Source organism: Macrosteles quadrilineatus, unplaced genomic scaffold (genome assembly GCF_028750875.1).
Source record: "Macrosteles quadrilineatus isolate MER2022 unplaced genomic scaffold, UCM_ALF_1.0 Scaffold_1__1_contigs__length_201487025, whole genome shotgun sequence".
In the NCBI taxonomy this organism is placed as follows: Eukaryota; Metazoa; Arthropoda; class Insecta; order Hemiptera; family Cicadellidae; genus Macrosteles; species Macrosteles quadrilineatus.
In genome coordinates, this window is record NW_026542594.1 from 191,901,920 (window position 1) to 191,956,277 (window position 54,358).

The 54,358-nt window shown below is 34.9% G+C and overlaps 1 protein-coding gene across 1 annotated transcript; it reads right to left on the reverse strand.

Moving 5' to 3' along the window:
- Nucleotides 1-2,914: 2,914 nt before the first annotated feature.
- On the reverse strand, nt 2,915-46,369 carry LOC128992789 (scoloptoxin SSD14-like). The gene is made up of 10 exons (XM_054416532.1): nt 46,259-46,369; nt 40,703-40,939; nt 35,253-35,473; nt 26,536-26,734; nt 22,995-23,192; nt 18,320-18,566; nt 11,378-11,568; nt 6,157-6,397; nt 5,330-5,443; nt 2,915-4,263 (listed from the first exon to the last, which is right to left on the reverse strand). Coding segments are annotated over exons 1-10 (1,803 nt in total). The 5' UTR covers nt 46,261-46,369; the 3' UTR covers nt 2,915-4,110.
- Between the last annotated feature and the right edge of the window lie 7,989 nt (nt 46,370-54,358).

Genomic DNA, 54,358 nt, shown 5'->3' on the forward strand with positions numbered 1-54,358 from the left:
AAGAAAAACAAATTTAAGTTAAATTTAATGTAAATTCAAATTTCCCGCCTACTCCCCACTACTCAAGACGACACTAACCAAGATGATGAAGCCGCCATTTTGTGACCTTCACTTCAATGTAATTTTTCAAGGTTAGTGCATCGCCAAAATTTGTCTCTTCTTTTTAACAACGCATTTTACATTTTCTAACTTTTATTTTTTTCGCTGTACGCAACACACACACTCTTATATTGTTTTTTCCAATAGATTTTGGGAGAAATGTATTATGTAAAGAAACCTAAGAAAATTGAATTTATATGTAAATAATTTAGTTATTTTGGTCATCTTCACAGTTGATATTTGCAAATAGTTAAAGACTACCTTGAATACATTGATAAAAACATGCATTTTCAATGTTCGTCCAATCCTGAGCAAAAAATATGAATCTTTCATATTTTTTGGTTCTATAAAAAGCCTAACAAGAACTAAAAAATTTTAACTTTGTTAAACACATATAAATTATTCAAGCCTTTGCATGACACCACCATTTGATTGGCTGCTGACGACACACAAGTGTACAAGTGCGTCATTGGTATATTTAATGTAATTTGCTAATAATGCATATGTTGTTGTGTTAGCTAAAAATTTTCCAAAATGATATAAATTACACAATTTAAAGTTTTGGCTATAAACAAAAACAAATATATTATACAATTTATTTAATATAAAAATAAATTAGCACTGCACATACAGCCACAGGATGGCTGAAAAGTAACTTGCACCCATCTTAACTTTCAACCATTTGAGATTTTGAAATCGGTTTGCTGCAACTCAAGCCTTGACTACTTCCCAGCGACGAATGTCACGACCCATTTTCTGTTTCTGTGTTTAAGTTTTCGTATAGTATGTGTTTTGCCATGTTACTGTTTCGACGTCCCCAGTGACTCCTGTTTGTCACACGGTTTTAAGGGGTCCAATGTCGGACTTTTGGAACTACAAAGTTTACAAATAAATATAATTTGAAATCAGATGTTTACTTTTCACCAATTGTTTTGTAGGTTTGAATAATCACAGCTTTCTGTATTAGTCATGATTTGGAATAGTGCCACAATGTTTCCACAGAATGCAGCACAGAAAACTATTTTACTTTTGGATTAGTCCGAAATATATTGAACCCCAATCGTAGCACACGTGTGCACTCAACAACGTTTAAATTCTCCACTACTGTATTAAATATTTAAACATAAAAAGTAAAAACTTTTATCAATTGTATTATAATCAATAAAAGGGATGGCAATGGATTAATATTTTTATCTTTTGTCGTATACCCACACAATCTAACATAAATTATTAAGTGAATGATAATTGTACGTGCTATCTCAGGTATTCAAATGCCTCCCAATTTGTCATCAACTGTCATTAAAAGTAGGAACTCCAATAATACTAATGTGAAACTTAAATCGACCCAAGTTGTGCAATGGAACCAAACTGATGATAAAAATAATGACAGCAAACTTGATCGAAGCAACAATCAGTGATAAGTTTGGAGAAATTAGTGATTGTCAAAACCAGAAATTTAGAATTTCAAAACCGAAAACGAAACTTAAAAAATCGAATTCCAAATCTCAAAACCTAAACGTGAAACTTTTTTAGTTACGTGGTCAAGGTTGCTAAAAATACAGGTAATAATAACATTTTCACTATGTGATCAAAACTGAAAGAGATTGAAATGAATGACACAAAAAATGTCAAAAGTTTTAAAAATAAAAGTTCCAACATTTTAATTTTTGAAACTTTTGAATCTCGAAACTTGCCGATCGAATCTGGAAACAAAAATTTTTCCAAAGTTTTGATGGGGTTGAGATTTGAGATTCGGTTTTGACACATCACTAGGAGAAATAGTCTTAATCCCAAGAATACTGATGATTTTATACAAATTACCCTTTGAATTCAAACAAATACAATTTCCTTTGCGTCTTGCTTTCACAATCACCACTATAAGACACAGGGCAATCCCTGACTATCGCCGGTTTTAATGTAGAAAATACATGCTTTCACACGGACAGCTGTATGTTGCGTGCTCACGTGGTGGTATGTACGCCTTAAAACTTATATTATATTTATACACCTAATGAAAAAACATAAAACATTGTTTATCCACTGGCAATAAAGTAAAATAAATATTCTATTTTTGTATTTGGTACACATTTTTATTATTTATCGTAAAGAACTAAAATAATAGTTGTTAGCGCAGCAACGCGCGCCGTGCAAAAGTAAAATAAATATTCTATTTTTGTATTTGGTACACATTTTTATTATTTATCGTAAAGAACTAAAATAATAGTTGTTAGCGCAGCAACGCGCGCCGTGCAACTGCTAGTAATTAATTATTTGTTGTAAAATGAATGCAATTCAGTGCATTCATTGAGTATTTAAATCTGATGTAACTTGTTGGTTATAACAATTTTAATCATCCTTGCAGTTGTTTTAGTTATTGTTGTCGTATTTAATCCCATGTATAATTTGTATTGTCCTCGTAACAGCACACCTGCACTCTCATGCATTTTTGTTGTGATCAATTTATAATTTGAACGGATTTAGCTATTTTGTTTATTTTAAGGCAATCTATTGTTTTAACAATAAACCCGAGACAGTGAATTATTTTAACAGCTTGGTGCAAACCCTAAATTCTGGCATACATTTTGGATGTACTGTAGCAATCCATATTTGGGTCAAGCAACAATTCAACAGTTTTTCGGGTTTAAAAAGAATTTGGTTTTAGAACTTGCTCTGAAGATGTATTGCAACACGACTGAAATAGCCAGTATTTTTTGTTGGATCAACACATAAATAATTCATAAGTGTAGATTTTGTTAGTTTACCCACCTCTGAAAGTGATTTAGCTGAGTTTAGGTGGCTTGAATTTAATTCAGGATTCAATTAAATTCATTTATTTACAACCAAAACCATTATACATCAAGTACCATGCACAAAGAAACAAAGTTATACAAACAGCAATAGTTCATGCTCACACAAGAATCAATATACGTTTAAAACATAATTAAGAGTAAGACGTAATAATAAATAGTGCATGCATAATAAATAACAAATAAACTCAAACTCGCAATTATTAAGGCGAGATTGGTGGTTTTGAATTGGAGCAAAAGTAAACATTTGAGAGAAAAAACAAGCAATACTAAATACAATAAGTGAACAAAGATAAGTAGTTAACGTGCAAAAGTTATACAACTGATCTAAGAAGATGCATACAAATCATAATAATAATACTTCTAGATAGTGCATAGAATAGTAAGTAACAAGTAGACTCTGAAGAAAAACAAGAAGCAAGCGTTACGAGAAGATATACAAGAGGATATATCAGTAAATAATGCTAATGATATACAAATGATATAAACACAAGATGCAAAAGAATCATAATAATCAAGACATAATAATAATACTTCTAGATAGTGCATACAATAATAAGTAATAGGTAGACTCTGAAGAAAAACAAAAGGCTAGCATTACAAGTACCTACAGGATCAACAGGACAAAAGGATTCAAATCTTCCATCGATTTAAATTTGCCATTTTAAATTTATATCGAGGCTCTTTAAATTTAGTGTATTGAACAAACCTAAGATCACAGTCACATTTGAAAGCTTTGCGTATTGTGTACATTAACTTGATTAAAAAGAGGCCAAAATGAGATTTGAAATTTAAATTGTTATCATGAAAATGAGTTACAAACTTACACAAGTCCATTTAAAAATACTAACACTGCTGTTAAACTGAATGGATTTTAATCCAATAAAAAAATTTTCCATTAATAAGTGGTGTTTCTAAACTTGTCAAATAGCCAGGCGCAAAATGTATTTTTTAAACTGAGGATAATAATAATCACTATTTCATGAATTATTGAAAAACAGCATATTTGGTTTTTTTTTATGCTTAAAACCTATAATAGGCTATATGCAGTTCTGAAAATAAAAGTAAAAGAATATGGTTTATAAAATTTAAAAGAAAAGGAAAACATACGGTTGTGATAAAGAAAAAATTAGACTATTACTATAAAAACCTAACAAAAAAAATTAAAAAATTAGGGCCAGATTCAAACGATTAAAAATCTTCTTCAGTCTATTCCGCAAACATTACTACTGTCTTTACGAAAATCTGCGTTGGCGTAAATGCGGTCGTCTTTTTTGGCGATAGCACAAACAATGGAGCCTCTGGCTCCAAATCTGTACATTTTGTGACCAAGTTTTTCTAGGCTCTTGACTAATGGCTGAAAAATGCAAATTATTTTATTAATAAACCCTATTAATCTACTAGTGCAGTAAAGATACTTTAAGCCCGAGTCATTCATAAAATTTTTGTATAGTTAACATAAAACATAAGAAAGAACTTTCTTACTTACTTAGGAACTTACAGATTTAGGTTTTTAGCTCTGTTACTTACAGATAAAAAAGAAAACAGATTACATCAGTGCTAACGTTTTTACCTAACCCGCCATGTTAAACTTCCCTATTCCAAGCGTGATGTATACAACTTCTCTACTTCTCTAGTGATGTAAAGTTGAAAAAAACTCATTCGGTGAGGTAATGAAACACATTTAAATAACATTGAGTGCATAACTTAAAAAATATACCTCTATGAAGCCAACGACATTCAACGCTAGAAATCAGCTGTGTGCTTGAATTTTATTGTTATGTTTTGAAGAGTTTTCCTAACCTAGCTTTTGTTTGTAAATGAACGTTTCTGTTAGAAGATGAGTGAAATGGATAGTAAAAAATATTGTTCGTAACGTCCTGTATATTGTCAGGTCAGGTAAAATCTTGTACGTTACACGTTACGCAAGAGCGTGTTTACACCACTTAGGTAAATTATGCCTGTGTGATGTAAAAACGCTCTTACTACACTTGTAAGGTAAATAGCTATTATTTAGTAAAGCATTGACGCCTACTTGTTTTCTTGTCCATACAATATTGCATGTTCAAGTGTGGGAAAGTAAAAACGAATGCAGCAAACTAGAAACTATTGTAGAAAAGGAAATTGAGTGAATTAAAGTAAAACTAGTGTCACACCACTAAAGATGTAGATAAAGCAAAACCTAGGGTCGCAAATTGAAAACTAATGTCGTAAAATAAAAAAACCTAGTGCAGGAAGGTACTAAAAAAGTAAAACTAACCAAGACGAGTGCTGCAAAATGAAAGAGCGTACGATTCAGCTCTTTTACTTCTTCTAATCAGTGCCGCTATTTTACAGGTGGCTCTTTTGTAGGCAACGTATTGTTTAAGTGTAGGGAAATATTGTTTTTACTCATAACAACCAAGCAAAACAAGGTTACTTACAGAAGTGACTCCGTATCCGTAGTCAAGCTCCATTGGATACAGCTGATGATGGAATCTTCTTGCATCCACTGCTTCTTTGATTGACTTTCCCAACCATAAATATTGTATTATGACCTGAAAAACAAATTAGCATTTTATCATCCTGTATAGGCTGGAATAATTACACTTTATCAAGCTCAGGTTGGCTGAGGCAATCCCTATAATCCCTCGCTGTGTCTCGCCCTCAGGTAGTCCCGGGTCGATCAGCCAACCTGAGCTTGATAAAGGGAAGTTGCTTTTAGTGATCACAACTCAAGACATTTTGTGTCCATATACAGTTAGATCTCCAAATCTCCGAATAAACTGGGACTGGGCCCCATCCGGATAGTCAACAATCCGAATAATTAAATTTTTCAAGGATTATCGCTCGCTGATCGATACAACAATAGACTTGTCATATAATGCACACGATTGGCACATATCTTAATATATTAAAAAAAACTGTTGCAAAACTTATGACAGCTAGCCTGACCATACTACTGGATCAAATTACACACGGGTTGTACCAACCCTGTCGACACTGTCTATCCTTTGCGTCAAATAATGTAGTTTTATAGACAAATTTATATTTAGATTTAGTTACTGACAATGTATAATGCATCTTTGCATACTTTATGTCGGATAAAAGTTTTGAAATGTAGAAAGTAATAAAACCAGGGTTTGGATCACTCAATAAACATCCACAACAATAAACAATAAAACATGTAAAAATGCCACAGAGATATTAAAAATAACGAATGTAAGAATTTTCTTGCAAATAGTTGTCAAACTCCGCTTCCCCTACTCACCCATGACACTGCGGTGGTGATATGGGTGCTCCCTGCGGCCCCGACGACCATCCGCACGTCTCCATTGCTGTCTACTATGATCGTGGGGCAGGTGGAGCTCATTGGCCGCTTGCCTGGTTCTATAAAGTTGGCGGGAGCCGGATGAACTCCATTGAAATGTGTCTCGTCGGGTATCGAGAAGTCATCCATCCCACTGTTCAGTAAGATTCCCGTTCTCTTTGATGTGATTCCTGCGCCAAAACTGTCAACAGATTGGTTTCAGAATAAATTTTCTGCTAATATACATTTCTTTCATATTTGCATTTTAAAATCAGAATATACATTTCCTTTGTCAGAGGTACAATATATTTTTGTGGAAATTTTTATAACATTCCTCCATTCAAAATATGAAATGGGGTACCCCGTCTCATTTTTCAGCAACATGTTTGTTAGGCCTACCATTGAACTACTATATATGCAAAATGTAAGTGACCTGAAATAAAATACTGTATGTTTATTCGGCAAATTTTGTATGCAAAAAATTGCATACAGTCTTTTTTTAGGGAATTTTGTCTGCTATAACTTTTGTATTTAACACTTTTCAATATGACTTACAGATTCCGAAATAAAAGCGAAAGAGCCACACACATTAAGAGCCCTTCCCTTAGTCAAGCTCGACCCCACCCATCAGGACTTTTTATTTTCTTCAATCTAATGAACAAAAGGAACGTTTAAACAAATTTCCATTTCTCCGGGAATTGTTTCGCCCTAATGGCAATTTTTTGTTTTATTTGACTGGGCTAATAATTACAACTGTGCAACTAAGTGGTCTAATTAAATTAGCACAAACAATGAATTTTAAATTTAAAAAAATTAACATGGGCTTTATGGGTTGCCATGCTGGTGACGAAATAACAACAAAATATAAACATAAAACAAATAGTATATTTCATACCTAGGGCCGAAAATGAGGTTTTGCCGGCTCGAGATAGTCTTTAAGTTCGAGACGAAGTCGAGAACTTAAATCGATCGAGAGCTGCAAAACCATTTCGGTCCGTGGTACGAACGCTATTTTTCACCACACTATACCCTATTACAACTATTCACCACTATAATAATGCACACTGATAGTCAACACAACTACAGCTTTAAGGTTATGTGAAGAAATAATTTGAGGAATCAGCAAAAATAAAAATAAATAGTTGCTAGGCAACGGTGACAATAACACAATTCTATTGCAATGCTATGGATTTTGATTGTGTATTTAAATGCATTCATGTTTTAAGTATGTAAGCGGACAACTGATTTTGCGGCCCCGGCCTGTAAAAACCTGCTCGGCCCCCAAATTACGATGACAGCTGGCATGGCCAGCAAAACGTAACTTTCAGCCACCAATTCGTATGTAATACAGCCAAAAACATCATAGTGTGGTGAAAACAAATTTAAGAGATTCCAATCACATGTTTTATTTACAGCTTGGGGTGAAAATAGAGAAGCCACTTTTGACCATAGGCAAAAAGATTTAAATATAGACTGTCAGCCATGCTGTGGTTACTATGGTTACCACTTGAAATTCCATCCCCATGTTAAAGTTGTCACCAGTTTTTAAATTATATTTGTCGTAGTTGATGTGAGCCACCAACAGATTGCACTGATCTAAATTACTAATTTTGAGTAATTTCTGTCGAATAAACGATGTTTTTTATCAAGCCAACTTTTGGAATGACTTATCATGAGCTATAGCAACTGTTATTACCCATCAATTTCGTCAGCAACAAAAAATAAGGTAGAAAATAGAATTTTAGACACACATTCTGTATGGCTCACACAATTACAACGTTTTATAATAAAAAAATGACGACAGCTGGTCCATATAGATGAGTTGATGGGATGTCTACTTTAGTATCCAATAGTCAATGCGTGTACATTACGTATTTTTGGTCGCGTTTTTGACTACTGGAAGACCACTAGTACTTATTTAATACGCAAGCAGGTTTTTTGTGACAATTACTCCTCCGAAACTACTGAACCGATTGAGATGTTTTTGATGTCATTGGAAAGAGCGTAACGTGAAGTCGTGCAGGAAACTTTGTTTTTAGGGAAATAATTAGAGAGTGAGGCCCTGGGGCCCTTTAAAGTTTCATATTTTTCCATAAGATTAACATGGGAACAAAAAATGTTATGAAACTCCAGCTGTTGTCAGAAATTAAAAGTGAGAAGAAGATCATATGTTAATTGTACACAGTCAATAAGTTTGTTTGCTAATTTAACGGTTTGCTACAAACATTTACTGACTTGGTTGAAATGAAATTACTATTTGAATTTGGGTTGGCATAAATATTACATTGGAAAAAAGCAAGAGAGCCGAGATAATTTTATATACCAAAAAGAAAACTGAATTAACACTGTGCTGCATTTCTTAGTAATCATTGAAAGAGCCGATTTGCAAACTATAGAAAAGATAGTCATAGAACAACACCAAGGAGAAGAAAAAGAAACAATGTTTTTTTTTATTTATAATCGTTATGGTGGACAACCTAATGAGGCTATGAGTAAGGCTATTTGTAGAAAACACTAAAAAACAAGATCAGCTTTTGAAAAATTATAAGATATTTACATGAAATGTTGAATATATCGATCTGCTTTGTATATCTTGAGTATTTCTATAATCTTTAAGTCGAATATTTTAAAGTCATCAGAAATTAAACTGTTATTCGTTTTAAAATAACGCCTGTAATACTTAGCAATTGCTCGAATTCGGGACACTAGTTTTGTTTATAAGAAGAGATATTTATTTTTGTAAAGAAGCTAGTTATTATTTTTTTAATGGAATAAATGTTTTATTTTGTTTCTTGTCTTTAATTATTCCTAAGGCCATAAACCCAATTGTTTAGTTAGAAATAGGATTATTATTTAGGTATTCAAATTATTCTGGTATTATTGATACATAACAATGGAAGTTTAGTTGAAAAGTTTGAATGACAATAGTGTCAGGCTTAGAGAGAGAGAGAGAAATATAGAGCTAGAAGTTAGCATTGAGGTAGCGGCCGAGCTTATCAGCTGTTAGGGCAAAGGTGGTGGGGCAAGACAACTGGACTGCCGAGCCTACCTCCCCTACCTCACCCCTACACCCCCTGCCACTGGAAGGTCCTATGTAAGCAGGTGCATTAGGGGCACTAGTCTCAATCAATGTTGGACGTCGGACAGGTCACAAGGTAGACACCGTCATGGTCGAATATACCTCTACTATAACCATAAGTCACTTATAGTAGTCTTAGGGTGGATAGTGTCGGTAAGTAGAAGCTCAGGGTTGTTAGGCATACTAACTAAGCAACCCCATATCAGTATAGTTAGTTCTACCCAAGCGTTATAACTTAAGCAGAACATTCAACGGGTCGGCTTAGGAGGTAGGTACCGTGAGGGAATACCTCGCGGCGGAGTTAAGCTGGTTGGAGGGGTTATACCCTGCCACAGCGAATTGTGTTCAACCGGATTTGGACTACAAAATAAGGTAAGTGCCAGCTCGTGACCGAATAAGTTGCGACACTCAAGTTAGGGTAACGGATAGTTACCTTAACCTACAAATCAGTCAGTAGGGTCACGGGAAACATTAGTTACCGCGAAAATTCGATATCAAAGACCATATGGTCAAAGTCCAAATTCGATATCTCGAGGTGGGCGATGATGAGTCCATTGCAGGCGTACTTGGTTGCCGCGGACTGAGCTTAAACCTCGAGATATATAGGGAAATCAAGATTTAGGCTAACTTGAGACCCCTGGATGGTTGGTTAGACACCCATGCCCTGTGAAATTTGTAGAAATCAAAATTCATCGTTAAGGGTAAAAATCCCTCACAGAAGTTTTCCAATATGCCCGAAGAGTACATTTTAAGTTATCGCCAATTAATGTTAATAAATGCGTAAAATATAATAGGCCTACGGTATGTCTAATTAGATTTTATACCGGTGGGGACTTATATAACTTTATCTAAGTATTATTTTTGCAAAGACATAAAAGTTAAAAGGTCAACAAGTGTTCAAAAAGCTTTTATACTAAACTACTACGACAATATTCAAGTGCCGCAAGCATGCAGATTGGGGAACGCAACACCCATCACTGTTGGAGCGAACGATCGTGGAGTGAACTTCAAGGTTATTCAAGGTTATTGTTCAAGGTTATTACATATTTAAATAATACTGATCGTTCATTCCAATGTGTATTCGATCCACTGTACAGTAAAATTCAAAATGAATATTTTCTACTGGTTAGTCTACTTCAAGAGCTGACTGTACCCGGTAGATCAAATGAACAGTGGAGCGAACAAACAGGCAAATAATTTGTAAAATTACTTTTTGGAGTGAACGATCGTGGAGTGAATAAAACATATCGGTTCGTTTAACTCTTCTACCCGACCAATTTTCATGATTGAGGTCTCAAATTGAAAATACGGCCACACAGATTTGCCATCAAGCATCGGCATATATTTATCTATAATCCCACTCGGGTTATATGTAAACATAAGTTGCCCCCCATGTATTTCTTATGGGAGTTAAATTTGGTTTCTATTTTCCGAGTTTGTTTGGCTCTTCTACCCGACCGATTTTCATGATTGAGGTCTCAAATTGAAGGTATGCACGCACAGATTTGCCATCAAGCATCGGCTTTAGTGATGGGTTGGTACCGGTTCCTAGCTAAAATCGATTCTCTGTTCTCAGTTTTGTTACCATCAGTACCTTATTTTAAATTTTTAGGATAGGCTACTTTTTTTATTAACAAAATGACCATATTTCAATTTTTCAGTATTTTGCATTAGTATAGGTCGGTCATACAAAACTTAAGGGATTAATAAAATAAAACTTATTTAAATAACCGAACACATTCAGATCACAATAATAACTTATATAGTGAGAAGTGTTAAAAATATTTAATTGGTGATGGGTTGATAACAAAATTTATTGATTCTCAAACTAACGCAAGGTGAACAACCAGCATAAAAATTATTTTTTCATAAGGTTTTTCTATGATTAAAAATCAATAGCTCCAGTATTGTTCATGTTTTTTATACATTATAGACTCAAAATAATCAGTAAATTATAGGCTTTATTTTGAGCTATTGATAGTTTGAATCGGTTAAGCTCAAGATACTGTATATTTAAAAATCATAATTTTGATTATTTATCAAATATGATATGTATTTTAACAGCGTCCTCTGGTTGTATTATAAAAATTTAAGTCCACTCACTATTTATTAACAGTGCTAGTGACCGCCACAGCGTCTCCGTCCGGCGCAAGGATGCTGATGTGTGACGTGCCATGGTCGTCAGGGTTGTAGTACACGGCGCCATAGTGGGTGGCCTTCTCAAACGTTTGATCGTCCTTGATCTGTGATCGTATATTGTTAATGTAGTCCTCAGACATCAGGTCGGCTAGTTGCTAGAGAAAATAGACCATCATTAATCTGTTGTTTAAGGATGTGAACAGGTTATTAATGTATACCTACAAGGTTTTTTTGTTGTTGCAGATCTTTCTTAGGATGTTCCTTTAAGCGAGTTGACAAAGCTTTACAAATAAGTGCTATATAAAAAAAATCACTTGAAGCAATTATTTTTGTTCAGTATTTATTAATTTTCATTATTTCAATCTTATTTTAATTATTCTAAACAAGTCAATCAAAATTAATTAACCAATGTTTATATTTATTATTATCTATATTATTTACTTATTTAATACGCAAGCAGATATTTTGTGACAATTACTCCTCCGAAACTACTGAACCGATTGTCATGTTTTTGGTGTCATTGGAAAGAGCGTAGCGTGAAGTTGTGCAGGAAACTTTCTTTTTAGGGAAATAATGAGAGAGTGAGGCCCTGGAGCCCTTTAAAGTTTCTTATTTCTCCATAAGATTAACATGGGAAACAAATATTGTTATGACACTCCAGCTGTTGTCAGAAATCAAAAGTGAGAAGAAGAGCATAGGTTAATTGTAAACAGTCAATAAGTTTGCTAATAAAACAGTTTGCTACAAATATTTGCTGACTTGGTTGAAGTTCGTTTTAAAATAACGCCTGTAATGCTTAGCAATTGCTCGAATTCGAGCAACAGGGACACTAGTTAAGTTTAAATTACAATTAATTTCAATATTAAAAATTATCATATGTTATGAAATCAAATTCTATTATATCACATTGTATCTCAAAGAATACTAACTGTTACCCATGAGCTTCACCCCATTTGAATTCATCTATCTATACTATAATAAAAAAGAGGTGGTTGCTGTATGTATGGGAAAAGTAAACGCGAAAAATACTGGTCGGATTGGGCTGAAATTTGGCATGATGATAGCTCACATTCCCGATTAACATATAGGCATATTCTTATTTCAAAAATCCTTTCGGGCTCCGCCCCAGTGGCTCTGGAGTTTCCCATCCCATGTTAACCTTATGAGAAATGAAATTATTGAATCTTAACAGCTGTTTCAATTAAACAAGTTGGTTCTGTTCTGTGATGTTCAATAGCATTAAAGTTACAAGGATTACCAACAGGGTGCAGCACTAGCACTATTATTTCTTTTACATTTATGACAACAGCTAATTTGCAACCAAAAGGTGAGTGAGCGTAGCGAACGAACTTCAACCTGGAGGCGAGTGAGCGTAGCGAACGAGCTAACCTGAATGCAAGTGAGCGTAGCGAACAAGCTAACCTGAAGGAAAGTGAGCGCAGCGAACGAGCTCCAACCTAAAGGTGAGTGAGCGTAGCGAACGAACTTCAACCAGGACGTGATTGAGCCATGCAAACGAGATCATCTTGAAAATTAAGAAGTTAAACGGGGCAAAGCCCGCGGGTTACAGCTAGTAAATAATAAATATTAATAAAACTATTGATTTGTTAGGTTAAGCGGTTTTAAGCTGAAATAAACAAAACAAAATACAGTAATAAAAAATAAAAACTAGTGGCAATAGCTCCTATATACAGTGTGGATGAAAAGTCCCGGAACTGTTAAATATATTTGTTACCAATATAGATAAAGTAATGATACTTGGTATATGAATAATAGCTATAAATGTTTACTGTGTGACGGCCTCAAAAATTCCCAGACCCATTACATATCAGCTGGGGAGGTTTTTGCTACACCCTCAAGAAACCCTGTCAATACCGTCACAAAAGCATTGCTTTATTTCAAATATAAAAGAAGGGTGTGTAATATTGGACTGTGTTAACCTCCCAACTTTTGCGTCAGCCAGTTGCCTCATCATGGAATATTCTGTCAGCCGTTGCTCAGCGCTAAGCCAGGCCAATGTTCTCGGAAGTGTAACGCGAGTGGCTGGAATTTGCTGAGCCAGCTCAGCAAAGCAAGTCACTCGATGAAATCACTGTGCAACTGCAGTTTGCCTAACGCCCCGATTGATCGTTAGGCAGCAGCACTGTCCAGTGTTTGCACTGACATCATGCGGCATAGCTGCAACGTGATTGGCTGGTTCGCCTCCACGGCCAACTTTGCACTACGGACGGCGAGCACTCAGTTGAGTTAGTCTAAATTCTAAATTCGACTCAGTCGGTCATCTAAATTCTCACCTTTACCCCATTCTTCTAAAATGCACCTAATAATGAAAATTTGTATCTTAACATTGTAGTTCTATAATAACTTATTGTGATCTTGTATTCTCTCTTTCTTGCCAGTTAGTATCTGTGATCATAAGTTCTTTGTGTCTGTAAACTAAACGTAAATTAATTATACAGCAAGTCGGAAGCTACAATTTGTAATTTTAATAAACTACTGTTCGTAGCGAATTCTCTTTGTATCATTCGGCTACCTGTCACAACTGTTTTAAGCTATTATAACTTTTTTATGCCTTAAGGGGGACGACCCACGAGGGGTCAGACAAAATTCTTAAAAAGCAGCATAGGTAGAGTTTGATATCTAATTAAAGGTCTTAGTTAATATTCAGATTCGGATTCAGAAACACTTTATTCAAGATTTACATTATACAAATATAAATGCAGAATGGCGTCAATAAATACAATTCATTCTATAAAATATTATCAAAATGCTCACTAAATGAGTAGTAACATTTGCTTATTATAAATATTTATAGTAGAATACATTGCCGCAAACCCAAACTCAAACAGACAATTGAGTAAAAAATGGCAGCCGTTAAACTATTTCTTGAATCTGCCATTTTGAATCTTTGAGCTGCTGTAATTTTTTACTCAGTTGTTCCATTGAGCTCAAATTTGCGGTATTGATTCTACTACATAAGACCTTTAATTTGATGTGCATGTCGACCTATGCTTACGTTAATGATTTTCTTCTGAATTCTCACAGTTGCCCCTTGAGGAGGTAGCGTAGAATAGCAATGGAAATTCAATCTGTCATTTTTGACTCAGTTGTCCTTTGAGTTTGGGTTTGTGGCAATGTATTCTACTAACTAAGACCTTTGATTAGATACCAAACTCGACCTATGCTACTATTTAAAGGCACGTTTTGCTTGGAGCGACAGGTGCGACGTTTGCGCAGCGACTGTCGCCGAGCGGCTGTCGCAGGACACTGATCTTAAGGGTTTTGCATAGTCCTGTTTTGCTTGAAGCTACTGTCGCTAGAGCCGCGAGCTGCAGTCGCTGGGTACTGCTCCAAGACCAGTCAGGAGCGACAGCGACAGTTACATTTCTGATTGTTTTTATAGTGTACAAGTACAACATTTTGACAAGTTCGAATACCTTTTATTTTCGCTATACGGCGTCGGACAACGTCTGGGATTAAGTTAAATTTTAGTGGTGAGGAAGAAGACAGTTTATTAGAAGAAGTGGAAAAACACCCCGCACTTTATGATTTGAAACATACTCCTTTTATCTATGATATCTCCTACAAAGACCAAAGAATAAAGGACAACGTCAGGTTAGTTTAATATTATGTTATTTTATTATATTACAAGTTTAGATTATTTAGATTGTCGAATTTAAAGACTTCTAATTACATTTTCGTTTAGGTGATTCAAAAAAATATTGTTCTGTATAAATAGTTATTGAACAAATTGGCTTAAAAGTCAGACGTGTCATATGTAAATATATAAAATGGCAATTATTAAAGTAATGTGGTAAGAAGAGGCTATTCAAATATTAATGGAGTATATGTAATTGGTATTTTTTCCCCATTCACAATACAATCAATAAAATAAAAATTTAACTCTGTGAGGAGGTTGTTTATAACATTGATTTCCAATTCAAGTTATGCTTGTGTACTGCAATTTACGGAGAAATTGAGTAATTGTATTACATTTTGGCTTGTGACATGGCAGTTTTGGAATGTTTCTCATAACAAATAACTATGCCTATAAAGAATACTTTATTGTTAAGTTTTACCTGTTTTACTAAGTGAATTTATCGAATTTAATTAGTGACTTTATAGTGCGCACTTTTGGGGTTAGGTGCACTGGCGGTACCACGTCTCGTCTCGTGACGCCAGGAAGAGATTAATTATTGTCCCTCCAAGCAAAACAGTCTACCACCCTGCGACTGCCGCTCGGCGACAGTCGCTGCGCGACCGTCGCACCTGTCGCTCCAAGCAAAACGTACCTTAAGAATTTTCTCTGGCTCCTCATGGGCTGTCTCCCTTAAGGCATAAAAAGGTGATACAGTAATAGCTTAAAACATTAGACATTTATAGCTATTGTTTATATACCAAGTATCATTACTTTACCTATATTGGTAGCAAATATATTTAACTGTTCCGGGACTTTTCTACCACACTGTATATATATTCTAGTAATTATTTTGTACAAATCATTAGTCTCATGGGTTACCCTACCTTGAATTATCGTTTAACATTTTTGTATATTATAATATTTATAATAGTTATTACATATCTGCATAATGCATTTTGATGTATGCTCTGATTAAAATAAAAATTCCAAAAGACTGTTCATGCGGTGTGTTTATAATATAAACTTTCTTGTTATATTTTTACATCTATTCTGTATATAATTCAGTTTTGAAAATCTTTGTTCAACTAAATCTAGAGTTCTACTGGACCGATTTTATTAATTAATGGGTCGCTGTAAAACTTAATTCGTGTAAATTTGCAAATAATGCTGAAGGTTGTTTTTGTTATGATTTATGGTGAAAAATTTCAAAAAAATCTTTTTTTTTACACTTTTTATTTGGGTGAGACTTTTGGCTGTCTTTTTGAGTGTTTCCAAGAAGTATATGGTATCAGTTTGTAGGAAATTTTATTCTCTTTCAGAATATCACCTTCCACTTTGGTCGATTTCCTCACCATTTAAAAGTTATTTACAAAAAAGCTAATCAACCTCCAAATTTATAGTAATGAGAAAATACAGAGTTAGGGATATTTTTGTTAAACTTTGTACAACTAAATCTAGACTTCTACTCGACCGATTTTTTTAATTAATGGGTCATTGGAAAGCCCAACTCATGTAGATTACGGCAACAGCTGACTGTCGACTGCACTACGGTCAATGAACTTACTGTTGATGTCTACACAACGCTTAATGCTGGTTTACCATAGTGTGAAATATGTGCGCGTTTTCACCATTCAAATTGTTTGTGGACTGATGTAGTCTGGTTTATGACGCAATGTGTCAGTTGACAATAATTTCATTTCTCAAATACCGACCTCAGAGCAAAATTTTAAATATTGTTAAAGTTTCAGATTTCTATTTTTGTTATTCAGATTTCAAATGTTTAAGTGTAAAATTGTTTCGTGTTAAATGTATTAAATGTAAATCAATGGAAAAAATGAACAAAAAATTGTGTTGTATGAATGAAGCGTCTGTTGCCACGACGGGTTGAAATTGTCCCGGGATGGAAAAGGCCTTCGTGCGGACCTGAAGGTCGCTCGGGCCAATTTTTTGGCAGGGGAGATTTCTGTGCCGATTTTAAATGCAAAGATTTAAAATCCGCGCCAGGCAACGAACTACGTCAGTCAAACATGACGTAACGCGAAGGAATACGAACAGAGAAGGACTACATTTGTGCCGTGTCCGTTCGCCACTCGTAGTCTCGGTGTTGCGCTGTCAAGATCCAAGGTCGCGTTTGTCGCTGGTGTAGGACGATTATATTAATATCTTAAGTTCGCAGCTAGGAAATTCGCGTTCGGGCGAAAATTGTACGTACATCAAATGATCGCAATTGTCAAAATTTTGCCGAACTGCAATTGGGGGTGTATTTTATTAGTATTAAGTCGAGACAGTTGAGATGCCGGATTGATTGTTCGCGTTCGTGATGAAAATTAGTACATGCATCATATCGATAGCAAATTTCAGTTTCTAGCGAATCGTAGATCGTCGTGACGGTATTTTTAATTGAATCAATAAACGCCAGCTTCTTTACATAATAGAGGCCGTTGTATTTAACCACAACGGGCTCTATTACTAGTTGTATTACATTTTATATTTTTACATTATACAAAGATTATATTATTTCTATATTTTGTTTTTACACTGTAAGAACCAACAGTAAGTGATATTTATTTTATGTAAACAAAACAAATACAGTTCACTTATTCAAAAATTAAAAACTATGTTTCCTCATCTAATTTAGCTATTAAGCTAACTCATTAAATAAACAATTATCAAAATGTCATGAAAATCTTTTTCCGAAAAGGACTAAGGAGGCTGTTAGAAATCTTGAATGAGGCTATATTTTGAGTATCAAAATACTCTTACGCAGGTTTAAAATAGTCTGGCGATAGATTACTGAGAAAACCACATTATTTTTGTAATGTGATCTGAAGTGTTAGGGATGAGCCGGTGAAAAAACGCTGATCGTACCCTCCTTATAACAGAGAGCATCACGAAATAATATTATTTTAGCAATAGTTGCTGAGAAAAGCGTATTAGTTTTTTAATGAAGTCTGTTTAGAATGAGCGAGTGAAATAATGCTGATTGTATCTTCCTATCAACATCAAACATCTCTAAATAATAGTAATAGTCTGTCTGAGGAACTATACTAATCACCAGAATAACTGTGAGTAAAAGTAGCCTTGCATTACAACGAATGGCTGATACGTACTGGATGAGGAAGTTATAGGGGTAAAAATAATGGTATAGTTTCACCTATTACCAAAAAAAGTCAAGGAACGTTCCTGACTATAATTTCAAAGTAATGACACTTCCCATCCCTACCCAGTATTTTTATACTTTTTTTAGTGTGATTTTTCACACTTACCTTTTTGATATCAACAAAGAGCGGATCGCCCAATTCTGTGCGCTTGGCGTAAGCGTACTTAAACGCCTCCACCATCCTGTGAACGGTTGTTGTCATTTTGTCGAGCGTACTCACGCTGTCTGGGGTTAGATTGTATCCTTCGAGGATTTTGAGGATGAAGGTGAGGAGAACGCCGGCACCGGGTGGAGGAGAGGTGTAGACTGTGTCGTCTTGTAGCTTCACAGTGATAGGATCTGTCCATTCTGGTCTGCATGGGTAAAATGATTAGTGTGTGAGGTAACTTAAATAATTTAAATTGGGGTTTCAAGAATAAGTTTAATCATGAAGACTATATTTTGTCAGGTTTTTTACAAATTAAACAAGATGATCCCTACATGTTACACCATTACCCAGATTTACGGATATGCTATCTGTACCACAATAATGAATTGAAGAACTAGCTCCGCAACGGGAATTGTCTGCTGTAACCAACATCAGGGCGGGATTTCCCACTAGGCCCGGTAGGCCCGAGCCTATAGGTGCGAGCTCCCAGAGGGCGCACAGCCGAGAGGAAAATAATTTTTTACTATCTTAAAATAAAAATAAATAGTCATATAGCTTAACATATTTTAGAGTTGATTAAAAAAAACTCTGGCTAATAAAGCATTATGATTTCAAAGTTCATTAGAAGAAATAATTGTTAGAAAATTTTAACTATTTTTCAACATCACGCATCAATATCGTTACAAAATTGGCAACGAACATTAGTTAAACTTGGAGTAGGTTGTAGGGATGTTGACGAGCGCCCAAGCATTACGTACATTCGTATCACCGGCTTGGCGCTACTGATTAATAGGAGCACAAGCGTGCTAGACACTGTTACAACCCTTACCTCACAAAACAAAAGTTATTAACTAATCTTTCGATTAGTTTACAACAATCTGCAGGTTTCTAGTCTAGTTTACAACAAAATATATAATACGTTGTGTTGAATATTAAACAAATTATAAATTTATCTTAACAATAAAAAAAAAAAATATTAATCTCAGTTTACAATAGGTTTGAGAAAAATTCAATACCATCCAAAGCACCCTTAATGCTGTCATTTTCTCCTCAGACCTAAGGAACGGTATGGCTGGAATGTTGCTCTATCTTGCTTTGGAAATATAATCCAGATGCAGAACCACCATCCTAACCTTCCATCGGGCGCATCACAGAAGTTACCTCCGGGTCACTACTTTTTTTGTTATAAAAACCATAGTATGTGTGCGGCAGGGCTGTGGCCTGATTTACCTCACGAACCTCTTTTGCGGAATCGGTTTTATATTCTCTAACCCCTTTCCCAGTGGTCAGTCGACTTTGGGGAGTGGTTTGCGTCACTACTGGAAGCAGCTACCGTGAGCGACCTTGTGTTTGACCTTATTAGCAAAATTTAGTAGAAAGAACTAATGGTACGTGAGTTCGGAAACCTTTTTTTTTCAAGAAAAAGAGCTTTGACAAAATGAGTAGTCCTTCCAACAAATGATTTTTTGCATTAGACAATAGGTGTTTTTGGATAAAGTAAGTTATCCTTGAAATAACACCATTGGTGTTTTTATGCCATACACTGATGCAATTTTTGTCTAAGAGCTTTAATTGAATGAATTGTCCTTGTACAAAATTATTATTTTTATTAGACCATTTACGTGTTTTTAAGCCATAGAATATTAAAATTTGTTTTCTAATATATGATAGTACTGTATAAGTACAAAATGTAAATCATTTTATCCACAACACTTACGTATTTTTATTTTTATTATAACATTTTCTTTGTAATACCGGTAACTTAAGTAATAGTGTAATAACTCATAATAAATGTTTTTCATAGAGTTTTATTGCTATTAAAATGTTTTTTACTCATCATTGTATAGTTTTTGTACTCCCGGAGGTAACTTCCGTGAGCGCCCTTTGGTGTTTGAAAATCAATGCGCCTGACGGAAGGTTAAACATAGCTCAAGTAGACTTCTTATCATATTGTTAATTCTAAATTTGTTTCATGTCTAGTTCATGTTGGTGACTCTGGACATTAGTTTCTACGTAATTTTGTTTCTATTATTTTAGGGTTAGTTGTAGTTCTATGTGTGTTTTAATTTCTTGTAACATAACCAGGAGACGACCTATTGTTTATGATTACATCGTTTTATTTTGGATAAACTAGGTTTAAATAACAATAATTGTTTTCAGCTAATAAATAAAGATGACAAATCATCTAAAGGAGTATGTTTAATCTATGGTATCATTTACTGTATGGAGTTCATGTTTTTGGGCCTGAAATTGGAATGCTTTTTTTTCAGGAATGCTCTGTGGACTGGTTGAGTTGTTTTGTTTCAGTCTCGGTCCTACAAACGTGAGCATTTACTAAAAGAATTAAATTGCTAAAAGTGTTTAAGACGGCATTTTGTTAAGGCTAAACAAGTCAATTCTTCAAAAGACTTCTTCAAAATTCAATTGGAGTGGTATTCAAGCAATTGCCATATAGGCCTATAGGCATTATATAGTTTTTTAATAAAGGTTTGAAGGAATGTAACTGTGACCAGACTAGAGGGGGGGGGAAATTATTTGGGCCTAGGGGTGCCAAAATGCTAAATCCGGCCCTGACCAACATTGGCCTGACTTGGCCAACAGCATATAATGGACCTAATGACAACACAGATCTCACACCGTGATAAAGATTAAGATTAGAAAACAATAGTCCAAGTCGATTATATTAAGAAGTAAATTTTACCCATTTGGTTATAGATTTTTGATGACAACAATTAAAATAGTAAAAAATGACTGGTGTAGGTCTTTATTGAACCGTAATAGCCATACAATTTGGACCATTGACTAACCAAAAATAAATTATCTGAAACAGCCTCACCTCATTGGTTTAGGTTAGGTTGGTCAAGGCAATGTAAGGTTGAATGAGCCTCTTTTAGAATGGACACTATAGTGTAGCGGTGTAATGTGGAAATGCGAGACTAGTTTAAGCGTGCTGAATCGGCTACCAAATGATTTACATGAAAGACTTGTTGGGACAGAGGACGGAGATCTTTTACCCAGACCGGAAGCTTGCATAGCCAGCTTTGGTTTATCCTAATACAACTAATTTACTTAAACTATCCTTCCAAAACTTGTGAGCTAGATGACTATCAGATAATTTGGTTTTAATTGTACTACTTAAATCAGAAATAACTATGACGAGAGCTGTTTGCCCGTCCTACGTACGGGAATCGAGTAGTCTATCATATCTGTATAAATAGTGTGTCTATTACTAATTCAAGCATAGTTTAAACAGTTCAAAGTTTTTAGTAAAGACAAAGCTGCCAAGATGAATTAAAACATGAGATCATTGTTATTTTCCCAACCTTTCTTCAAAAAGTCAAATATTAAAATAATTTTCATAATCTTTCTTTAGAAGATTTGTGGGCTTTGATTAGTATATAGCAATGATTATAGAATCTTACTTATTTCCTATAATCAATGACAAAATAACAGAGTTATTAAACTAACCTCATAGTTCCATAGAATATTCTTTTATTTAACCAGCTGTAAGTTATAACAAATTATATTGAACTAAAACAAATGAAATATTTTTAAAACTGCTCAAAAAAATAACTGAGAACATCTAGTATTTTACTATATATATTTAAATAATCTCTCATCCTCTTACCGAATAAATGAAGGTACCACTGATTATAACATTATACATAGTATAAATAAGTCAATTCTACGGCTTCATTTCATTGTCATCCAAATGCTGAATTTGTGTCATTGTTTACAGGTGTTATGTTAAGCAAATTATATCATACCAAAAGCTAGTTTAGAATTTTAGCGTCGACTGCTAGACTTTTTAAAAATTAAATCTTAATTTCTAAAAACTGTAACCCTAAACTAAAATTATGGCTTCGACATTCCCTAGTTCTCAAAATTATTTTTCTTTCAACATAAAAATCATGAAAATCCGTCAAGTGGTTGATTCAGAATCGTGAAATAAAAAAACCCTGTCACATTTTAATCTATAGGATTTTATTGCGATAAACTGTGGTAGCCTACTGGGGCGAACGTGTTATCTTTTTCATGTTTAAAATGGTCGAGGCTGAAGGCTTCGGCCGGCAATTAATTAATTCCTACATAACCAATGTCGGGCCACCCTTGTAGGTCTCCCCCCTTGGTTTGCTAACTAGCCTGACATTTGAATTTAATATCTACACATATAATTAACCTAAACAGTTATCCATTTTATAAAGGATTGCAGAAGATCCAATTTTCAGTGGTAGTCAGGTGATAAGTCGGGAAAAAATAGGAAGAGAATTGGAAAAGTGGGGGAAAGCGTTCACTCGCTCGCGGTGGGCTGACGAGTTTGACATGGAGCCCTGCCACGCGAAGCGCTGACACTAAGAGATATAGCGGGCCGCTATGCGTCACAATAGATTATAATCATAATTCCACCCTTCCAAGGAAAATAATAAATCAGGTCATGAATAACATTACAGACTCATCACTTGCCACTATTTGGACAAGCATTCCAAACAAAAGCCAGACACAAGCAAGGAGATCTGCTACGATTGGATACAGGATTAGTGCAGTTGCATAAACTGTTATAGATCAAAGGGTCAATTTTTAATCAAACTGCACAATGATAATAACTTAATGTTTTTTTCACTTCTCCACTTACTTGTAGTTCCGCATGTCGTCTTCGGTGATAATGCCTCCCATGTTTTGTACGTCCTCAACGAACGTCTTGGTGAGAGAACCATCGTGTAACGCTTTTCCTCCCTCTTGCGCAATCACTTTGAGAGTTTCGCACAACTGTCGGGGTCGGATCAGACTCCCCTTAGTCTTTAAACGTCCTTTTTTGTCCACAAACCACTCCCTGCAATCGTAATTTGAATGGTTATTGAAAGCAGTGGATGTAAACTAGGAAATAGAAATTGTAAGGTAGAAAAATAGGAAAATGAGTAAAATTAAGATACCTCACATGTTTGGGTGACTTCTCTGTAGATGGCCATCTTGCTGCTGATTTTTTCTACACTACTTCTTCTTTTGGTAGGGAGAGGCGGGAAATTTGAATGTTTAAATGAAATTTGAATGAGGGGAGTTATGGTTTGTGATGTTACAACAGGAATGAAAAAGGATAAATTAAAATGTCTCTAGGATTTCAGAAATTAAATTAAATTAAGTCTGGCTCTAACAGTTATGTTATTGTTTAAATTAAAATATTTACTTTTAAGAAGACAAAATTGCTATTGCGTTTGACAAAACTTGTTTTAGATCATGTCACGAATAAGAAAATACCCATTATGGATCATAAACATAAACGAATGACGTTTTTAGCCCGAAAGTAAACCAAACCATATGTTAACTAGGTGGCGTTTGCAGAGGCGTCCACAAAATTGAACGGGAGTCATCAGGGTTCATATTATATTCTTATTGACCGTCACCATCGAGCTTCATAATTATTTTTACCTACAATTTTAAATCAAGGCAAAATTTGTGTGGAGATAAATATTTGAGTAATTAGAATGGCTACTCGTTGTTTCATAGTGAAGGAGAGTAAAAAACACATAGATGTCATTTTAGGCCTTTTTGGAGACCTGCATTTACATTTAAAGTTTAAAACCTCTAGGTTATAGGTTGGTTTCAATGAATTGTTATTTCAAATGAACATTTCAAAATAAAAAATTATTAGAAAAGTTATATCAACATTCACATTTACATCAATTCCAGTGTTTAAACCCATGTTAAACCAGTGTTCTAGTCCTTGTTAATCTTCGACAAGATCAGCAATTGTCGATAATATCTAACTATTTGCTACATGGCGGCATTTCAACACATCATAAATGTCATAATTATTACTGAAGGCGATGGTAAAAACTTAAAATACCTACTTTGTATGGTCGCCATTTCATTGAAAAGTATTGAAGTATTAACAACAGCCTGGAAACACATGTGAAGCCACTGCTACCGGCATAGGCACTTCCATGCAATAGGATGATCGTGAAACAAGGCTGAACCAAAACGTCCAAAACTATTATTTTTCGCGTATTTTAATTGTCTCAATGCTCGCCTATAATATCAAAGTCAATATATCAATGTTTATTGATTTATAAACACAAAAAGTCACGTTTGTATGAAATCAGATTATGGATGTCTTTAGGGAAATATATTTGTGCATTATTGTAATTCAATTAAGATGCATGACATAAAATAACTGGGTATTTATGGTATGGAAAATAAAGAAAACTCTTCAATAGATATTTCCATATAAGTTTGCCAAAAGACTGTTTAATAATTAATATATAAACAGTCATATGTTTTTCAATTGTTTTTGTTAAAAACAGTAAATAGTTCAGTGTTGTTGTTTTGAGAAATGAAATAAAGAAGATGGTTTTTGTTAACATTTATTTTGTCATTTCTAATGTTTAATTTTAATATTAAGTAATCGTCCATGCTATCAAAATAATTGAATCACGTATAGTGACGACTTCAAAATCTAGGGTTAAGTTTAGTCAATGGAATACCTTTACTTTACACTAATTGTTTTAAGCCTTAACAAAAGGAGTATAAGCTAAAAAATATAAACTGGGTAGGGATGCTAATTTAGTGGTTTTGACCAAGAACTAAGCTTATATCAACACACCTTTATTTGCCTTTTCATATTTTACGAAGACAATTTCAAAAATTTTAATCAGGGAAGTCTTTTGTATCACCATTAACCACAAGACCAACGCTACCTTAATAAACCAGTATTTATTCACAAACAATTATATGTTTGCTGCCTTAAGCAGAATTAAACCTATGGAGTGGTTCAAATTATTTATTGAAAATAACATCAACAAAAGCACACGCAGACAATCAACAAACTGTTTTTTACACAAAAGATATGGTGTACAGCGATATCTATTCTGACACATAAATAATATATTTCTGAGTGTGTGTTGATATTAGAATAATTTATTTTACATTATTGAGCTTTTTAGGGACTTATGTCCCTACAAGCCACTAGTACTATTTAAATAGGGAATACAAGTTGTATTTTTAAGGAGATATTTTAGTGTAAATCCAATCAGGTGAATGGAAATTTGATTAGTCTGCAGGTTTGCTGCAGCGGAGGTATTTAATTTTTGACCCTCAAAACACAAAATTTTTCAATTTCTCTCTAAACTCTTTTAAAGTGCCTAAAAAATAATAATTATGTACATCAAAGTGTTTTTGTACAAACACTTAAAACCGGTGAGTGTTTGGGGATTGGGGGACACTTAAAACTATTGGGGATTGATATGGGACGGGGTTTTTAATTGCTGTTTTAATTGGTAACAGAGTAACAGAGAAACAAAATGGTAAAATTCACATGCCATTCTGATGGATAATAAATAAACTGTTGTAATTTTCTTGTTTATGGATATATTTTGATACAACTTGGTAAATTTATTTATTTTATACTAAGCTATTTATATTTTATTAGTTTCACTGAAGCAGAAAACCTAGGTACTTGTTAAACCTGATCGTATTTAAATATATTTAATTGAAAATCATTTCAGGCAGATGGTGATTCGCTTAGTCGGCAGGTTTGATGTGGCAGGGGTAATTATATTATTACATAGATTTAATATAAAATTTAAAAAGTTCAAATGTCACTTCAGTTGTAGATATATTTACAAATCTAAAATCGGGAGGTATTATCTTGCATTTATGTTTACTAGGTGATGCCTTATCAAGCATAATGACTGTAAACAAAAACAATCAACTATGGATATAAGATGAAATTTGTTATGTTATACAACTTGATTCTCTCTCTTTTACTTCGGTTATTGAATAAAAATATAAAGAGTTAGCTATTAAGTTGTTTAATATTTATCAAAACCACATTAGCAACCTTTGCTCAGAATTCATACAAAGCAAAAGTTATGCCGCCAAAGTCTAATTTCCTCAAGTTTATTCTTTACTTGAATATGGATCAAGGATTAATTACCTCAAAATTGGCATAACTGAAAGTACAAAGTAAGGACCTTTCCCATTAATTCACTACCACCATGTTTTTTTTTTTCAGGTTGAAATATTATAATTGTCCTCGAATGCTGTTAAGGGTTTGGTTGTATTATTACCTTTGACTGTGTATTGTTACATTTACATACAACTTATAGTGGTAGAGAATTAGCGGAATAGATCCCTAATTATGATTAAAATTCTAGGAACATCTAGGAAAATTACACTACCTCAAGTTAGGATCGTTAAGGGAAAATATAAACCGAAACCGGTTTTTAAGGCAGCTTTCTGTATATTCACTCATGCGGAAACCCTCTTCGCAGATCTTTATCGTAGGTTGTACTAAATCGGCCCACGGGAGACGGCCGAACTTCTCGTGCGCCTCCCTGTATCCTCGCAGCTCTCCGGGAACCCCTGTCGCGAGCGCTCCTGTAACCAACCTTTGCTTAACCAATTCAATTCAAATTATCTTTATTCATCAAGTACATTAGAAATATATACATGAATAGTGTCACATTTCTTATAAGTTATAATAAAACATACATGCTTATAGTAAATGGGAAAAATTGTAAAAGAACATAAAACTAACAGACAATAGACAATAGACAATAGACAAATAATCTTTATTTACACATTCATTAAGAATAGTAGTAGCGTCAATTTACAATTTTTTCTAAATGTTTGGTTGAGGTGTTGTTTAGTCAAAGACCTGTTGATGGTATTCTTCTAAGGAATAGAAAGGTCGATTAATGAGCCATTGATGCAAAGCTGGTTTGAGGTCATCTTCTGACTTGCTTCTTAGATCTGGAGGTAGCCTGTTGTAGATTTTCATTCCTGCGTATGAAGGTTTCTTTTCAAACTGTGCCGTGCGATGTTGTGGAAGGTTGTACTGCATGGTGTTTCTCAGGTTGTGTTGGTGCATTTCGCCACGCCTTGTAGGGTTATTTCTTACTGCAAATAACACAACTTCCTGGATGTAGAGTGCTACAAGGGTAAGTACTTTGAGTGACCTGAATGCTTCCCTGCAGCTGTCGAGTCTGTGGAGTCCTGCAGTTATTCTGACTGCCTTTTTTTGTTTTCTGAGAACTCTTTGCATGTTAGTGGCAGAGGTTCCACCCCATGCTACAAGTCCATATCTCATATGCGACTCGAAAAGTGCAAAGTATGCTACTTTTGTTGTCATGTCATCTGTTGCATTTTTTATATGTTTAAGAGCATAGATGTTTGAACTTAATTTTTTACATATATTGTCCACATGAGGGGTCCAGGTTAAATTCTTGTCGAGTGTGATGCCCAAAAACTTAGCTTCATCTTCCACTTCTACATCTGGGAGTCGTGGCACTTCTTGAGATTTACGGCCAAAAGCTATTTGAGTTGTTTTAGACGTGTTTACTGCGAGATCATTGTTATAGCAGTATTGGTAGGCCATACTGAGTGACACATAGGATTTTACTTCTAGATTTTCAGCTAGTGGTTCATTAAACACTAAGGTTGTGTCATCAGCATACATAAGAGTAAGGCAGGCGTCTCCTATTTGTTGCGGCAAATCGTTGGTAAAAAGAATAAACAGTACCGGACCCATAACTGAACCTTGGGGAACTCCTCGATTTATTGGTTGAAAATTTGATCTTGTTTTTCTTATTAGGCTGTTATCTCTGTGCCTTAGTTCTACAAACTGACTCCTGTCTGTAAGGTAGCTTTGAAACCATTCTCTTAATATCCATGATACCCCCAGGGAATCCAGCTTTTTAATGATTAGCTGGTGGTCAAGGCAGTCAAATGCCTTACTGAAATCAAGAAAGATTCCTGTTGTTAGATTTCCTTCATCTAGGCTGTCAATCAGGGACTCAACCATCTGAATTATTGCTGTTGTTGTGGATTTCCCTTTTGTAAATCCATGTTGAAGGTTGTTTAGTAGGTTGTGATTTGTGCAGTGGTCTAAAAGTCTTTTTAAAACAACTTTTTCGTATATTTTGGAGAAGGTGGAAACGAGGGAAATTGGTCTGTAGTTGCTTGCTTCTAATGTGCTACCTTTTTTAAATTTCGGGTATACTTTAGTTATTTTAAGTAGTGAAGGAAAGATGCCTTGTTTTAGGGACTTATTTATCAAATCAGCCAATGGTAGTGCTAGTTCATTGCAGCAATGCTTAAGTATTTTTGACGAGATTTCATCAATTCCAGACGAGTTTTTTGCTTTAAGTTTGTTTATAATCATTTTAACTTCCTTCTCGTCTGTGCTTTGAAAGGAGGAAAACAGTGGACCTGTTTGAGTTATGTCAGGAGTTTGAGCTGTGGTCTTTAGGTGTTTTTGTTTCTCTACTGTTTTTTCTCCTACTTGTGTAAAAAATGTATTCAAATGCTCTGCAACATGGGTCACATTACTTATGAGTTGGCCATCTACTTGAAGGGTTATTTCATTTAGGGATGTTTCCTTTTTGGACCACACTGTGTTTATTGTTTCCCAGATAGCTTTAGATTTATTTTCAGCTTTCATCAACTGGTCAGAGTTAACCTTTTTCCGCATCATTTTCAAGTACAGGTCATAGTTCTTTTTATTTTCAATAGAAACCCTTCTGTCATCTGGATTTCCCGTCACCTCAAACTTTCTTAGAGCTTTAAGAAATTCGGCTTTAAGTCTCACTGCTTCTGGGTCCATGGAGAATTTTAGTTTATGTTTTCTTTGTATTTTTATCTTCTTTTGGGGGCAGGCTGCATCCATAGCTACTCTCACTATGTTACTAAAAGTTTTAAAAGCTTCTTCGGCATTGTTTATTGAGGTAACACTAAGCCAGTTTTCTTGACTGAGAAGATACTTGAGGTCTTGCAGGTTTTTATTTTTTAGACAGCGTCCAATTTGGGCAGGATAACTTGAGTTGATGTGTGAGTTGAAGTTTACAGTACAGAGTTGAGCAGTATGATCCGAAAGTCCTGCATTGATGATTTCTGGAGTGAGTTGGTTTGTGTCCATATTTGTACATATCCAGTCAATGGAGGTTTGTGTTAGATTTGTTATTCTCGTAGGTGGAAGCTGTAGTCTCTGGATGTTGTGCATAGCAAGAGTTTCATTTAAGATAATGTGTTTCCTGTTTGGGTTACACAAATCAACGTTAATATCTCCCATGATGATAAGAGGGGAATTTTCAATTTTTGTTTCCTCAATTAGTTCTGTAAAGGTGTTTAATGATTCCTCAAGGTCTCCGTTTGGGGGTCTGTAAGTTCCCAGTACAAACAGATTTGAGTTCTTGAATTCTTGAATTCACAGTTGATTGAAATCACAGTTAAAACATACTTTGATTAGTAGGGAAAGAAAAGTCAATTACAGTTCATCAAATGAATAAATAGCCCTGCTAATGAGAAATTTCTTAAGTTTATTTTTAATTTTTTTTATATTTACTTCTGCTTGTATGTCCTTTGGAAGTTTATTATAGAATTTTATTCCGGCGTATTTGGGTTTTTTTTCGAAAAGGCGCAATTTATGAGGACTTAATGCTAACTTGCCTCGATTTCTTGTAAGATAATCATGTTTCTTTCCAACCAGCTCTATTTCATGAAATCTGTTTTTAACGGATACCACTGTTTCAAAAACATACATGCCGAAAACTGTCATTATATTTTCTATTTTAAACATTCTCTTAACAGAAGTTCTAGGTGGAAGGTTGTAAATTATTCTTATAGCTTTATTTTTTCATTCTTAATATAGATTTTAAGTTTCTCTTATTGGTTGAGCCATAAAGGGAAATCCCAAATGAAATCACTGAATGTATGTATGAAAAGTAAACCAACTTCAAAGTTTCTATTTCGCAATAGTTTTTTAATCTAGTTAAGGCATATAATCCAGAAGAAACTTTTGAAAGTACTTTTTCAACCAACAGAGTAACTTGGTCTACTAATCAAGAGGGTTACCAGTTCAATATAACTGACAACCTTTTTTGACTAGAGGTGTCACCAGGGGCCAAATAAACCATCTTTTCAAATTCATGTATATTTACTGGGTAGCACAAAAACTGGGACACATGGATTAAAGCAGCGTGGTACCAGTGGAGAGGAGCTGCCTGTGACTGCTGAGCAACCTTAGCTTATTTTTTTTTTTTTTTTGCAGTGTTTCCAGTGAAGCCACGTGTTGATCTTCTAATATTAATATTCTAAATTACTAAAATGAAGTGTCAAAAGTGTTAAAACGATATTGTTCAAACTCGGGACGGATGTAAATGCGCGGATTGCCAATCAATTTTCCACATTACTTGCGTCGCAGACACATACAAGAAGAAATCTCCCAAGAGCTGGAAGTTTGATGATTGTTCTTTTGGAACCACGTCTGAATCAAGGACCAGTGAAAGTGTAGAATCAGATCGTGGACAAACAGCAGTATTGAACGCTGTTACCGCACTTTGTTCCGAAATGAACTCGCGATGGGATCGCAATGGCACCGAACAGGACCAAATGCAAATGGACATTAACAGTATTAACAGTGAAATACGTGATTTAAAAGTGGAAGTTACCCGTGTCGGAACACAAGCTAAAAATACCGAGAAAAACGTTGAACAACTGCTTGAAGATAATAAACGCATTTGTGAAGAATTAGCCAAAAGTCGAGAGGACTTGCTCGACCTTCAACATCTACGGCAAAATAACGTAATCGTTTCAGGTGTGCCAAAGTTGCCGAGAGGATCAGATGTATTCCAGTTGATAGCACAAATCGTGCATCTTATCAATGTCCCGTATTATCGCTCGGACGTCAACGCGGAGCACTGGCTTCCGAGCCAAGACAGTGACGACAGAACACAGCCTTTTATAATATCTTTTGTGTCACGCATCGTCAAAAACGAGTGGATAGCAGCGAGACATTTCAAAAGAAGTTTACTGGCATCAGAGTTACGCCCGAAGTTCCCAGATCATCAAATCTACATAAATGAACATTTGGCTCCTGAAACACGAACAATGAAATGAAATGAAATGAAATCTTCAACAAAGGACACAAGCTACTCAAGGAAGGGAAACTGGAGTCTGTCTGGACGTCCGATGGCCGAGTTCTTGTCAAAACGACCCCCAAGGGACGACCGACTCGAGTAACCAGGCTCCAACACCTAGACTGCGTGACGTCACTGCGCGGCAAATCCACCACCGACTACAGCTCACCGTCACCCGAGTCAACAGAGACATCGGCCACCACAAGGTCACCGACAGCTACCCAGACCACTAACACTAACGGATAGTTCAACTATTCTACATCAGGTAGGTGTTGTTTGCCATTTTGATGATATAACTATATACGGGAAAGATATGGAAGAAAATGACAAAAATTTACATAGTGTTTTGTGTAGGCTCCAGGAAAAGGGCTGGACACTTAACAGATCAAAATGTGTGTTCTGGCATGACAGTATCAGTTTACTAGGCCACCTTGTAACTAAAAATGGTATTAAGCCAGATCCCTCTCGTGTTGAGGCTATCCAAAAACTCAAGACGCCAACTAATGTTAAAGAACTAAGGAGAATTCTAGGTGTTGTCAATTACGTAGCCAAGTTTATTCGTAATTTGTCGACCATAGTTCATCCATTACATGCTTTACTGCAAAAAAACATAATTTGTTTGGGGCCTGATCAAGACCAAGCTTTGGAAAAGATTAAACTGTCATTGATGTCCCAACCGTGTCTCGCTTTATACAGCATGTCTAAAGAAACCTTCCTCTCAGCGGATTCCTCGTCATACGGTATTGGAGTTGCACTACTTTAGCTTCAAGAAGATGGAACTAAACGTCCTGTGGCCTATGCTTCGAGAAGTTTGTCATCAGCCGAACGTAATTGGGCTCAAATAGAAAAAGAAGCTCTAGCGATTGCATGGGGGTGTGAACGATTTGAACACCTCATATTAGGGTTGCATTTGCATATTGAGACAGACCATAAGCACTTGCTCTCCATATTAAAGATAAAAGACTTGGACAATATTACTCCCAGGCTTCAGAGAATACGACTCCGACTGATGAGATATACGTATGATATTACCTACACGCCCGGTAAACAGTTGATTTTGGCTGATGCACTGTCTCGAGACACAGAGAACTCTGAAGAGGAATGGGAACTTACAGAGGAAATCCTTGCATATATACAAAATATTGACACTACTCTAACATCAGTTTCAGATGAAAGGTTGCGAGAAATAAATCAAGAAACTATGAAAGATGAAACTCTAAAACATGTGTCACAGTATTGTGCGAAAGGTTGGCCAGAAAATCTAAGATTCCAGAGGTTGTATTGCCCTACTGGTATCATAGAGAAGATATAAGTGAGCAAAATAGTAAACTTCTCTTTGGAAGTCGTATTATAATACCGAATTCTCTAAGAGCTAATGTACTAAGAAGTATTCATGAAGGACATCAAGGCAAAACAAAATGTAGATATTTTGCAAAATTTACTATGTGGTGGCCTCGTCTTTCTCAACAAATCAAAGAACTAGTAGAAAATTGCAAGATCTGTGCAGAAAATCGCGCTACGAGAGCAGAGCCGCTGATACCAACCCCTTATCCGGACAGACCTAGGCAAATAGAGGGTGCCGATTTGCTAAAGTGTAAAGGTCACTGGTATCTCTTAATCTCAGACTATTATTCCAGGTTTATGGAGATTGCTAGACTAAATGATTTAAAAATGGGCACTATTGTGACATATACAAAGTCCATCTTCGCACGTCATGGTGTACCTGAGACAGTGAGAGCAGACTGTGGTTCTCAATTTGACTGCTTTCAATTCAAACAACTTGATCGTGATTATGGATTCAAATTGATTACATCAAGCCCAAAATTTCCACAAAGCTACGGCTTCATCAAAGCGCAAGTAAAAAGCTTTAAGTACCACTTAGAAAAAAGTGATGATCCCTACAAAATGCTACTTATGTTAAGAGCAACTCCTTTAGAAAATGTGATAAGTCCAGCGGAATTATTTTCGGGAGAAGGATCCGCACTTATGTTCCGATAATGTCTGATCAACTAAGACCCTATCTGGTAGACACTGAAAAGTTAAGGGAAAAGGAAGAAGCAAGAATTGATCGTCAAAAGATTTATTTTGACAAAAGACATAGAATTGGCTGCTCTACCTGATGTAGCTCAAGTCCATATAAAGGACAGGAATCAAGAAGGAACTATATTAAACAAACATCCTGCCCCTCGATCCTATGTAATTCAAACGCAAGATGGTTGTTTGCGGAGGAACAGAAGATCACTGCAAAGATTTAGCACTACTATGCCTTCTGATCACTCTCAACCAGCACTGCAGACCAGTCCTTCAGAACACCTGAGAAGATCAGAACCTTTCGATCATCCTGCAATGGCATTGCAGACAGTGTAGTGTTATAAGTTAAATTAAAATATAGTTTAAATAAGACAAATACTTTATTAGGTAGCTTTTACAATAAATCCAGATTCCCAATGTTTACCAACAAAAACTAAACAAATAATACTCTAACACCATATGTTTCCAATTCCAAACACATATTATGAATAACAACACATCTCCCCTTTAAAGATCGAACCTCCGAATAACAAAGATTTATACATCCGGACATCACAAACTCACTAATTTAACTGAAATTACGTTCAAAATCACTAAAACACTCTGAAAATATCTCAAATTCATTAAAAATGTAGGAACAAAATCTCAAACCAACTTTTATGTTAGCCACATCAGCTGACTACTTAATAATTTACTGGTTGGCTACTTAATATGGATAGTGCCTGGCTCTGTGATAGTGCGATTCTGACGCCTAAAAACGAGCAAACAATGCAGATAAACATTTAGGTGATAGCTCTCTTCCATGTCAAAGAACATACTACCCGGAGATGCTGTAAACTACCCGGCAGAGATTCTCAACTAAGAATCAGGAGCCCGTTTGCCTGCCTATGGAGGTTTACCCTGAAGGTTGGAGCTGCAAAGAAACTTACATCCAGCCAAATTGTAAAATGGGACGCGTCTTCGTATTCGCTGTCTCCATTGATACATAATTGAAGCAGAGATTCTCACGGGTTGTGGTGATGGGGAATTGATATTCATCCCAATGATTAATTTCATTAATTCCTAGCAGCTACCCGTTAGACTTCAAGCGGCTACAGTCCCCGTTGTACTTGCTTTGCCATGACGATTAATAAATCACAAGACCAGACGTTGTCCACAGCCTTGTGGAACTGAGCGGATCAGCATGTTTCTCTCACGGACATTTGTATGTTGCGTATTACAGTGTGACATCCAGCAAAAGCCTTCTTCATTCATGCTCCAGGAGGTGTATGAGGAGGCACTCCGATAAAACACAAACATGCCCTTTGTCCACAAAAGAAACCTAGGGTGAAAGAAGGGGATGATATTCTAAATACCATCATTTACACCACTTCTCATTTAGATGTTTTTTTGTAATTTAGTGTAAAAAATACCTCATTAGGTTTAATAGTTTAACTGTAATTATTTCCATATAATTTTTCCATTTGTTATAACTCTTTCTTTTTATCATTACTGTAAATTAAATGCTCAAATTTATACTTGACATGTAACCTCATTGTATTGTTTGTACTGTATATTTTATTCAACCAGTACGTAGAACGGGTACACAGCTAGTAAACAATAACAGTATGTAGATAGATAGAAGCAATTTACATCATTGGGATATCAATTAAAGATTATATGTAACAAAAGGTCAACGTTAGGCAGTAACAGGACCAGGGTTAAGACTGTTCCTTAAAAGTACCAAAGCCGTTGAAGTACACAAAATACTCTAAATTACGCAGAATCAGCTGAATGTTAGCCTAACTTGCACCAATCACATTTCAGTTTACATATCAACCTAAATTATAAGAAAAAATTCATAATTCTGAAACAACTAAAACCCATAGTTTTAAACCACATGGAATCCCTCTACATTTTCACATGTGACAGAATGAGAAAATTGAAAACAATTACATTAAAAAACCTACCATCATCAGACTTATGGAGCTTGCGGGCGAACATATCCTTCTTAGCGGCTCCTGGAGCAGTGTCTCTGGCAACCAGAGCGTGAGCGGTCTTGGTCTTGCGTTGGTACACTGTCATGATGAACCCTCCGCCCAGTCCCATACTCTGCATGTTGACCACCCCGTTGCAGAACAGTGCCGCCACAGCAGCATCCACTGCTGAACCTTCCTTGGCCAAGATGTCTCTGGTAAGCCACATAACAGGTTGGTGTAAAGATATATTAAAATAAGGAAAGCCAGAAGTACTGTTACCTTACTGTTCAGACTAAAAAGTAATTAGTTTTCAAAATTGTATACCTGACCTATGAGCTTTCTTTCAAACAGATGTTTTAAGGAACCAAACACAAAAGTTAATCGGGAAAACAGTTCTTCAAAATACTAGGTTACACTAAATTTTAGCCCTTGATGGTACATGGAAAGTGAAAATTTAACTGTTCTGTATAAAATCTAATCAGGTTTAGTTTCTCAAATTTGTAAAAAAAGGCAAAATATTCTCTAAAGCCAAGCTATGCAACTTTGAATGATAGAGTCTCAAGTTTTTTATGTTGCTTTAGAATGTGTCAGAGTACCAGTGTAGGGCTAGACCTAGTAACTTTAATACTTAATTACATTTTAGTGAGTTGACTTGAGAAAAAGACCCTCAAACTATAAGCAAAAAAATTAATTGTGTGGTAACTTAGGCTACTTTTACAAAATTTACTTCTTTTAACTATTGATACAACCATCTTAAAACAACCACTTGCAAACTGATGTGACATGTTTTTCCTGGAAAAATAATTGTGACTTGAGTGTTGATTGGCTTTTGGAGGTGGGCTTTTATGGGGGGATTTTGGGGGGGATAATTTTTTGCTACCTGTCATAATGATTGTATAGTTTTATATAAGCTGCCCAAAAAAAATTTCTAAGTACGGTGGTTCACTATCAACACAAATAAAATTTTGCCATTTGTAATTAAGATTGCATCTAAGAATGGTAAAAACACACCTTGTTAGACAATCCTAACATGTACGGTAGGGTAAAATTTTACTTGCTACTTGTTTTGGCGGTTCTTTAACTCCTCGTTCGTCAGGCTTACAAAAATATCCAGTTCTGGAGGTGTCGTCAGAGTACATTACAAACATTTAACGCAAAACGATTACAGGTAGGCCATCAATTTGCTGTAGTAAATTGCTGTCGGCAAGACTGGAAGTAAACTGAATCAGGTGAAGGTTATGATGTACCAACGTGGTCTCTGGATTGTCATCTGCGTTTTCAACAGCTGATATTGGACTATTGTAGTGACTGAGAAGAGTGTTGAAAATATTCATAATTAATAGAGTGTTTTCATTCAAAATTTGTGTGCTGTCCTTAGTATTATGTGTTTATATATTTCAAACTCTTCCAAAGTAATTAATAAATTTCCTTTCCCGCAGTAATGTCGAATTTTGAGACCATCATTTATATCCAGCATATAAAATGGTTATTATCAATCGTTTTTGTCAATAATTTTGAATGGAAAACTCAATTATGAATCCCTTTATATTTTCAACACTTTCCTCCGTCACTACACTACAATTACAGTATAACCAGTATAAATTTCGGCTTGTGCAGGCACTTGTACTGTCTGTGTTTGATTACTGTCTTCCGGTGTATGGTAATGTTATATCACTGGGAGACATGAGTCGGATGCAGAGGGTGCAAAACATGTGCGTCAGGTACGTCTGCGATCTGCGAAAATTTGATCGAATTTCATCAGACCTCACATCTCTTGGCTTATTGCCTATGGCTGACCTGTGCCTTTTACACACTTCCTGCATCATCCGGAGGGTACTGTCAGAGGAGAGACCTCAGTACCTGAAGGTAAGACTGAGAGCTCGCTCTGAGATGCGATCCCGATGCACACGGCAGGATGACATGCTGGAGATGCCCCGTGTGCGCTGTGAGTCCGACCGTTGTGGGTTTTCTTATTTTGCCCCTAAAATCTGGAATAAATTGTCATCCAGGACTGAGCCAGGGGTGTTGGACAGTGAAAAGTCATTTAAAAAATATATAACAAATGGTTTGAAGAATGGTAAAATAATTAGGAATAGAGAACATATTTTAATTTTTAATTAGCCTAACTTAAGATTTGAGAGTTGCTTTTGTTTTATATTATTTATTTATGTTGAAGTGAGTTGTTTTGAAAAACATATGTTGTAATATGAAAAACGCTCAAGAATAAAGACGATTTTCATTTCATTTCATTTCATTTAACCCATGTTAACCAAAACCCGGGTTAACCGAAATGGTTCTATAAAATAATATAGGGTTGTAAAATGCTTAAATAACTTCAGTTGTCTGTTGTAAAGTATTTTCTATCCGATTGTAACATTTTGTAGCTGAAGTAAAACACTGTATTATATAGACATTCTCTTAAATTCATTTTTCCTACACACTGTGGTAATACATTGGCTATTTTTAGCATATGATGGGTTAACCGAAAAATAATTATCCAAAACGGCTCTCCCCCCTTTATTTCGGTTTAGCGGGGTTCTACTTTAGTTCAATATAAGCTGTAGATAACACAGACGACAATCAGACAATCCAGAGACCACGTCGGTCCGCCATAACCTGATTCAGAGTACTTCCAGTTCTGCCCGCGGCAATGTTAACGCATGAATTGATAGGCCTATCTGTTATCATTTAGTGTTTTGTGTTTAATATTTGTAACATATTCTCACGAAACCTCCAAAAGTGGATCCTTTTGTAAGCCTGGAGATGGTGGATTTAAAAGAACCGCCAAAACACTACCATTATTAGTCTTAAAACTCAACCATGGGGTTATCAAAATGAATTATAAGATTATTGTACTTCGTCAAAAAACCTTTTGTGGTGCTGGTGGCAATTATTATATTGTGGGTATTTTGCCCGGCGGTTTTTGTAGAAGGCAGCCTGGGAGTGGCAAGCAACCCCTCCTAGTCTGCTCTATTTCGTGACCTAATTTTGAAACAAGATACTTTTGCCAAAGTATTATTCGTGCACTTAAAGTAATTTAAATTCTTAAGCCCTATAAAAATTTACACCACCTAAATAAATTGTACAGTTACAGTACTGTGTTGGAGTAGAGAATTCACCGAGTATATTGTTGAACGTTTTGAAGACGTTGCCTATTTTAATACTGAGCACCTGTTGGCTGACAATACAGATTCTAATTGTAAATTGAAAAACTTATAATTTGTCCATTACTTAGATATAACTTTAAGGTTATCTTATAAAAAGATAGGGCATTTGCCAGGAATTATTAAGGAAATTGACAGGAAAGCAGGCTTACCTTTAAATTTAAAGGTAAGCCTGCTTTCCTGTCAATTTCCTTAGATATAACTTTGTATTGTTAAATTACGTTTCCTATTAAACATTTAATTTTGATTATAAACAAGTTTGTCAAGTTTACTAAATACTTGAAATGCTCGTTTTATGTGTTAAAAGGGAAATTGCCAGGTAAATTGGAGGGGGGAGGGTAGGTTGAAATAGAGGGCAGCATAAATTAAGGGGGGATTGCGCCACTGGGCACCTCTGCCAGAAGATTACGATTTCACATGTCAAGTAAACTTGCTAAATAGTTCTGCTACAGTAGAACCTCTTTAATCCGAACTAATTGGGACCAGGGGTAGTTCGGACTATTGAATAGTTCGGATTACAGAACATATTGTTGTTTTTACATAACAATAGCTAAAACATTGCTAAAATTGATCAACATTATTTTGGGAAAAGTGAAAAATGTTTTATAAAGGAAAATACAGTGTTTATTTAATACAGTAGTAAACATGGTGAATAAACAGTACTGTAAATTAAATACAGTATAAAATAAAGAACTACAGAGGCCGCCAACCTCTTTTAAAAAAAAAAAGAAAAGAAAGAAAAAAACTGCCGTACTGTGTATAGAGTACAGCAATTAGGGGTTCGGATTAAAGAGTACTGTACATGACAAAGAATATAGTTCATCTCACGGGCAAAAGCGTCTTTCAGCCTTGCTCTTTTTTCGACCTAGGCTTCACCTCGGTCGTAAAACTTGAGCTCAAGTTGAAAAGAGCCACTTTATGCCCTAGTGATAAAATAAACTATTTCTCAGATAACAAAATCCACTATTCATTTTTAAACTTTCATAAAAAAAATTTTAAAATCAATATTAATTAAAGAAACTAATCAATAAAAGAATATAAATACAGGGTGGCTGAAGAGTAACTTGCCCCCCCTCTTAACTTTTCAACCATTTGAGATATTCAAAATCGGTTTGCGGCAACCTTCTTAGATATGAGGGGCTACAATAATGATCGTAAATTTTGAAAACTTTGCCCTTAGGGGTAGCGGGGGTAGGGGGTAGCTCAAAATTTTCAAACGACAAGTATAGTCGAGTTTGGTATCATTTTACAGGTCTTAACAAAACAATTAACATAAAGAAAACGAAAATCGGCCCACTAATAACAAAATGGCGCCGTAAAACGTATCAAATCCAAATATCCATGAGGGTGGCTGAAAATTAACTTGCACCCCCCTTTATCTTTTTAACTATTTGAGATATTTGAAATTGTTTTACGGCAACCTGTTTGGATCTGATTGGGTACAATAATTATGGTTAGTTAAAAAAAATTTGCCCTTAGGGGTAGTGGGGGTTGGGGGTAGCTTAAAATTTTCAAACAGGAAGTATGGTCGAGTTTGGTATCATTTTACAGGTCTTGACATAACTAAACAATTAACATAAAGAAAATTGAAATCAGACCATTAATAACAAAATAGCAGCTAAAAATGATTAAGACAATGGTTAATTTAATTAGAGTAATTTAAATAGCAATCTCTTATATTAAATTATCTTATTTAATTTATCTTAAATTATCTTATTTAATTTATCTTAAATTATCTTATTTAAATTAGGCCTATCTTAAATTATTTAATTATTATTATTATCTCTATAATCTCCTTTATTAAAATTTTTAATAATGGGGGGTGCAAGTTAATTTTCAGCCAGCCTCATGGTTATTTGATTTGATACGTTTTAGGGCGCCATTTTGTTATTAGTGGGCCGATTTTTGTTTTCTTTGTGTCAATTGTTTTGTTTCGTCAAGACCTGTAAAATGATTCCAAACTCGGCTATACTTGTTATTTGAAAATTTTGAGCTACCCTACCCCCGCTATCCCTAAGGGCAAAGTTTTTAAAATTTACCATAATTATTGTAGCCCCATATCTAAGAAGGTTGCCACAAACCGATTTCGAATATCTCAAATAGTTAAAAAGATAAAGGGGGGGTGCAAGTTACTTTTCAGCCACCCTGTATAAGAACTCTTTGAGAACGTTTGTTCAGTACAAGGAAGTGACAAATATTAGATTTTGAAGTGTTCTTTGATATCCTCTGTAACCACTGATTATCTACATGATCGTTTATATGATGCAGTTACCCTACCTGCCGATGCTTGAGCACGGGTTGCCATCAGTGCAGACGGCTGCCTTGCGGAAGCTGTGCTCTAAACTCGGGGAGGGTGGCAGTGGTTCTTCGGGGTCTGGAAGCTCCCTTGGAAGCTTGAGGTTGATGAAGCGAGGAGCGAGACCACCGAAGGTTTTCCGCCAGTTAAGACGGGTAGAGGAGGCGACTAAAATAACAACAACGCAAACTGCTGCGTAGCGCCCCTGTACACTGTACCTGGAATTAAAATATGTTGAACTTAGTCCCCTCTCTCTCATAAGTTGCTGGTTTGTTTAAGTTGAGGATCGATAAGAAAACATTGTTGATCGTTCTAAACTGAACCAAGCTTAAATAGCCTACTAATAAATATCCTGGCTAAACACAGGCTGATTTTGTCAAATCTGTCACCTCATTTATTAAACACTCATCCTTTGCTAATTTCAATCTGCTGTGTCATTGTAATAATCCATATTTATTCACGTAGATTATTGTGGGCTTCACTCACCTTTATTTTTGTCTGTGATGTCCGGGACTCGTCAAAACACACATATATAAAACACAAAATCGTCCACGGCATCAAAAGTCCGACGTTTCGCGGAACTCAAAAAAACGTTCCGCTTCTTCAGGAAACCTACTGCTACAGGTCAATACCTCAACTTTGCCTCTAATCACCCCACACACGTCAAGACAGGTCTAGCCATTGGTTTGATTAAATCTGTAGTACTGAGAAAATTTTTAAAACAGAACTGGAAAACATAAAAACACATCTCCAAAACTGTGGATACCCTCCCCTCATTTTTGCTAAGGCCTTAAAAAGCTTAAATAAAGTAAACATTCCAGAAGACCCTAGTACTAAGATAAAACCTCTGACCACTGTATGTATTCCATACGTTAAAAATATTTCTGAAAAATTGAGACGGGTGAACTCCAAATACAATAGGCTATAAGAACTGTTTTCAAAAATAAATATACCATCCATAGTCGTGTCACAAAACTAAAACCCGTTAATGAGCAACAAAATACAAAAGACATTGTCTACAAAAACCTGTGTTCTTGTGGCAGAAATCATGTGGGCCAAACTTCTAGGCCAGTTCAAGTTTGAATTGAACACATAAAAAAGGTCAAAAACAAGGATAAGTATGGCTTTAAGATAGGTGAGCACGTTGTAGAAACGAATCATATTGTTGATTGGGGTTCGTCTGCAATTCTATACAAGGAGTCTGATTGGAGGAAACGAAATACGGCAGAGTCGCTTTTCATGGCAATAGAAGACGAGCCACTCTCACGACCATCGGTGGATGTCAGTACAGTGTACAACATTGTTAAAAACGAACTAGAACAACTACGAGATAAGGCCAGGAGCGTGAATGGCTTATCAACAATGGACAATGCACCTACCCCCGCCCCCGCCCGTCCTCCTCCAAGCTCAGCTGATCCGGCAGTCGTGGTTAGGCGTTTGACCCGCGTGCGGGCTAAAAATAGTATATTTCCACCCTGAAGAAGCGGAACGTTTTTTTTGAGTTCTGCAAAACGTTGGACTTTTGATGCCGTGGACGATTTTGTGTTTTATATATGTGTGTTTATGTGTGTTTTGACGAGTCCCGGACATCACAGACAAAAATAAAGGTGAGTGAAGCCCACAATAATCTACGTGAATAAATAACACCTCGCCTAAAAGCATGTCGTTCAGAAACAGAATCCATATTTCGTACAGAGGGGATATTCAATATATATGTTGAAATATATTTATATATAATTTCTTAACAGAATTTGGAAATGCTGGAGACAGAGCGGGTTTCTATCATTATTATATAAATCCATCTATAAATGAGATGAACGGAACTGGGCTTTAAAATTTGTCAAATGATATTACTAAAACGACAGGTTGCGTATTTTAAGACGAAGATGTTCAGAATTGGTGTTGAATGGATGAACATTGGTTCTTTAGCTGTACCATTTGACCAAGGACAGTTGACAGCTATACTGTATTTAATTTTGAATGAACAAAAAGCTACTCGATTCAAGTATCAAGTAAGTAAGTACTGAATTTCCTCACGTTCGAACCAGCACCCTCTAGATTAGAATATTCACATATATACATAACATGTATTTCACCTCACTAAGTCATTCCCATCCATTGAATCAATAACAAATCTGCAATACTGCAAATGTCATTAATTCCATTTTACAATGTGCATTCATATTCACATGTCCACCATGGTAGTGTTGCAGCCCAAAAAAAACAGTGTCAGCAATCTCACACATAATTTCTCCCATTAAATCAAATCAAATCAATGTATTGTTGTAGACATTTCACAATGCATTAACAATGGTAACAAAATACATAATGCTGTTAATACAGCAAATGAATCTTACATGTAATCAATAAATATAATAAGATCTCGTATAAAATATATATATATTTATATATATGAAATCCAATGTATGTTTGTTTGTTTGTCCTTTATGGACTCTGAAACCGCTCGATAAATTTTAATGAAACTTTTAGACATTATTAAGCGTTATACATATATGTATAAAATGCAGGCACAATTAAATAGAAATATTCTGACATGTTAAAAATCCTCCACTGTATATGGACATTTTTGTATTTAAAATATTTAAATTATTAAATTATTTAAATTATTAAATTATTTAATTATTTAAAAATTATTAAATTATTTACAATAAATTAAATTTGTTATTTTCTTGAGGTTCTTGAGGTATTAGCATTAGCTAGTCAACAACTTTTATCATGTTAAGTGGAAAATTAAAGTAAATGAAACAAAATCTGTTCAAGTTACATTTACTATGTCTACAAGAACTTGTCCCCCAGTAACATTGAATAATGTCATGCTTCCACAATCCAACGAAGTTAAGTACCTTGGTATGCATCTCGACAGACGGCTTACATGGCATTCACACATTTGGAACAAACGACTTCATTTAAATTTAAAAACAAACAAACTAAATTGGCTCATTGGTCGAAATTCAAAATTATCTGTTGAAAATAAATTACTTTTATACAAAATTATATTGAAACCTATTTGGACCTACGGTATCCAACTCTGGGGAACCACTTCCAACTCAAACATAGAAATAGTTCAAAGGTTTCAATCGAAAACACTGAGAAAAATTTTACAAGCACCTTGGTTTGTCACAAATAAAGTAATTCATCAAGATACAAAATTACCCTATGTTAAAGAAGAAATAAAGAAACGAAGTGAAAAATACCAAAGAAAATTAGAAACCCATCCAAATTTCCTGGCAGTTAACCTCCTCGACAATAGTGAAGCTACATATAGGCTCAAAAGAGTTAATCCAATAGACCTTCCAAATCGTTTTTAGTTGAACTTTTTAACATTTTTTGTATGTTAGTGCACTTGATGGAGTGTAACTAACCCATGTTAAAATGGTTATCAAATTTACTTATTATTCTAGTATAGAATAGATTGTGAATAAATACTTGTTAAAAAAAAAATGTAAAAAAAAAATGTTAAGTGGTGGGAGTAACTTTGATAATTAGGGAAAATCACAAAGGTTTAAAATTCATGTTTTCGGCCCCTGGACTATATTGTTAAGACAATAATAGGTTTTTTACATACCTTCGTCAAATAGTCCAATATATAATATTGCTCAACAGCTTACATGTTTTGTTGCGAAGTTGTTTTTGACAAGTTGCAAGCTTTGAAAATGTTGTCTTCGCAACGAAACTTGTAAGCTGTTGAGCATATCATTTATTGGACTATTTGACGGAGGTATGTAACAAACCTATTACTGTATAAAAAGGGCTTAAATAGCTTTTGACCGTTATTTTTTACAGAAATTGGGGGTTGCACTATTTTGTTTAGATTTATATAAATTGACTGGGACAGGTGGCGTAGTCCTGGCATGCACTGTGGATTCGATACTCCTTTGGTGTGGATTAACGTCCGCACGACTGAGTACTACGACTATCCGCAGTACTATCCTGATAATTAGACCAATTCGTATATACCAAGGCGAAAATGTGGTTCGGATTCCACTATAAACTGTAGGTCCCTTAGTTGCCATTAGTTGTATGGGCTATTAATTAACAGCTGTGTCTAAGGAATATGTCGGCCTTAGTCACTAACAAGACTACAAGATCGCGCCACTCATCCTACACTCATCTCCATTCATACTTGGCTTAAAATACCTACTTTGTATGGTCGCCATTTCATCGAAAAGTATTAAAAAAGTATGTACTAATTTTAATAAAAACCACCTTTTTATAAAATTAGATTTTCCGTTATTTTATGGGTTTTTATAGGGAAATAAGTTAAAATAACTGTTGAACCGTAATTGCTACAGCAATGGGAGTTGTACAATTTTATTTAAAAGGTCTATAACATACAAATTTTTCAAAATCCTTTAGGCCATTTTTGGAGAAAATTCAATTTTACAGTTTTTTTTTTTATTTTTTGTTATCACTTACTACTACTGGTACTATATAATACATAAAATCAATACGCTCAACCCCTTTCATTTATCCCCTCAGTACATGGGGCCACTATGGTATAAGGGAGAAAGTAAAAATAATAATAATAATAATAATAATAATAGCAATAACTAGTGTAAAAATGGACCTTTTTTAATTTGGTACAAAGATTTACCTATATTTATTCAAATGAGGTCACAGACGAGGGTGATCAGTCTTTGAGGATTTTATTGGGTAAAAATTTGTGTTTCCAAATTTTACCCCCAACTCATAAAATATTGCAGTTTCTTTCTAAACTATTTTGTAGACAATAAAACAATAATTTAGAATATTAATGTGTGGTTTTTTGCCAAATGGTCACAAAAGAAATTATTCTTGTGCAGGATATATAAAGTCTAGAAACCTGTCTGTTAAGAAAATATTTTTATTAAATATGGATTTTTATTTTATAACAAGCTACGTTAAAGAAACACATACTTTAAACCATGGCTGTTGCAGCAATCCTAAGTACTCATCTCAAAATGTAATTTAAATAGTAAATCTGACAAAAAAATTAATCTTTCTTATCTAGTTATTATTAAATCATTTTTTATTAAAAAATAAAAAATAAATCTGACATTAAGGGAATATTTTACTGAAGATCCAACCAGGTAAATGGAAATTCGCTTAGTCTGCAGTTTCAAAACATGATCGGAAATGGTTGCGGTATTTGTAAGCAAAATTTAATGTAAACACATCAGTGACAGCTATAAAAAATAAACTTGATCCGAAGAGCTGTTCATTATTTCATAGATGATTTTGGAAATTCGCTTAGTCTGCAGGTTTCCTTAAAATTAAGTATGTTATAGTCCTTTAAATTCTGATCAAAATGGTACAACCCCATTGCTACAGAAATTAAGGTTCAAAAGTTATTGTAACTTATATTATTTCCCTTAAAGACCCATAAAATAAAGGAAAATTAAATTTTATAAAAAGCGGTTTTGATAAAAATTATTACAGTATGTTATATAATTCAAAACAAAATAGTGCAGCTTTAACAGCTGGAATGTCTAACTCACAATACTTTACCTAGGACTATTTACAATTAGATAACTCACATTTTACAGTTCTGGCAACAATTCAATGTGACAGAACTCAACGGCCAACAGCAAGGAGCGTTTACTAAACGTGGTCACAGTGAAGTTTAGTGGATGTGTTATTGCACTAGAGCACTTCTACACTTGTGAGATGAGTGTCATACCCATTAATCATATAGCTTATAATTATTAATCACTAAGTTAAACGTTGCCAAACTCATATAAAGTATTAGTTACTATATGTTACCAAGTTAATGTGTAACACAACTACTGCCAATCTTATAATATATTAAAAATTTTTGGTTTTTCTTTTCCGAGTTTGTTTGGCTCTTCTACCCGACCGATTTTCATGATTGAGGTCACAAGTTAAAGGTATCCACACACAGGATTGCCATCAAGCATCAGCATATATTTATCTATAGTTCCACTCTGCTTATACATAAACAAAATTTGCTCCCCATGTATTTATTATTATGGGAGTTAAATTTTTTTTAATCTTTGCCGAGTTTATTTGGCTCTTGTATTCCACCGATTTTCATGATTGAGGTCTCAAATTGAAGGTATGCACGCACAGATTTGCCATCATGCATCAGCATATATTTATCTATAATCCCACTCGGCTTCAACGTAAACAAAATTTGCTCCCCATGTATTTCTTATGGGAGTTAAATTTGGTTTATCATTTCCGAGTTTGTTTGACTCTTCTACCTGACCGATTTTCATGATTGAGGTCTCAAATTAAAGGCATGCACGCAAAGATTTCACATCAAACATTGGCATATATTTAGTTACTGTATTATTCTACTCACCTAAAAACAGAATTTGATTCCTTTTTTAATTCTTACTTCAATTTAAGATGTACTTTACCAGTTACATTTATTTATACTCCTATATATATTTTGGTCTAAGATCCTTGAGTGAAATACCGGCTTTTATTTAAGCTAAAAGTTATTCAAATCGGCAAGTTTCAAGCAAACGTAAGGTGAACAACCACCATAAAAATTATTTTTCATTAGGTTTTTCTATGATTAAAAATCATTAGCTCCAGTATTATTCATGTTTTTATATATGTTTTAGAGTGAAAATTTAAAAACGTAAGTTTTCAAGAAAAGCACTTTATAATAACTTTTTTTTCTTTTTTGGAACAGTTTTTATTTTTTTTATTTAATTGCCATTTGAAGTTTCAAAATGTCTATGGTAACGCAATATCCTTGGTGGTTTTTTATTAATACAGCATATTTGTCGGAAAAACACTAAATTCTGTCACGACCATAACGAACGTAAAAATGAATATTAAAAATAGTTAATGGTATTTTTATAAATATGTTTTGCTGTAAATGGATTTAGGTTTAGGGCCGTTTTGCAATAACCAACTCACTAAACTTTTGTTATTTCAAAAAAAAATTTAAAAACGTACAAAAATTGAAAAAGGCTGAAAAAATATCTTTAAGTTTGTGATAGCTCCAAACAAACCTTCCCGATATATGAAAAACCTTTATGTTTTTAAAGAGGCGTCCTTCTTGTGTGTATCAAACATTTTAATATTATAATATAATGAGTGGTAGTATTAAGGGAAAAGGTCCTAGCAGCCCAATCAAATGCTCCTAGCCAGTTATTTAGGGTGACAACCAAGATAAACGGACGTCTCTATGGATGTAAATGAGCTATCATAATGTATTGCAATGAAAAATTTTCCAAGCTGTAAGATAGATAGACGCAACAAAAATTTAGGTTAACTGTATTAATAACACCTGTTTCTAAATGTTACCAATTAACCAGCCTGTTGAGGCCCAATACGGGTTGTCATCAGGGTTACCAACCTTGAATGTTGGCTCATAAAATGCATGTAGTTCAGTTAAAGTTTGCGGTTAAAAGTTATTACATAATATATAGATTTAGTTTTTAAAATTCTCCTATTTTGGAGCAACAATTCTAATCACGAATGACGTTTACCTATTTTTAAAATTTTCAATTTCTTTTATTTTCTCTGTTACCAATAACCGTACAAAAACACTTTGATATACTAAATTATTTGTTTTTAAGCTCTTTAAAAAGGTCTAAAGAGAATAATTCCTATGCTAGATCATGCAGGTTCACAAACTCATTCAAGTTTACCCTGCCTTACACTTTAAACCAAATTTCATCGAAATCGTAAAAAAATTACTCAAGTTATCGCGTTCACGGACGTATATCAAATACATACATACATACATAAAATTTGAACGAACTGTGTTTTTGGCCTCTGAGGACTTCAAAATAAAAAAGTAAATCGGTCCAGGGCCTAGCTGTGCCACTTATGGAAATAGCCCTAAAGGGAAATTCGCTAAAAATTTAATTTATATGTAAATAATTTAGTGATTTTGGACATCTGTACAGTTGATATTGGCAAATAATTTAACCTTGTTGAATGCACTGGTAAAAACACTAAAAACATGCATTTTTAATGTTTGTCCAATGATTACTCCAGCCAAATTGAAGGAATTTTTCAATTTTTTTGTTCTTTAAAGCCTAACAAGAACTAACTATTGTTCTTATCATTCAAGCCTTTGCATGACGCCACATTTTGATGGATGCTTCTCATTGGCTGCTGTTGACACACAAGTGCACAAGTGCGTCATTGAATTGGCATGTTTCATGTAAGTTGCTAACGATACATATGTGTTTCTGTGCGGTGTAATTATACTAGAGAGGAAAAAGTCGAGAGAATTTATATGAAGAAGTTTAATTTATTAAGACAAAAAAATTAGTAAGTATTGTTATGAGAGGTGATTCGAGGTGAATGAATGCGAAGTAACTTGCACCCCTCTTTTCAACCATTTGAGATATTTGAAATCGGTTTGCTGCAATCTTCTTAGATATGAGGGTTGAAAATGGATAGTACGGTAATATAGTGAACGAGTTATCGTTTATGATTAAATAGTATTATTTTGTTAAACAAGGTTTTAAATTACTAAAATAGCAAGAAACAAATTGTAAACAAGAGCGTAATTATAGACAAAATTAATGAAATATAGACCGTCAGCTGTGCTGCGGTTACCATAGGTTCTGGCGCACACCGCTTGGAGCACCACGGTAGTTACGGCGTACGCGCTACGTAAACTACAGCGGTGTGCGCCGGAACCTATGGTAACCATGGCAACCGCAGCACGGCTGACAGTCTATATTTCATTTTTTTTGTCTATGGCGTAACGTGAAGTTGTGCAGGAAACTTTCTTTTTAGGGAAATAATTAGAGAGTGAGGCCCTGGGGCCCTTTAAAGTTTCGTATTTATCCATAAGATTAACATGGGAAACAAAATTTGTTATGGAACTCCAGCTGTTGTCAGAAATTAAAAGTGAAATATTTATTGATGGTATCCATAGTAACAAAGAACAAACCCACAAAATTTAAAAATGTAAACAAGCAGAACTAACTGTCAAATTAATTTTGATTTCACAATTCCACACAGCTGGTCCAAATATATTAAATACTGCATGATTATTAGAACAGGAACGGTATGGATCATAAACATAAATAAAATATGTCACTCGCCCGAATGTAAACATTTAACATTGATTAAATGGAACTATCAAACTATATGTTAATGTCATTAGTATGGGATTCTTTCTGATACGTCATTTGTTGACCAAGTCTGTCCAATATTTTTGAGCTGCTGTAATAATATTTTACAGGAAATAATTGTTATATAAATTCATAGATATAAGTAATAATTTAGATTCTACAATCATTGCTGTCATTAAAATTGTGTATCTATGTTTTTTGGTTTCAAGATGGCGGGTAGTAACTAAACCTATTAAAATGCTCTGTGTTTTGGTGTAAAATAGAGTTTTTTAATTGATGTCTGTAATTTAAAAGTTATAAAGATTTTTATTTAACATACCTTTAATTGTTTTAAAGTATTTGTTTCACTTAATAGTTTTCTCTGTCACCGTGAAAACTGTAAGTAGATATGCACTCAAGCTGACAAACTGATAACTGGAAACCTGATAAGACTGGCTGGACAGACAGACTTCTCAACTGTCTGGACAAGGATAATTGTCGTCTGCTATCAGCTGTTAGCAAGAGGGAGACTAGACTGATAACATCAGGATTGTGTTTTTGTTTACATTTTGAAAACTGCAACCAATTATAATTATTGCTTTTTATTTTAAATTTATCCTCAAGAAAATCCTTTTATTTTTGATTTCTCCAAGCAAAGCTTTTTTTATCATTTTATTCATAGATGATAATTTTATTAATGAACTAAACACTAGCTATTTATCTGGACATCTGCTGTTTTTTATTTGCATACAAAAGCTTTGAGCTCAGTAATTATGGTACAATGTGCAGTAGGAGATCTTGTGTTTGCTAAAATAAAGGGATACCCCATATGGCCAGCAAAAATTATGAATATTGACAATAAAACCTACAAACATGTGATCAAATATAATGTTACTTTTTTTGGTACAGGAGAATCAGCAACACTAAATAGTTCTGACTTATGTAGATATGACGAAAATAAAGGTAAATACCCACTTGATTCAGTGGCTCAAAAATACAAGGAAAAATATGGGAAAGCATTGAATGAAATCGACTCATATTTAATTTCCTCCACTGAGAAAGTAAACTCTAGCACCCCAAAGAATAATAAGTCCAATTTAATTAAGACTAGATTAGCTTTGACTGAACCGTGCTCAAAACTGAAATCAAGTTCTGAAATCACACCAATATCGGCTACAAAAGGGATTTCCCAGACCAAAAAGGTTTCTAAACCATTACCAGTAATGAAAGTGGCAGAAACTAATACTCCTTACCGCCAATCCATTTGTATGAATATATTAGAATCTAAATGGTTGACAGATGATTCGATCCAGATGTACTATGATGTACTCACAGCTAAAGTAACCAATGAAAACATACTGCTTTTGAACCCTGTAATGGTGCAGGCTGTAAAGTGCCTGCAGGATACAGACCATGTCATTCAACCACTCCAAATGCGTGATAAGTCATATATATTTTTTCCAATCAACGATGCTCTGGTTATTGACCAAGTGGGCGGTAGTCACTGGAGTCTAATGGTTTATGTAAAGGCCATAAAGAATTTTGTTTACTTCGACTCAAGCACAAAATATAACTTAAAGCATGCCCAGCTGGTTACGAAGAAAATGTCAAAATATTTAGACTTATCAGAGGAAGAATCTGTGGTTGAAGTGGCCTCCGAGCAATTCAACTCTGTCGATTGCGGTGTGTACTTACTTATTTTTACAGACCTTCTCATCCAGATGATTGTCCAGGGTAATTTTAGCAAACTCATTGAAACCCCTGAATTTTTCTGCCAGAATAATATAAAAGAAAGTGATTTATTGACAAAACGTGCACAACTAGCTTTATTGCTCCACAACAACAATCATATCTCTATCAGTTCTGACACCCTAAAGAGCATGATGTTCCACCCACCTCCGACACCTGTCAACACCACCCTCAGCACAACACCCTTCACCTCAATACCACCCTGCGGTCCATCCAGCTCCTGTTGGCAAACTGTACAGGAACCAGGAACGAACAAACCCAAACAGAGAAAGCAAGATTCAAATAGACCAAATGACTTTCCTATTGCTCTGTCTAATCGTTTCAAACCTTTAACCCCTCATGAATCTGAGACAATAATAACAAAATATAATGAAGAACACTGTACAGCAAATATTTCAAAAAAAACATCAAAGTAAACAACAAGGAAGTAAAAAGCAAGGGTCTGTTGGAAAACTCACCAAACCAAATCCTGTGAGGGGGCAAAGTAGACCTCATCAAGAAACAAGCAAACTAACCGATAATAGCACCAAAAATAAAGTCTATGTGTTTGCCGATAGCCATGGCAAAGATCTGAGCAGTCTGATACAATCCCTATTACCAAGGAATACAGACACTTTCGTGTATTGTAGTCCTGGGGCTACAGCCAACCACGTTATAAATGAGGCTAAGAAAACAATAAACGGTTTCTCCAAAGATGACACAGTAGTGGTAATAGCAGGAGCCAATGACATCAGTAAAACTAGTCACACTGGACAAGACCCTGAAGATTGTATACCTGAATTATACAAGAATCTCAAGTCAGCAAATGAACACACCAATGTTGTCTTTGTGTCCCAAGTACATCGCCATGACCTTGCATGGGATAATATAATCAACAAAAAAATATACAGATTAAATTATAAATTGAAACAGCAAAATATCAATATGATTAATATAAGCGATTTCAAAAGGGGGTTTTTTACTTTGCACGGCCAACACCTGAACAAACTAGGTAAACAAGTTTTAAGTCGCAGAATTGCAGATTATGTCTTGAACCTTGAATTTAACAAGCGAAGAACCATTGTCTCTGCACATAAAACAGTGCAGATCATAGAGGTGGCAGACATGAGTGAGGTCATAGAGCAGTACCGCAATGATGCGCAGGTGGCTTTTGCACACTGCATCTCAGCCGACCTGGACAGTAGTAAGCAAATGTCCCAAGGAGTGGCAACAAGATTTAGAGATAAATTTGGGAAGCCAAAAAGCACAGATTATTGCAGTGATCATTTAACCTATCAGAAAACAACATCTGGAGCAAGTGTATATGGCCTGGTGACTAAACCTCTATACTACCTAAATGCTAACAATTTCTCAGACTATAAGGATACATACGATATGGCTTTCACTAATCTGATGAAAGATTTTAAAGCTCGTAATCTGGGAATGCTAGTCTGTCCCGCCATGGGTTGCCTTAGGGACCGAGTGCATCCAATCCAATTCGTAGAAAATATATTAAAGTTTAAATCATACACTGGAGCAGATGTTCTTGTTGTGACCTATGATGATACCTCCAAGAAAAACCTCCGTAATGGACTTTCACACACTACATTTATTAATTACATTAACAGGATTTTGGTAAATAAGCTTTATAGTGAATACTACTCAAAAAGTAGTTTCCATGAACACAAAGACCCATTGCTAAATGTTCAACTGGCAGATGCGACAAGTAGCCTAACAACAGCTACACCCCTGACTAGAGAGGACAGCATGACCCCGACATCCCTTGGTTCCAGTGACTCTGGTGTAGCCTCACAGCTCTCCATGGAAGCCAGTATAGGAGCTCCTCATCAACCTGACTCCACAATAACAACCAACCTGATGTCTATGGAGGAATATCCACCGCTGTCGACCCGATCAACCCCTGTGTCTAGTGATGAAGTGCTGAATGTGTCTAGAGGTGATAACACGGAAGATGAAGAAATTAGTGGAAAGAGTGATAGTTGTAAGGAAAACGATAATGTCATACCTCCTGCTTCTTTAAACGGTTTTGGAGAAATGGAAAAAACTCCAACTTAGGTCAATTCCCATCAACTTCAAAAAATAAAAGTAAAAATATTTCAAATATAAGAATATTTCATCAGAATATTGAAAATTTAATTTCACGGATTGACTCGCTGGAAATAGTTTTAGATGAAATAAAACCCCATATCGTAGTATTAACTGAACATAATTTAAAAAATGATGAAATGGGCAGACTTAATATAAAAAATTTTAGTGTCAATTCTTATTATTGTAGAGAGACCACCACAAAAGGAGGTGTCGTTATTTTGTCTAGTAAATCTATTAAGTGGAAGCAGGTGGTAGAAATCAAAATTCATAATCTAGGAGTAGATAAAAAATTTGAGTTTTGTGCTGTGAAATTCATAGTTAATAAAAATATGTTTGTACTGGTAGGCATATATCGCTCCCCGAGCACAAATCCTTTTGAATTTATAGAGCTTTTAAACGAGTTAATAATGAATCTACTTCCTATTTGTAGTAATCTCATAATTGCTGGGGATCTAAATATAAATATTATTAATAACGAAAAAGATTGTAAAGCACTATGCAATATGTTGAGTAGTCATGGTATGTCTCACTTAGTTACATTTCCCACAAGAATAAGTGAAAAAAGTCAAACATGTATTGATAATTTCCTTACATCTATTTCAAAAGCACAAACTAAAGTAGAAGGTGTAATCACTTATCTCTCTGACCACGATGGTCAAATTTTAGATTTTTTATTTGATATACCTCATTGGGAAGGTGGAAATAAAACAAAATATAAGAGATGCTTTTCAAAAGATAATGTGA

Bases quoted from the DNA above. Each gene is read 5' to 3' on its own strand.
- LOC128992789 (XM_054416532.1), bottom strand. The intron at 26,735-35,252 runs GTAGGTTTTTTA...GGTTGGTTACAG, and splicing joins GCTCCATAAGTCTGATGATG to GAGCGCTCGCGACAGGGGTT. The intron at 5,444-6,156 runs GTGAGTAGGGGA...TTTGTTTTTCAG, and splicing joins TCACCACCGCAGTGTCATGG to GTCATAATACAATATTTATG.